The 72,089-nt window shown below is 36.2% G+C and overlaps 1 non-coding gene and 1 pseudogene across 1 annotated transcript; one reads left to right on the forward strand and one right to left on the reverse strand.

Moving 5' to 3' along the window:
• The first annotated feature begins 42,580 nt into the window (after nt 1-42,580).
• LOC114891404 lies at nt 42,581-42,687 on the forward strand. Its single transcript, XR_003792510.1, has one exon. It is a non-coding gene; the product is annotated as a U6 spliceosomal RNA (small nuclear RNA).
• A 14,108-nt stretch (nt 42,688-56,795) lies between these two features.
• On the reverse strand, nt 56,796-56,951 carry LOC114891299 (annotated as a pseudogene).
• Nucleotides 56,952-72,089: the final 15,138 nt, after the last annotated feature.

Genomic DNA, 72,089 nt, shown 5'->3' on the forward strand with positions numbered 1-72,089 from the left:
GGGAGATGTTATTATACTACATATGACTATGTCATATGAGTATGGAGAAAAATCTTCTCCAAAGGGAATCACTATCTCCATCTTCCAAGCCTGGCAACAAACTTGTCCTTGGCTCCAGAAGGAGACACTGTGTCTATCTTTCCAAGACTGTTCATATGCAAACTTGCTTGAAGAGATAGTTTAGCACGAAGACAGTCAGTGCCTCTGCCTCTAGGATGCCCAGAAACATGGGAGAATCACAGAAAATTGTCTCTCAACAGTACTTGAGGTAATTTCCAAATAACTTATTCATTCATTTATATATAAATATTTATTGTATATTTAGTATGGACCAAGTGCTCTTCCAGGCTCTGGAGATTGAATAACCAAGATTAAAAAAGATTCCTGCTCTCAGGGAACTTATATTGCAGTGTGGAGACTCAAACAATAAATACAAAGCAATTATAAATAGTGATAATAATTTTAAAAATACAGAGCAATAAAATGGAGAGTCATTTGAATGCAAGAACAGGGCACTTTAAGGGAAAAGTAGGTCTCTCTGAAGAGGAGGCAACACTGGATTAAGAACTGAATGACAAGAAAGATCTAAGTATCGATAGGGGAAGATCTGGGATAAGGTTACTCCAAACAGTGGTGGAATGAACTTAGCTTTTATGAGAAGAGGAATTCTGCTACTGTTATCATTAGCACTACCAATTACTACAACTACTATAGCAACAGCAAGATGGTGGATCTCTTCTAATCATTTTGCATGTTGACATGAGAAGACTAATGCTCAAAGAAGAGGGAGAGTGGTGATGATTAAGCAAAGTGTGAAGGAGGAGAAAGTGGTGTGAAATAAGGTCAAAATCATGGTAATGGCCAGAAGAGAGAGGAGAGATGACAGGTTTGAGGTTGTAGTGATGTCAAATCTTTCCAGGAAAGGTGGATTCTGAGCAAGATTTAAATAGGCAAAGAGAAGGGGATGAGAGTATGATGGATCTGGAATCTTATAAATGGAAATAATGGGCAAAGGGAAGACCCAGGGCAGTGCAACGAATGATGAGGGAGAAGTTAAATGTGTATTTGTGACTCCATTTATGGTTCAGGTGTATGATTATATGGGTTGGTTGTGGAAGACAGGGCTGGGAAGAGTATTTAATTGGATTTAGGAGGCAAACAATCCTTATGAGATATAGGCCCAGAATTCATGTGACATAGATAAATCTACTGGTGGCAGGATTTTTTAGATGAGATTGATTCGATGTGGAGAGACTGAGGAGACCTGGAGATTTTGTAGGAGTAACTCTGGGAAACAAATATATGTTTCTCTATCAATTCTGAATTATTTTAAAAGGCTAAACCCTGAAGCTTAGGTACAGCCTGGAAGCCTGCTCTTATTTCTTTCACCTTCTTGGAAAGGTAAGCATCCTGTGGAATGGCTTGAGTAGCTTTGCTCTAAAGCTGCTGAAGACAAATTTTGGAATGTTACAAGTCAATGTGTTAAAAATTTTGGTCAGTGTTTGAGCTGGTGATAATTCAAGCAGGAATGTGTATTGCTGCTGAACCGTTGGTCAACAGAGTGTTGGCACAATCTCTTTCCATGGATCTTTCATGAAAAAGAGTCATGTACTCCACTTCCACAGTTATTGTAAGACTTCGTTAAAGAAAAGTCTGAATTCAGAGAAAATTAGAAGCAAAGGTGAACCTTAGTTTAAGCTTTCTCAATCTTCATCATTGCTGTTATCCTAAAGTGAAAGGAAAAGGAAAGACAGTGCTATTTTTTTTTTTTTTTCATTTTGGTAAGAACACTTGAGATCTACCCTCTTAACAAATTTTTGAGTTCAATACATTACTGTTGGCTATAGGTACAGTGTCTACAACAAATCTCTAGACCTTACTCCTCTTGCGTGATTGAAGGTTTGTAATTAATAACTTTCTGTTTCCCCCCCTCAGAGTCCCTGGCAATCAACAATTTCACTCTTTTCTTCTATGAATTTGACTATTTTATTTAGATACTCGTATAGGTGGAATAATGTAGTATTCCCCTGTCTGTGACTGGATTATTTCACTTACCATAATGTCCTTAAGACTCATCCATGTTGTTGCATATTGCAGAATTTCCTTCTTTTTAAAAAGCTGAATAGTATTCCATTCTGTATGTATACCACATTCTCTTTATCCATTCATTCATTAATGGATATTTAGGTTGTTTCCATACCTTGGTTATTATAAATAGTGCTGCAGTGAACATAGGAGTACTTATATCTCTTTGATATCATGATTCAATTCTTTTGGATAAGTACCCATAGGTGGGTTGCTGGATCATATGATAGTTCTGTTTTTAAGATTTTGTGGAACCTCCATGCTGTGTCCCATGGCGACTGCACCATTCTACATTCCTACTAACAATGTGTGAGTGTTTCCATTTCTCCACATCCTTGCCAACACTTGTTGTCTTTTGTTTTTTTGTTAATAGCCATCCTGACAGATGTGGGATATCTTATTGTGGTTTTGACTTACATTTCCCTGATGATTAGTGATATTGAGCATATCAGTATAGATTGGATGAGACTCATCCACTTTGGGGAGGGCGATCTGCTTTACTCAGTCTACCTATTTTCAAAGGTTAATCTCATCCAGAAATAAACTCATAGATACACCCTGAATAAGTTTAACTAAATATTGGGATACCTCATGACCCAATCAAGGTGACACATAAAATTAACCATCACACTTCGTAAGAAATCTTCCCTGATCTTTTCATAGAGAAGTGCTGCCTCACTTCTGTGAACTCTCACACCATATGGAGCTTATCTCCTTTTTAGTTTTGTGCAGTCAGTGCATTAGTGTTAGTTATGTATGTGACCTATCTTATCTGGCTGATGGTAAGTACTTAATATATGGTTATTATTATCCTTATGTTTGAATATTAATATGAAATCCCAGGTTCTCGCTACTCTTCTGCCCAGAATGCTGTGAAAGTTTAGCTACAGTGAAAGCAGCTAGAAAATTGATTGACTTCTTTATTTTTGAACATTAGCCTAAGTGTGTCTGAATATGCATGTGCAGTTTCTACACCTAATCCAGTTCAGAGACTGGATTTTCACTCTGGGGAGTAGAGATACTATACTGTTTCTAGCCTATGGAAAACTTCCTTCTACTTTCAAATCCATGCAAGTATTATTTTTTCTTTAAAATAATCTTTAGGTCTATTTAAATCTGTGTGATAAAACTAGATAAAAGATAGTTAAATAACATAAAGGAAAATAATGCAAGATTATTGTTGAATTTTTGTAATGACAATTGTTTTCTGTTCACTTGCACTATTTTTATTCAGGAGCACAATTAAGAGAACTTTTCAATAGCAAAAATTAAATCTTTCATAAAATAAGTGAAAGACATCAAAACTTTTTTTCTAAATATAGGCCACTGGAGATTTATAGGCACATTGTTATGTTCTTATAAGATAATTGGGGAGCAAAAAGTATTGAGACTTCAATAGCATATTTATAAAACAATCCTTTATAGTGGTTTTATAAAACAGGAGAAAATCATACATATTAGGCTTTATATGTGAATACACCATTGCTGTCAGATATTTATTTTTAGACATTCTCTGAAGAAACTACTTGGAAGTTCTTGAAAATTTGAATCAGATTTGGAGTTCAGGTATCTAGTTAACTATAAATGTATGTTTTGATGACTAATCTTATTGGCCCTAACCAAGATTTGACTCTCAATCTTAGATATTAATTGAAAAACATTTTGAGAACTGAAATTTAGATATTTTAACATCTACATGAATGATGTAGAGCAAATATATTATTTGTAGATCCATTATATTTTTATTCTTATTCAATGTGAACCAAAAAGTTTCCTCTTTTGAGTATGAGGCATACTCTTTTGAGTTTGTCTATATTTTAATGTCAGTGTAACCACCTGCCTTAAAATGAGAACCTAAGGACTGTACTGCACAGCATCATGTTCTTGACAGGGGAAGGTTATAGTTAAATTCACTTTAACCCCAGGGATGCAGGCCCAGTACTATGTGATCTGTAAGCTTCCTACCTATGAAGCCAGAAGGGATACTCAGCTGCTGCACTATAGGTGGCTTAAAAAATTATACCTTCAGATTACGCATCTGCTGGAGATGAGTAAGAAGCTAGATCTTGAAGACATAATTATTTGATACTTTCTTGTGCCACCCATTATGATTCATTCACAACAGGAGATAGCACAATAGACAATATTGAACAGAATTTGCACCTAGGTTTCTTCCTACAGGATGCTTAAAAGTGGTGCATGACTCAGAAGCTTAGTCAAATGGTCTCTTATATTAGTCCATTGAGACAAATACTTGTAGACCTCCTTGAAAACTTTTTAACAAAGAATCACCCACATGAGTTCTTATTCTCTAGTTATTTGGCTAGGACATTTTCAATGTTCAAATTGGAAAAGGTAAAGTAGAATATTTCCTGTATTTTTGTCTCTAGTTTGGGTAGGAGCCTATTATATATCTAATACAATATATACCTAAAGATAATTTTTTTTCTCTTCTTCATCCAGTTCATAACCAAAAATTATAGCTGTAGTCATGATTAGAGGGATCATGGAGCTAACATTTACTGATCATTTACTATGTGACAGGCACTGGCTACTGCTTCATATACATTTTCTCACTGAAGAGTCCCAGCTATGCTATGCCTAAGGTTCTATATTTTACGGAAGAGAAAACTGAGGCTCAGAAAAGTGAAGAACTTGGCTGAGGTTCAAAAGCCAGTAAGTGGTGGAGGTGAAATTTGAACCCAAGTTTATCATGTCAAATCTCCTACTTTAAAATCCTTCTGCTTCTGTAATAGAAATCCTTAAGGAGATGAAAGTTGTGAATATAAAACTTAAAGAAATCATATATGTATAAAATCTGGGTGCTCAAAGTAAGGAACAATGGGAGAATATTTGTCTATAGAGCTTAGCTTCAGATACACTGTAAGAGGAAGACTGGTAATAGGGAGGATGAGAGTAAAATTTTGTTGACACTTTTTGGTGCATTGGTGAAGGAGTACCACCTCTAGAGGTACTGATTGGTACTTTCCATTACTGAAGCAATATGAACTTTTATCTTATAGGGTCATCGGAGAATGATACAGAATTATATTTTGCAAAAATACAGAAATAAAAATGTAATTAAAAACACCATGCTATGTCATTTGTAGTCAAAGAAGTTGTTTAAAAAGATGAAAAACACCATGAATGTCTTTTATTTTGTGTCTAAGCCTCCTTTTTTTTAATCATTACGAGGCTCATTTTATTTTTCTATTAGAAGTTATTCCAACCTGAAGAGTATACATTGTATTTTCTTCCATCATCATCGCAACAAAAATTAAAAGTTGTAGTTTTCATGAGTGGATAACACTATTGCAGTGTCTTGCAAAAAATAATAAGTTGAGAGAAGCACAGGCTGGGAAAAGAAATGCCAAGATATCATGGTGCTGACAATAATACTATAGTGACAGGATGAATGATGTTGAGGGTTCTGGTGGCAGGTGCAGTTATCTTAACTTGCCAGGCTAACAAACTGAATTACTACCTGGGTTGCAAACATATTACTTAAGTCTTAGAAACCCCAGAGTAGTTCTGTATTTATTAGGTATTAGAAAGGGGAGTCACACAACTTGTTATAATGTGGGGAATATCATTTTTTTTTCTCTTTCTCTCTCTCACACGTCACTCCATAAGATAGATGTGCATTCATATATTATGTGAAAAGATCAGAAGAGGGAACTTAATGAAAGACTCTAATTTTACGCGGGCCTCTCCCATTGAGGAGCACAGGCTCCAGACGCGCAGGCTCAGCGGCCATGGGTCACAGGCCCAGCCGCTCCGCGGCATGTGGGATCTTCCCGGACCGGGGCATGAACCGGTGTCCCCCGCATCGGCAGGCAGACTCCCAACTACTGCGCCACCAGGGAAGCCCAAGACTCTAAATTTTGCTTAAGGGTGAAACCATATTTCCCTGGTACCTTTCTGTTTTGGGTCAAAATCATATAAGGGTTAAATGTTTGCCGGGGAATGGGGGCAGGGAGCAGGGAATGGGGAAAGATTATAAAAGGACAAAAGGAAATTTTGGAGGATAATGCATATGCTCATTGTCTTGATAGTGGTGATATTTACATGGGTGTGTAAACATATGTCTAACCTTCTCAAAATTTACATTTCAAGTATCTGCAATTTACTGTATGTCAATTACTCTTCAACAAAGCTGTTAAAAAAAAAACACACATAAGAATTATGGCAGATAAACTGACTGTATTTCTCAATTAAACCTAACCTGCCTTTGTATGTATAAGACGTGGTTCATAGGTCCATAGCTCCTGCCTGTGTTCTCCAAGGATATTGTAGTTTGTTCTTTTTTATAACTTATAATTGCTTTATAATGTTGTGTTAGTTTCTGCTGTATAACAAAGTGAATCAGCTATACGTATACGTATATCCCCATATCTCCTCCCTCTTGTGTCTCCTTCCTACCCTCCCTATCCCACCCCTGTAAGTGGTCACAAGGCACCGAGCTGGTCTCCCTGTGCTATGCAGCTGCTTCCCACTAGCTATCTATTTTATATTTGGTAGTGTATATAAGTCCATGCCACTCTCTCCCTTCGTCCCAGCTTACCCATCCCCATCCCCTTGTCCTCAAGTCCATTTTCTACATCTGCGTCTTTATTCCTGTCCTGCCCCTAGGTTTTCAGAACCACTTTTTTTTTTTTAGATTCCTTGTATATGTGTTAGCATATGGTATTTGTTTTTCTCTTTCTGACTTCACTCTGTATGACAGTCTATAGATCCATCCATCTCACTACAAATAACTCAATTTCATTTCTTTATATGGCTGAGACATATTCCATTGTATATATGTGCCACCTCTTATTTATCCATTCATCTGTTGATGGACAATAAGGTTGCTTCCATGTCCTGGCTATTGTAAATAGAGCTGCAAAGAACATTGTGGTACATGACTTTTTCTGAATTATGGTTTTCTCAGGGTAAATGCCCAGTAGTGGGGTTGCTGGGTCATATGGTAGTTCTAGTTTTAGATTTTTGAGGAACCTCCATACTGTTCTCCATAGAGGCTGTATCAATTTACATCCCCACCAACAGTGCAAGAGGGTTCCCTTTTCTCCACATCCTCTACAGAATTTATTGTTTGTAGATATTTTGATGATGGTCATTCTGACCGGTGTGAGGTGATACCTCATTGTAGTTTTGATTTGCATTTCTCTAATGATTAATGATATTGAGCATCCTTTCATGTGTTTGTTGGCCATCTGTATGTCTTCTTTGGAGAAATGTCTATTTAGGTCTTCTGCCCATTTTGGGGCTGGGTTTTAAGTTTTTTGATATTGAGCTGCATGGGATGCTTGAATATTTTGGAAATAAATCCTTTGTCAGTTGCTTCATTTGCAAATATTTTCTCCCATTCTGAGGGTTGTCTTTTCGTCTAGTTTATGGTTTCCTTTGCTATGCAAAAGCTTTTAAGTTTCATTAGGTCCCATTTGTTTATTTTTGTTTTTATTTCCATTTCTCTAGGAGGTGGGTCAAAAAGGATCTTGCTGTGATTTATGTCATAGAGTGTTCTGTTTATGTTTTCCTCTAAGAGTTTATAGTGTCTGGCCTTACATTTAGGTCTTTAATCCATTTTGAGTTTATTTTTGTGTATGGTGTTAGGGAGTGTTTTAATTTCATTCTTTTACATGTAGCTGTTCAGTTTTCCCAGTACCATTTATTCAAGAGGCTGTCTTTTCTCCATTGTATATTCTTGCTTCCTTTACCAAAAATAAGGTGACCATATGTGCGTGGGTTTTTCTCTGGGCTTTCTATCGTGTTTCACTGATCTATATTTATGTTTGTGTGCCAGTACCATACTGTCTTGATTATTGTAGCTCTGTAGTATAGTCTGAAGTCATGGAGCCTGATTCCTCTAGCTCCATTTTTCTTTCTCAAGATTGCTTAGGCTATTTGGGGTCTTTTGTGTTTCCATACAAATTGTGAAAATTTTTGTTCTAGTTCTGTGAAAAATGACGTTGGTAGTTGGATAGGAATTGCATTGAATCTGTAGATTGCTTTGGGTGATATAGTCATTTTCACAATGTTGATTCTTCCAATCCAAGAACATGGTGTATCTCTCCACCTGTTTGTACCATCTTATTTTCTTTCATCAGTGCCTTATAATTTTCTGCATACAGGCCTTTTGTCTCCTTAGGTAGGTTTATTCCTAGGTATTTTATTCTTTCTTCTTGCAGTGGTAAATGGGAGTTTTTCCTTAATTTCTCTTTTAGATTTTTCATCATTAGTGTATAGGAATGCAAGAGATTTCTGTGCACTAATTTTGTATCCTGCTAATTTACCAAATTCATTGATTAGCTCTAGAGGTTTTCTGGTAGCATCTTTAGGATTCTCTATGTATAGTATCCTGTCTTCTGCAAACAGTGACAGATTTACTGCTTCTTTTCCAATTTGGATTCCTTTATTTCTTTCTCTTCTCTGATTTCTGTGGCTGAAACTTCCAAAACTAGGTTGAATAATAGTGGTGAGAGTGGGAAACCTTGTCTTGTTCCTGATCTTAGAGGAAATGGTTTCAGTTTTTCACCATTGAAAACGATGTTGGCTGTGGATTTATCATATATGGACTTATGTTGACGTAAGTTCCCCCATGCCTACTTTATGGAGGGTTTTTATAGTAAATGGTGTTGAATTTTGTCAAAAGCTTCTTCTGCATCTATTGAGATGATCATATGATTTGTATCCTTCAATTTGTTAATATGGTGTATCATGTTGATTGATTTGCGTATATTGAAGAATCCTTGCATTCCTGGGATAAACCCCAGTTGATCATGGTGCATGATCCTTTTAAAGTGCTGTTGGATTCTGTTGCTAGTATTTTGCTGAGGATTTTTGCGTCTATGTTTGTCAGTGATATTGGCCTGTAGTTTTCCTTCCTTGTGACATCTTTGTCTGGTTTTGGTATGAGGGTGATGGTGGCCTCATAGAATGAGTTTGGGAGTGTTCCTCTCTCTGCAATATTTTCGAAGAGTTTGAGAAGGATAGGTGTTAGCTCTTCTCTATATGTTTGATAGAATTCCCCTGTGAAGCCATATGTTCCTGGACTTCTGTTTGTTGGAAGATTTTTAATCACAGTATCAATTTCAATGCTTGTGATTGGCCGGTTTATATTTTCTATTTCTTCCTGGTTCAGTCTCAGAAGGTTGTGCTTTTCTAAGAATTTGTCCATTTCTTTCAGGTTGTCCATTTTATTGTCATATAGTTGCTTGTAGTAATCTCTCATGATCTTTTGTATTTCTACAGTATCAGTTGTTACTTCTCCTTTTTCATTTCTAATTCTATTGATTTGAGTCTTCTCTCTTTTTTTCTTATTGAGTCTGGCTAATGGTTTATCAATTTTGTTTATGTTCTCAAAGAACCAGCTTTTAGTTTTATTGACCTTTGCTCTTGTTTCCTTCATTTCTTTTTCATTTATTTTGTATCTGATCTTTATGATTTCTTTCCTTCTTCTACATTTGGGGTTTTATTATTCTTGTTTCTCTCATTGCTTTAGGTGTATGGTTAGGTCATTTATTTGAGATGTTTCTTATTTCTTGAGGTAGGATTGTATTGGTATAAACTTCCCTCTTAGAACTGCTTCTGCTGCATCCCATAGGTTTTGGGTCATCCTATTTTCATCGTCATTTGTTTCTAGGTAATTTTTGATTTCCTCTTTGATTTCTTCAGTGATCTCTTGGTAATTAAGTAGTGTATTGTTTAGCCTCCAGTTTGTTTGTATTTTTACAGTTTTCTTCCTGTAATCGATATCTAGTCTCATAGCATTGTTGTCGGAAAAGATACCTGACAGGATTTCAATTTTCTTAAATTTACCAGTGCTTGATTTGTGACCCAAGATATGATCTATTCTGGAGAATATTCCATGAGCAGTTGAGAAGGAATTGTATTCTGTTGTTTTTGGTTGGAATGGCCTATAAATATCAGTTAAGTTCATCTTGTTTAATGTGTCATTTAAAGCTTGTGTTTCCTTATTTATTTTCATTTTGGATGATCTGTCCATTGGTGAAAGTGGGGTGTTAAAGTCCCCTACTATGATTGTGTTGCTGTCAATTTCCCCTTTTATGGCTGTTAGCATTTGCCTTATATATTGAGGTGCTCCTATGTTGGGTGCATAAATATTTACAATTGTTATATCTTCTTCTTGGATTGATCCCTTGATCATTAAGTTGTGCCTTTCTTTGTCACTTGTAATAGTCTTTAGTTTAAAGTCTATTTTGTCTAATATGAGAATTGCTACTCCAGCTTTCTTTTGATTTCCATTTGCATGGAATATCTTTTTCCATCCCCTTACTTTCAGTCTGTTTGTGTCCCTAGGTCTGAAGGGGGTCTCTTGTAGGCAACATATATATGGATCTTGTTTTTGTATCCATTCAGCCAGTCTCTCTCTTTTGGTTGGAGCATTTAATCCATTTACATTTAAGGTAATTATAGATATGTATGTTCCTACTACAATTTTCTGAATTGCTGTTGATTTGTTACTGTAGGATTTTCTTCTCTTGTGTTTTCTGCTAGAGAAGTTTCTTTAGCATTTTTTGTAAAGCTCGTTTGGTGGTGCTGAATTCTCTTAGCTTTTGCTTGTCTGTAAAGTTTTTAATTTCTCCGTTGAATCTGAATGAGATCCTTGGTGGGTATTGTAATCTTGGTTGTAGGTTTTTCTCTTTCATCACTTTAAATATGTCCTGCCACTCCCTTTTGGTTTCCAGAGTTTCTGCTGAAAGATCAGCTGTTAACCTTATGGGGATTTCTTTGTATGTTATTTGTTGCTTTTCCCTTGCTGCTCTTAATATTTTTTCTTTGCATTTAATTTTTGATAGCTTGATTAATATGTGTCTTGGCATGTTTCTCCTTGGATTTATCTTGTATGTGACTCTCTGTGCTTCCTGGACTTAATTGACTATTTCCTTTCCCACATTAGGGAAGTTTTCAACTATAATTGCTTCAACTATTTTCTCAGTCCCTTTCTTTTTCTCTTCTTATTCTGGGACTCCTATAATGTGAGTGTTGGTGTGTTTACTGCTGTCCCAGAGGTCTCTAAGACTGTCCTCAATTCTTTTCTTTCTTTTTTCTTTATTCTGTTCTGCAGCAGTGATTTCCACCATTCTGTCTTCCAAGTCACTTATCTGTTCTTCTGCCTCAGTTATTCTGCTACTGATTTCTTCTAGAGAATTTTTAATTTCATTTATTGTGTTGTTCATCATTGTTTGCTTGCTCTTTAGTTTTTCTAGGTCCTTGTTAAGGTTTCTTGTATTTTCTCCATTCTATTTCCACGATTTTGGATCATCTTTACTATCATTACTCTGAATTCTTTTTCAGGTAGACTGCTTATTTCCTCTTCATTTGTTTGCTCTGGTGTGTTTTTACCTTGCTCCTTCAACTGCTGTGTGTTTCTCTGTCTTCTTATTTTGCTTAACTTACTGTGCTTAGGGTCTCCTTTTCGCAGGCTGCAGGTTCATAGTTCCCATTGTTTTTGGTGTCTGCCCCCAGTGGGTAAGGTTGTTTCAGTGGGTTGTGTAGGCTTCCTGTTGGAGGGGACTGGTGCCTGTGTTTTGGTGGATGAGCCTGGATGTTGTCTTTCTGTTAGGCAGGACTGCATCTTGTGGTGTGTTTTGGGGTGTCTGTGAACTTATTATGATTTTAGTCAGCCTCTCCACTAGTGGATGGAGTTGTGTTCCTGACTTGTTAGTTGTTCTGCATGGGGTGTCCAGAACTGGAGCTTGCTGGTCTTTGAGTGGAGCTGGGTCTTAGTGTTGAGATGCAGATTTCTGGGATAGCTCTCACCAATTGATATTACATGGGGCTGGGAGGTCTCTGGTGGTCTAATGTCCTGAGCTCATCTCTCCTACCTCAGAGGCTCAGGCCTGACATGTGGCCAGAGCACCAAGACCCTGTCAGCCACACGGCCAGGTACGTGGAGAGTTTCTTGCCTTTTGGGAAGTCTGAGGTGTTCTGCCAGTGTTCAGTAGGTGTTCTGTAGGAGTTGTTCCACATGTAGTTGTATTTTTGATGTATTTGTGGGGAGGAAGGTGATGTCCACATCTTACTCCTCCACCATCTTGAAGGTCCTCCTGTAGTTTGTTCTTTATGTGCATGTCTCCCCAGCTGGATGAGTCAGCATTTTGAAGCTTTAAAACTCTAGCACATGGCTAATTGATATACATCAAGAATTACTCTTACATATATAGTCTGATAACACAAACTCCTTATGTTTACACAGTATTTAAAAATTTCTCATGTGCTTTTACATTTATTGATTTATTTGGCACCTTCACAACATTGCTTTGAGGAAGTTCATTATAATCATTTTCCAGGTAAGGCAAGAGAAATTTAGAGGATTCAAGAGACTTCCCAAAGTCTTAATGCTAGGTGTACACATCATTTTACCCACAATTATGTTAATACTGACAGGTTCCTCTCTCTTATATCAACACTGAGCTCTAGTTTAATCAATGGAATTATTCATTAGTATTATGATCTTTTTGTATATTTGTGTCCTCACGTAATTATTTTCCATAATCTTTTATCAGAGCTGAGTGATGACAATCAATTAATGAAAGGAGGATCTTTTGTTATCCCACTTGAATAGTTTCATTGTGATAGGGTGTTATGATGGTGTGCTTTCTGCCTTTGTTAAGCATAAAAATGAATTATTTGGCTCATGAAGTTGGGAATCCAGGAGAGTGCAACCGATTCAAATAATTTCAGCAGATTTGATCTGTCTCCATCCTTCCTTTTCTTTGATCTCCTTCCTTTTATAGCCACAAGATGGGCATCTGCACTTGAAGATTGTAGTATCTCTCTACCTATGATTCCAACAAGAACACGGAAAGGTCTCTCTGCCTCAGTATATCATTACTATCCCAAAGTATCCACACAGACACTTATTGCTTGGTTTTTATCTAATTTTAAGAATGTGCTCCTTCAGTAATGCTATGGGAGTATGAAAAGGCATCACTCTGCTTTCTAATATTTTTCATTTTGAAATAATTTTAGACTTATAGAAGTGTTGCAAAGATAAGACAGACTTCCCAGATATCCTTTACTCAGATTCCTATAATGTTAACATCACACATAATAGCACAATTAAGAAATTAACATTGGTACAATATTACCAGTAAAGTCTAAACTATAGACTTTTACTCAGAGTTTAGAAGTTTTTTTCATTCTGTTCCAGAATCCAATCTAATATCTAACATGGGGTTTAAGCATCATGTTTTCTTAGTCTCTTCCAATCTATGAGTTTCTGCATATTTCCTTGCCTTTCATGACCTTGACACTTTTGAAGACTGTTTCTGGATTTGGGGGAAGAATAGCAGAGAGGTGATGTGTGCTTCTCTTTGTATCATCTCAGACTGTTCATGATATCAACCTGAATTATCACTGGTGATGCCAAACTTGATCACTTGGGTAAGGTGGTGTCTGTCAGGATTATCCCTTGTAAAGTTACTCTTTCCCTCTTTCCATACTCTATTCCAGAGGTCTGGAAGAAAAGCCAGTTAGTAAATATTTTAGGCTTTATGGGACATATGTTGTCTGTCACAATGACTTAACTGTGCTATGCAGCAGAAAAGCAGACATAGACAGCACATAATGTTCCAATGTGTGTTGTAAGAAAACTAGCTGACCACTGTTTTTTTCACTAAAAGGGAGTCATTAAGTCAAGCCACACTTAGGGGGAGGGGAATTAAACTATACTTCTTGGAAGGAGGAATATCAAAGGATCTGTGGACATAAGTTAGAACCATCCAGAAATTAATAAATATTTTTGGGGAGATACTTTAAGGCTATACAGATATCCACTTTTCTTAAAGTTTTTTCTACTAATTTTAGCATTTGGCAGTGGATCTTGTCTGATGCAATTATTTTTTTCAATTGAAGCACAGTTGCTGTACAATATTATATAAGTTACAGGTGTACAATATAGTGATTCACAATTTTAAAAAGTTATACTCCATTTATAGTTATTATAAAATATTGGCTATATTCCCTGTGTTGTACAATATATTATTGTAGCTTATTTCATACCTAGTATTATGTAACTCTTATGCCCATACCTCTATATTATGTTATAATGATTTTCTATTTCCCTTATTCCTTCTACATTTATTAATTGAAATTCTTTTGTAAGGAAGATTTGTCTCTTCTCTATTTACTTATAATTCCAATTGTTTCTTTATATCAATATGGCATCTTGGATATTTATTTTATTCCTTGGGAAACAATCCAATATTTTTTCTTTGTTTTATTGCTCATATTGTTATTTTGTCGTTGGGAGCTCTTCTAGGTTGGCTCCTGTGTCCCTTTGACCTGTGCTTATCCTTTTGTGTTTCGAGCACTTCCTTAGTTTCTGACACCACAAGATTCTTCAGGTGCATCTTGTGTTTTTCCTGCACCAGTGCTAGAGTCAGACGTTTTTCCAAGGAGCACTGGTTCCTTTTCTTGGAGAATGATATTTAATAAACCAATACATGGAGCTAGGTGTGCTCATTGCTACTGGGGTGTCACTGCTTCTGGGTCCTTTGGGCAGATGAAGCTAGGAAGTGTTATATGTTTGCCAACCCATGTATAGACTTATATCTATGTTTACTCCTGTATCTATCTACATATTTATTAAAATAAACATGAATTCATGTTGTTATATACAACTTCAATCTGGCAGCATGATTTTCTTCTAGCATTCCCAGTTTTCTTACTTGTAAGTTCTTTCTCCTACAGTGGTAAACATAGCTCTCAGAAATTGACAATATGAAGTTGTTTCAGAATTTTTAATGTGTACTCCTGTGAGAAATAATTTACCAACAATAGTACGGTGTTTGTGTACAGTTCTTTTTGTTTTCAGACTTATAGTATAAAAATCAAAACACTATTTTTTCCAAAGTAACTTAGGAAATGTTATTCTCTACCCCTTCAGTGAGGTTATGTCATGCATACAGTTATGTGCATCTGTCACAGTATGCATTCTTTCTAGTGTTCCCCTGACATTCTGATTGATAGATATTTTAAAAATTTGTTTACAGTGACATTCACTATTTGTGGCATACAGTTCTGTGTGTTTCATGAAAGCATAGTCATGTATCCACCATTCCAGCACCATACAGAACTGTTCCATCACCTTAAGAAAGTGGTCCCCTTTCCACAATCTCCAGCCCTTGACAACCACCAATCTGTTTTCTGTTCATATTGTTTCAAATTTTCTGAAATGTCACATCGATAGAGTCATACCAGATGTAAACATTTTTCATCTGGTGTTTTTTTACTTAGCAAAACACATTGCAAATTCATCTATATTTTTGTGTGAATCTAGTTCATTCCTCTTTATTTCTGAATAGCATTACATTGTAGGAACATATCACAATTTATCTATTCACCTGTTGAAGGTCATCTAGGTTGTTTCCAGTTTTGGCTGATTATGAATGATGCTTCTATAAACATTTGTGTAAAATTTTAAGATTTCAATTCACTTTGGTGAATATCTAGGAGTGGGATTGCTGGGTTGTGTGAAAAAGTGAAAAACTACTAGCAAGTTTGACATGGGATGGGAAATAGAAGAAATATAATAGAGATAAATAGAGAGAAAAACCATTGCAGGCTTCCAGCCTGAAGCAAGCCTGAATTTGGTGAGGAGAGAAAACACTAAATCAAGATCAGATTTTCAATGACTAATTTAGGCTGGACATAGCTGAATTGAGAATGTTTTTGTGACTGTTTTGGTTGAGTGAGCAGAAAAGTCATGGGACATGCTAAATTTTTACCCTAGTGGTGAATACATTTTAAAGGGACAGAAGGAAACACAAAATGTGCACTTAAAGTCATTATAAATAATGTCTTTTGAATGTCCCAAATCACCCAACAACCAAATTACATCCACTTTGGTGATTAATTTACTGTTCAGTCATTAGATATGATAAAATTAAGTCAATTTCTCATAACTTTGCTATTATGAAAACAACAGCAATGGTTTCAAGTGAGGCAATGATAAAACAAATATAATGCTAGCTCTGAAACAGAGGTTAGGTTATACTTTGTTTTGAAATCAGTGAAATAAGTACTTAATTTTTCGGTCTGAAGATAAGAATTTAAGGGAGAACTATTATATCTTTTTTACCCCTTATAATATGGTACACTAATTTATCTAAAAGGGACTGAAATAGATAGTTATTGAATGAATGAATAAATGAAAACATAAAAGTGGTGCTCAATAAACACTAACATTATTTATATACATATATACCTTGTTTACATGAATATCATCCTGAATTATGCTATTTCCTTCTATATTATTTGTTTTTGAGGCAAAAAATGGATAAAGAGTCTAACAATTTATTCTTTTTAAAAAGGGAAATGTTAATGATCAATAATGTAACAATTTACAGTGTATAAGAATGTGGATTTTAGATAGATCAGAATTTTATTTCTGGATTCACTCATTATGGTGAACCCTGGGGTACATAACTTCTCTGAGCCTTCCTTTGTCTACAGTCATAACACTGATCTCAGAGGTTACTGAGAGAATTAAAGGGGAATTAGATATAAAGAAGACCTGAGACATGGTGACCTCTCCATAAATGTTTGCTCTTAGAGCTCTTATTAAGTTATTAATTCAACCCACAGTGTTCCTATCTGCTTTGGTAGACTGTTCATGTGAGCCAAAAAAATTACTTCTCCATGGAATTCTCATTCTGGCTATATATATCCTGGATTCTTGTTTGCAATCAACCTATTTGTTATTTGAACGCAGTCCTATGCAGTTCACCGATCATACAGAGATATACGAGGAGGCTGAACATATTGATTAAGTAGTAATTACAAGTTTTGACCAGAACGGTCTATTCGATATGGCAGAAAATATCATTTTGAAGTAAATGTTTTATTGAAACATTTCCTTAGACAGATCTGATTCCTTCATGAAGAAAAATTGGCCAAATGTAAGTAGCTAAAAGAGGCACATTTGTGAATAGAGAAACTCTCCGAAAGACATTACTTCTGCTAAATCAAGGGAAATGAGGATTATTTGGGTCACATAACACATTTTTTGATAAATTTGCTTTTAAAGTAAATATACATATGTATACTATTTAAAATTTTAAAATAATGCAAGAACATGGATTGCATATAATTTGTATTCATTTTTAAAACTTTTTGTTTCAAACATATACAAAAGTAGATCAAATAATATAATGATCCCCCCTTTCTGCACCCCACCCTCTACCATGAATTCAATACCTGACCTTAAAAATGATCCACTCATGGTCAGTCTTGTTTCGTCTATTACCTTCCCAACTCTCTCCCTTACTTCTGGATTATTTTGAAGTGAATCCCAGAGAATTTGTCCTGTCTGGGTCCATTTTTTTTAATCTTGGGAAAATATGATTCTATAATTTTTATAGATACAAGGGTAAACTTGTGTCATTCACTCTATCTTTGTCAAACAGAGAGAGTGCTTCAAAAGCTATGCCTACATATTAAAGAAATGAAATATGCTATTTGTATCATTCTTAAGTATATTGCAAGTTACTTTTTTAACCAAAATATCATAGATGAAAAGCTTTGAAAAAAATGTACCAATACTGTTTTACAAATCAGCATATCAAATGAGTCTCTAGTGGCAGTAAAAAATGTATTATGACATATTTAGTTTCACATAAAAAATATGTATAAGTGTATTGAAGCCATATTTTTAAAATCCTAAGTATTAATTTGTATGAGAAATATAAAGAAACAAATCCAAATGTGATTGTCTTTTTGTCCTTAAATGGCATACATTCTTTTTTTTTTTTTAAGGTTTTGCAAAATAAAATTTATTTGCTGATGAAATTAAGAAAATATAGTGAAAAAGCAGAAAATGCTTTTTCAGAATATTTTATCATATTTCAGCTATATTCTATTGATAATAATTACTTCTGTTTTTATTATTTGTATATCACCTTTCAGTTTACAAAGTCTTATCTAATAATTCTCTCCTACCTTAACACTAGTCAAACCACTTGAAACCATTTGAAATAGTTTGATGGGGCTTTGTGATATAGTGTAACACATTTTCTTCCACAGATTTTCAAGAATCATATAATGAAAATAAATGGAATACATTCTTTTTTCTAGAAAGCATACAACTCTTTAGAAGATCAAGCAGTTTGACCTTTCAGTTCTCCATGATTGTATTTTCCTGGTTGTAATCATCTTTGGCAGTAATTAGATTTCCATTTGGAATTTATGAAATGAATATTGGTAATATTAGTTATGCTAGGAGTTTTAAGAATTCAGAACTGCATAGAGCTTAGAGTAAATATTTGACCAGGATAAATATGACATATGAATTTTAGAGCATCATGTACTATCATAGAAAGAAAATGAATGTTGTCCAAATAGCAATCATTCCATATAGTTGGGATTTAATGGAGCAAAGAATTATTTTGAAGGGCATAGAGCTTTACTTTGCTTTGATATGATAAATAGTGAACACATACAATATGAACTAATTCATTTAAAGCACATATTTCAAGAAATATTAAATCATTTCTAAATACCCAGTATTCAATGAGATTTTAAAAAGCAAAAGCTTTATGTTTGCTTTAGCATTTATATTTATCTTCCTTATAACCAATTTCTCATTTGGGGGAAAAAAAAAGATTTCCATTCATATTTCCAATCCCAAGTTTCTTTTGACATGTAAAGGACTTATTTTTTAAAGATCCCAAATAATGCTTTAGTACAGTTACATTATAACTTTAAACCCTTGATAGCTTTTGTGTGTGTAACTTTGATGATAAGGTATTCAGTAAGTGAAGAATACAGTTTTGATTTTGATAGTAAAGAGAAAACCAAAATGTTGGATTTGAAGCTGGAGTAAGAGAATACAAGTATTTGTCAATTTAACCACTGCATTTGTTGAAAACAGAAAAGAGTAAATTTAGAATTCTTTTTAGATTAGATTCTAAAATTAATAGTGGGATCGTTACATTAAACTATTGCCAAATTCCTATTTATTGTTAAAAATAACACTTTTATAAATTAGATCAGCTAGATAAGACCATTTAAGTTAATGAAATGAACAGTTGAAACATCTGCAAATGAAAAATTACCCAATTAAAAATTGTTGATGTTGATCATTGGGATTGAGGGGAGAATTAGAGATTCATTTTATGATTCTGTGTGTTTATTTGGCTAGGTTAAGATAGGAAATGGAAGGTTAAATTTTCTGTACCATTTATGTAAACTTGCCTTAGAGATAATTAAAATAAACAATCCTTCACTGTGTTTGTATTATGTCCAAATAATTGCAGTAATTATTATGGAGTCTAAGGATGAAGAACACAGGGTACTGTCATCAGAAATTATGACATTTCAACTTACTGCTTACTTTTTTTTAAATAACAGATAAGTTTATTAACTGTATGACATGATGCTTATTTACTGTTCATTAAGTGGAAGTGGATCATCATGAAAGTTTTCCCTAATATCTACCTCACACTGTTGTTGGGTAGATGAAATGAGATAATGCATATTAAATGCCAGTACATGGTCAATAAAAGGTAGCTGATATTAATATTATTTTCGTCTTCATTATCATTATTGCCTTTTAGAAGTTACCTTTTCAGGGATTCAACTGAAGCAGCTGAGTTCTCCTAACTGCAAAGGGCTGGAAATACTTGACCAGTTTGGGAGCTCATGTTGTTCTGTTGGAGAATCAGAGGCCACTGGATCTTGACTCTTGGTTCCCACATAGGTCTGCTTTGGAGCAGCAACTCGAATCAACTCCAACCACCCATCATAGGTCTTATCTGATTGCAGGCTCTTGGTCTTCAAGGACTGCTGACTTTCTAGGAACCTGAATTACACTGAAAATAAAATGTCTAAAATCAACCGTCTTTGCTAAGATCCTTTTACAGGCTGATTATTTATCAGATTTTCTCACCTAATAAACTAACAATCTGCTTCCTGGCTTTATGTTTTCTGGACATATTTACTTGGTTACCATGTACTATATTATACATGGGGGATCTCTGTGGTACATTGTCTCTGTCACATGATGCATCTTCATTCAGGCTGATATGAGTGGGTCACAGGAGATTAAATTGGGTCAGTGAAATGTTTATTTAAAAGGACCAGAGCAGGAAAGTGCCAGAGGAGGAGGGAAGGCATGTTGGAAGGAACACCCTAAGTCAAGTAGTGCATGTCTTAAGTTTGAGCTCAGAGCAAGAAAGGTGAGATGAACATAAAAGGTTCAGTAGTTGCCTGGACACTGAGACAGAATAAGATGACAAAGAACCCTGAGCAAAGCAAAGTACAAAATAGTGCTGAATGAATTTAGAGGGCCGCAGGCTCATTTCACAATATTTATTTTCTGTTGAGTAGAAATAAATCATTTTCTAAGTGGTTAGCTATCTCTTAAAAGAACAAACCTCAAAGGTAACAATTATTCTTAGCAATTCACATTGGGCTGCCTTCTCTCTTCCCTATTTGTTCCTGACTTGTTCTCATCTCCCAGACCACGACTCCAAATTCCAGCTTTACAACCCACTTCTGAGCCCTCTTACTTTGGGATACACCAGACCTTCTCTCTATCTCCAGTGCTTCATGAGAGTTGCACTCTTCCTGGCTTTGTTCTCTGGTTTTTGTCACTTCTACTTGCTGTGAGGACTGCCAGCATCAGCTTCAGTCCCACAGAATCGTGCCTCCAGCCAGCCCTTCTCACCATCATATTCGTCCATGGAGAAGCAGATGGAGGTCAGGTGGAGACAAGAGAGTGACAAAAGAACAATGTGGAGGAATGGACTGAGTTTGAATTTTTCCACATGCAATCAGGTTAGTTTTTAAGACCATTAGATTTTTTTTTTAGCATCTTTATTGGAGTATAATTGCTTTACAATGGTGTGTTAGTTTCTGCTGTATAACAAAATGAATCAGCTATACATATACATACAGCTCCATATCCCCTCCCTCTTGCGTTTCCCTCCCACCCTCCCTATCCCACCCCTCTAGGTGGACACAAAGCACCAAGCTGATCTCCCTGTGCTATGCAGCTGCTTCCCACTAGCTATCTATTTTACTTTTGGTAGTGTATATATGACTATACCACTCTCTCACTTCATCCCAGCTTACCCTTCCCCCTCCCCGTAAGACAATTAGATTTTAAAATAGCTTTGGGTAATATGATATATGCTGTTTGTGTGTGTGTGTGCATATTGTCAATACTAATTAAACCAAATTTTTAAGATGTGTGCTTTTTATTATTTGTGCTTTTTACTTCAATTTTTTTAAAAAAAATGTAGGTCTGCAAAAAAGTATATAATATAAACCTATTCATGCATAGTGATTACATACAAATATCAATTTGCAAAGAAGAAAGTAAATTATTGGCATTCCCACTGTTCAAAGGTAACCACTACACTTATTTTGGTAAACATTCCTTCAGATACCATTTCTTGTGTATGTGTGTACATAGAGATCAATGATTCTCAACCAGGTCGTTTTACCTACCCTTCCCAGCCCAGGAGATATTTGTCAATATCTGAAGGAATTTTTGGTTGTCACAACTGGAGGGTGCTACTGAAATCTTGTGGGTTGGGGCCAGGGATGATTATAAACATCATACAATGCATGGGACAGCTTTCCCTGGCTCCCCAGCAAAGACTTATATAGTCCAAAATGTCAATAGTGCCAAGGTGGAGAAGCTCTGATGTAAATAGACAGGTAAATGTATATTATCATTATGCATGGATGAATTCATAGCATAAATGCTTTTGCAGATTTACTTTTTATTCATTCATTTTTTATTGTGGTAAAAAGCATAAACAATGAAAAAGCACCAATCTTAAAGTTTGTTTCATTAACTCTGACAAATGGATACATCCATGTAGCCACCACCAAAAATAACACAGAAAACATTTTCATCACTCCAGAAAAATCTCTTATGTGTTCTTCCAGTCAATTTCCACTACCCACAGAGGTACAATTTCTGACTTCCATCATCATACACTTGGAAGTCCTGTAAATGTGTCATGCAGTATGGACGTGTGTATGTATGTGTGTGTATTCCTTCAGTAAATGCTTTTTGAGAGCATCTCATTAAATATTTATGAAATTTATCCATGTTCTTGTGTCTAGTTCATCTCTTTTCTATCACTGAGTGATATTTTGTTGTATGGATATAACACCACTTGTTTATTCATTTTTTGGTTGGTTAAGGATATTAAGACAGTGTTGTGCTATGCATTAGAGCAAACAGGAAGTGCAATTCAAAAGAAAATATTAGCAAATATTATGAACTAAACTGCCTTGCCTTAACATAAAATACTATTATAACTTTGATTACATTATTAGGAGTGACATTGATCATATTATAATATCTATGTGAAACAAATAAATTATGCAAATATCCTAAACATTATAAAAATAAAACAACTTTCTTGACATAAAAATTTTGCTTCAGTAAAAAATATTTTGAAGGAAGGAAGTGGGTGGTAGTAACAGATAAGAAAATGAGGGATTAGTGAGATAGTCTGTCCATGTGTATATTACAAACATTTATTTTTCAGGGTTTGAACATCATTCCTCCTGATAGACTATTAAAGCCAAGTAAAATTGAGATCCATACAAACTTAAGTGCCATTAAATCAACCAGCAAGTTCTGGGAGAGAATTCTTTCTTTACTACTCATTGGACATGCATCTGCTGAGCCTCTCTTATACAGGAATTGTTTCAGTTGTCTGAATAGGAGAAACAAGTTCAGACTATTTGCATTGAAAAGCATTTCTTTAGAACCAGCCAAGCTTAGAAGTGGCCCAGGCTTTCAAATGTCACTTGTGGAGCAAATACTTAATCTAATATACAGTAAAATGCATTAACATAGATGCAAAGTACTAGGGGCGCTAGAGTGAGGTGGCTTTAAGAGTAGACTCTCTAGTCTGGCCATCTGAGTTTTAATCCAACTTCACTGTCTATTAGCTCTGGGACGTTGGGCATTTGACTTTACCTCTCAGTGGCTTAATTTCCTCAAGAGTGAAGTGGAAATCTGACTTAGGTTTTATGAATCTTAAATGAGAAAGTGCTTTGTGAAATACTTAAACAATGTCAGATACCTAGAAACACTCAAAAATATTAGTTATAATTGAGATACAACAGGCAATTGATAGAAAAACTAATACCCAGTTTTTAAAAGAAGCTGTGTGTATTTCAAGTTGGGAATAAAATTTAGATCCGCATCAGCATGTGCTTACTGAACTACAATTAACTTCCCCAAACCCTTTAACTTCCCCAAAGGTTGTTAAATGCCAGAGGTGAGAGTAACCAAGATAACATGCTTCATGAAAGTGACTTCCCAGAACCCTGTGCTCTTTCCTCACCTCCAGGTCCACTGTCCCCAGCCTGACTAAAAGCCTGAAAAGGAAACTTCCTAATCAATCAGGCTTGGAATATCAGATATACAGATGTAAGTGTATTTTAAGTGATATTTTATAATAGCAACATTATAGAAACCTGATTTTTTTCCTCCTCTTCTTTTTCAGCTTTGGCTTATTTCTGTTATATTTCTTTTGTGGTTTTATAATAATTTATTTTCTTTTATGTCCTCCTTTCTAGACTATGAACTCCTTAGAGACGGGGATCTGAATCTTGGTCATCTCTGAATCCTGGGCTCCTGGCTTAATAAACTGAAGATAATTTCGAATAAAAAAATATATACCTGAGGTTGATGTGAAGTTTGAAGTGTGGGCCAGCTTGAATACAGCCTTGGGAACAGGGATTAGATCTATCTATAATCTATCTATCTATATATCTATCTATCATTAATCATCTCTCATCTCTCTCCAGCCACTCGTCTGCCCATCCATCCATCATCTATCTATTATCTCTCTCTCTCTTTCTTTCTATTTATCCAACCATCTTCTGTTTTTCTGTTTTATTGGTCTTACTTATGCATCAGCTGATGACCATGACTTGCTCTATATGTGAGACACTCTAGTTAAGCATAGGGTCTCTGAAGCAAGATAATAGGGATTTGAGTCCAGGCTGTGCCTCTTACTAACTGTGCAAAGAAGATTGTCTGTTTCTCTGTTTCACCTCATCAATAAAATAAGAAAATAGTAGTACCTATATATATAATATTAGGTTTATTGTGAAGACTAAATGAGTTAATACATTTTTACCTTTAGGAAGAGTGGGAGGCATAAATTAAATGTGCTCAATAAATGTTAATTACTATTTTCTGCTTCTTGAACTCAATCTTTATCTGTCCAGTTGGTTCTAGAGTAACTGAATTCATGTTTCTGGTTATATTTTATCAACTTATTCATTGAAAAATTCTCTGTAATATAATAAAGATTTCCAAAACTTTCACATAAAAAATCTGTTATCTTCAAAACCCTTCATATGGCCTATTAAATTCTGCTACCATATTAAAAAATACACAACACTAATTTAAAACTAAAGCCTGGAAGTTTCTGACTGTAGCTATTGAAAACCTAAGTTGAGCAAATAAAAAATGCACTCAAGAGATTTTTTTAACTGGCCAGAAAGAAACACACAGTCATTTTCTTAACATACTTTAAAAACATTTGGAGAGAGCAGTGCATCAAAGGTATAAACTACGAAGGATCCTGAGAGAGAATGGCCCCTCCCTTTCGGGTCGGGTGAGTCTTAGCATATGGCTCAGCTCCACTCTGCATTTTGCTGCAGAAGAATGTTGGCATGATGACAGCATATGTTCCACATGTGACACTCAATGTGGGTACTTCTGAGTAGTGAAAGAGAAGCACATTTTATTGTAAACTGGGCCCTTAGCTACATAGAACAAAGGATAGAAAGTAAAAATTGGTTTAAGGTCAGAGACATTTTTGCAGGAATGGATAAAGTGTGGGGGTTGTCCAAGGAAGTAAACAGAGAACTCTGTGGAATGATCCAGCCTTTCTTGGGTAAACAAAAATGTGAAATATTTTACACCCATTGGAGCATAATGGATTATGTGATGAATTTACTGTAGGGACCTAGCCAGGGATGGCATGGTATTGGACCACAGTGATGAATGAAAAATTCTGTGAAGGAGACAGAAAAAAATAAAGGAAATGAAACCCTTGCTCACGTGTGGGTACTTGTGGGCTATTGTCAGTTGTGTTTGTTAAGACTCCATGGTCTGCTGATGTGACATTTACATCTTTCTGAGTTCTGTTTTTTCATAGCCCAGAGGAATCCCATTCTTTCTTGACATTTTAAAATGCAAAGCAAATTATTATTCCTTCTATCAGAAACAAAAATTATTTTTACTTAAACAACTTAATTGTTAAAATATAAAATTACATGATGAGACCCAAAAATGCAATGGGAAGAAAAATTACTTCCACCTTGCTAATTAGCAAATAAGCTTCTCCTTGCAAAATAGCAAATGTGTAAAATGGCTGTTGGAAGCTCATATTACCTACAAGTTATAATATTTGTTTCAAGCCACACATGCATTTTTTTTCCTGTTAAGCAAAAAGGCCTTTCCCTCCCGTAAGAAGGCTACATTAAATTTTTTTCCCTCTGGAAATTTACATAAACTACTCAAGAAACGTTTCAAGTCTAAACCAAACAATTGCGTTTTTGTCCCTAGACTCTCTCTCTCTTTGGTTATAGCCCTTGTCATGGAAGTAAAATTTCGGCATTAAAGCCTAGAATATTGTTATAAATGAGATCAGTTGGATCTGCTCCTCCCCACTCACATAGGGGTTGAACAAGAGAGGAAAAAGCCCACAGGTTTACTCTTGTCAAAAGAAGGAAAGAAAAGATTGTGAAACAATTGTGAAAATTCTTGTGAAAGAAGAGATCAGTTGGTGATTGGCAAGGAAGGGAGACAGGGATAGGCAAAGGATGCAGATGGGCCATTGAGTCCTCTACCATCGCCTGTCCTTTCTCTAATCCTTTGGACACCCATTATGCCATCTAGATGATGAACGCTGTACCACGCAGGTCACTACTGTGTTTTTCTTCTTTTCTATTCTCATAACCATGTAAGTTCTCTCTGGACTCCTTGTTGGTTAAAGGAGATCATTCTACTGCTCCCTTGTCCCACACTGGACTTCAGGTCCCTGTGTGAAACTGTCTAAAGTCTGCACCTGTGTCATGCTGCTCTCAGATGCAGGGGAAATCTTTTGCTTTTGCAGGCCCTGCTGAGGCATGAGGAATTCTCCGAGGCTGCCTCACTCCCATCTGCCTTAATACATTCCCCAGGCATTTCTGCTCTGGGATTTTATTGCTTCCCAGGGTTCTATTCAGGAAAGGGGGCCAATAGAGAAAGGTACTTTCTACTCTCAAATATCCATAACCCTTTCTGCCAAGCTCCCACCCATGTTCGGGTTAGAAGACTGGGTGGGCCTTTCTCAGGGACCCACACCATCTACTCATCTTTCACTTTTCTTCTATCTTTCCTCCATTCCAGACCAGGGAACATTTATTGCATCTGTGGAGTCCAGAATCTTTCACATGCTTCCATAGTTTCTCCCTTCCATGTATTATTCATACACTGTAGCCTTTTGGCACCTTCCTGAAGAGTGAATTTATAAATTGAAAGCAAGGAAAATGTTTGTCTCTTCCATTTGCTATGTCATCCTTTCTTGGAGACAAAAACATCCTAGACAGCAAGGAAGGGACAGGGATAAAAGGATTTTTAAAGAAAAAAAATCACTACCACGCAAAGCATATTAGTTAATATTTTTGAAATTTTATAGTACCGCATAACACAGAGGATGTATCTGAACTTGCCTCTCTGACAGTGGATTGGTATGGGAGGAAAAGTAATGTCAGTAAACTGGGACTTAGTGTGAAATGCAAGAATAAATTGCACTTTCTTGCATAAGGCTACACTGACTCCTGAAATACTTAAAGCACTGATTTTCACTTTCTTTAAATTTCAACACTTCTTTTTAGGCACTGGACAAGAACTGCTTAGAGTATTAAAATGAGATGTTACTAATTCTTCAGCTTTTCAGCCAGAAGATGTCAGTTTCAAAGGAAAGAGTAAACTTTTAAATACAGACATATTTGATGAAAATGATTCATTGCTCAAAAGTATTTATCAATCATTAACAATATGCATAGGAAATGTAAAACTTCATTGGACGTTTGAAACTGCCTAGGAATTACCTTGATAGAGTTAGTTTGTTTTGTTGTTTTTTAATCTGTTGTGGACTTAAGATGGAGCCCAAGTGATTTTTAAATAAAGTTTAAGTTTAAAGAATAAACTTAAGTAGTTAATTCTTACAAGCCTGTGATTTCACTTGCCTTTGTTAAAACAGGCTGGCCCTCCAGCTCCTATAAATTTGATCTAAGAGTTTTTTTTTATTGTTTAGCTCAGGATCACATGCATTTTTAGAATCCAGATAGTAAGTACTCAGTTCTGCCTTCTGCAAATAATAATTCACAGTACATATTCAATGGTGCTGATTTCTTTATGATGGTGACTGCTGTACAAATCTCTTGTACACTGAATGTTGAACATCTTTTACCATTATTTTGAAAAATATCCTAAGGTCTTTGGCACTAGTTTTGACAAATGGTCATAATGAAGCTTATTCAGATGGACGACAGGCAGCTGTAGTGCAATTCTACCAATCGATTTTTTGTCATGGAATGATTCAAAAAGGCTAAGGAAAGTGTTAATCTGACTTGACAGTGGGAGATCCGTCTGCGCTGTGGACTGTCGGTGTTGTTAATGGGCTGGAAATACTAGGCAGAGGCTATCTTCGCCAGAGCAAGTCAAATAATTACCGCTGCCAACTCCCTACATTGTAAAACCCTGGCCTATATGATTGTGCTTAAAAGTGTGTTTATATAAAAATAAAAATAAACTTTATATGAGCTTGCTTATCATGTATTTAAAATGGATTAGCCAAGTCATTAGGATTCATCTAGATAAGAGCTGTGTGTGTATGTGTGTGTGTGTGTGTGTCTGTGAGTTCAAAATATACAACACGGTTAGTAGATTTTGAGTGATGTTTTAAATAGTGAAACCAAGTAACAAGAAAATAAAATACACAGAAATATCCTCATGTAAGTAAATCTTATGTGTTACCTTGGTTTTCAAAGGAGGTATGTTTGTAAAACTTCTCTCTGTTTTTTTCTTTTAACTGCTGAAGTGGTTATGCTGTGAAAGAAAGAAGATTGAACTCAATCAGAAAATCTGCTTTGGAGTTCTGCCTCTGTAAATTTACCCAATTCATTTAATACAGTGTTTTTCAACTTTTTCTCATTATTGCTCTTCCAAGGAGACTTATTAAACATTTTATCTTAATTAGCCCATCTTCACTGAAATGTTCATTTCACAGATACACTGTTTGTCTGCTTGTGTATTATAGTACATCAATAATTGTATATTATGTATATAGTATATGAGTTTTTTTTTAGTCTCTCCCCAAGAGCCAATTTTTGTCCCTGTTGTCAGTGATATCATTCCCATTGAGAGTGCACAATTTATACTTTTCAATAATGTGAGAATCATTTATTAAGCACTTGCTCTGTATCAGATATTGTACTATGTGTTAAGGATATGAAAATTAATAATGCTCTTAACCAATAGACTTTTAGAGTCAGTAAAGAAGATTCCACCATGCAAAAGAAATTATGATACTGTGAAAGCTCTAGCAGAAATATGTGCATGAAAATGATGGGAGAATTTAATTCTGCGGTAGTCAGGAGACACATCAAGAGAAAGACAGAGTAAAACTGGGTTTTGAAGCATGAGGAGGAGTTTGTTGGATAAAGGTGGCATGCAGGGCTTTCCAGGTAAACAAAAAAAAATGTGTGAATCATGAAAGCATGCAGTCACAATCTTTGAGATTTATTCTTGCCTGTACATAAACAAAATAACATCTTCATTATAGAAGTATTAAAGGATTAGAAAAATACTCTATGATATAAACCTTTGGAGACCACAGAATACTAGATACATTTACAAAATTATTCATATTGCTAATTCCTTGCTGATTAAACAACCTATTATTCAAAATATTCATTTAATTGGGTGTTTCGTTTATAGCAAGTTTTTGGTAGACTGAAAATGAAATATAAAATCTTTTTGATTTCAGCACTTCTTAAAATATAAATCTTAATAAATTAGGATGGAAATGTATATGTTCTATTGACTAAGCAAACTACGTGGATCACAGCTTATTTATATATTTATGTATAAATTTTTATTACTTTTTATTGCTGCCTAGCTATCACCTCAAAGTATTGCAGCTTGAAGCAGTATTTATTGTCTCACAATTTCTGTGGATTAGGGATCTGGGTGTAGCTTAGCTGGGGACCCCCAGGGTCTCTCAAAGGGTTGCAATCAAGGCGTAGGATGGAGCTCTGCTTTTCTCAGAAGGCTCCACTAGTGGGATGAGAGTGGGGCAGCAGGATTTCCTTCTAAATTCACTCGAGTTGTTGTTGGCAGCATTTAGTTACTAACAGGTTATGGGACAGAGGGTCCCATTTCCTTACTTATTCCTTCCCAGAGACCACCCTTAGTTCCTTGCCATGTAGACCCCTCCTTAGGGCAGCTCACGACATAGCAGATGGTTTCCCTCAGAGTGAGTAAACAAGGGTGAGAAAGAGAGCCCAAGATGGAAGCCCATTCTTTTTGTAACTTAATTTCAGGACTAACATCCGGACACTTTGTCATATCCTATTTTTTGAAGAAGGTCATTAGGGACCCCCCTCCCCCCATTACACAAGGAAAGGAATGAATACCAGGAAGCAGGAGCTAGTGGAGGCCATTTTTTAGGTTACCTACTGTATATGCATTAATTCATTTCTCAATCCAGTTCAGACTATGGAAAATAAGCAATATTTTTATAGCCTTACAGAATCATTTAGTTCTAAAGTATAGTTCACATATGATTATTAAACCCTGATTAAAGATATCTAGCAACAGGGCTTCCCTGGTGGCACAGTGGTTAAGAATCTGCCTGTCAATGCAGGGGACGCGGGTTAGAGCTCTGGTCCGGGAAGATCCCACATGCCGTGGAGCAACTAAGCCCGTGCACCACAACTACTGAGCCTGTGCTCTAGAGCCTGCGAGCCACAACTACTGAAGCCTGTGTGCCTAGAACCTGTGCTCTGCAACAAGAGAAGCCACTGCAATGAAAAGCCCATGCACCACAACGAAGAGTAGCCCCCGCTCACCACAACTAGAGAAAGCCTGTGTGCAGCAACAAAGACCAAACTCAGCCAAAAAAAATAAAAATATCTATCAACAAATACCTCGTTGGTAATGAAGGTATAATTTCCACTTCTGGATAGCTGTGATGGTATATATTTTTCTATAATTTCTCAAGATAGTATTAGAAGACTAAGTCTATTAATGCATTTTAACGTTTATAAGTAGATGTTTGAGACCATAGAATGTGGAGGACGTGAGCTAGAGGTTAGAGGAAGCTGACTAGGGGGAAATTGAGTTACCCCCCCTTGTTTTTGCAAGGGACTCATTCTTTCATTCCAACAATTACTGAGAATGTAAAAAGCTCTGGACGAGGCACTGAGAATACATTAAAAAATCCCACCTTTGTGCTGTTAATTCCGAGTGAAGGGAAGGGTGTGAGAGCAGAAAAGTCAGGACCTGGTGTCATACAGCAAACTGATACAGGACAGGATAAGTTTACTGCAAATAAATAGGCTGTGATATGCATTAAATTGTTAAAATGGAATTCCTAGGATCTCCGTGTCCCTTGAGTCACAAAAGGAAGAGCAATACAGTAGGTCCAGAGCACTCACTTATCATAAGGTGGGGCCTGGGTCAGGGTTTACCAACCACTAGCAGTAAAAGCATTAAAAGGAGTATTTAGTAATACAATTATTTGCAGAGTTGTTGAAATGAGTGTGCCCCTCCCTGTCGCTGCCCTCAGCCCCCAGCATGAATAAGAAGGAGATATTCTCCCTTTATCTGATTCTAAGAGAGAGGTGATGAAGAAACTCACCAGGAGAGTTGAGGACTTTGTATGCGTCTCCTGGGTTTGGGGAACCTAAGTCTGCAGTGGGAGGTGTGTCTAGATCTGTCAAGAGAGTGAGTAGAAAGAGACAGGGTTCACTGCGTTGGTGATGACTTGGTGAAGTGAATGTCTGTGTTTTCTGTGCCCACACTGAAACAGCCTCCAAGAGCATCCTCTGGAGGAATAAACAACGCCCAGAAACCGAGGCAGAAACAGAGAGAAGCCAGTAGAGGGCGCACGACTGCTTTAAGAGAACTGCAGTTGGAGAACTGAGCCGCTCCCCCAGCCTTTGAGAAGGTAGATTCAGACTTGAGTGTTTGCCAAACTCAGAGGACACTCTTATAGAGCCAGACAACACCAGTCCCTTAAAATCGTACCCACTCTCCTCTAATCCTCTTACATCCTGTGCCTGACCCTATATGGGTCAGAATCTAAGCCGGTAAATTAAGGCAGAAGCCAGTAGAAAAGTAAATTGGGGCAAGAGAATATGCTCAAATGTCTGTTCCCCAAAAGAATCTGTCAAGCTAGGAGTGACCTCAAACTGATAGTTATGGGATGAGGGATTGGCTGAAGCACATACCCAGGCAAAGAGAAGTGACATGGAAATGTAAAGAGACGAAGGGAGTTTTCAGTCAAGACTCCAGCTCCAGGATCAGATTGACCTGCATTTGCCCCTCAGGTCCTTTGTTCCCCTCCTGCACATTCCTGGACAAATCACTAAATCTCTTGGATACTAAGTTTCTTCATATATGAAATGGGAATCAAAATAGACTCACCTCATAGGGCTGAGATGAGGATTCAATGTGAGAAGAGCTGTAAAGTGCCAGCCACAGAAGAAGGCTCAATAAATGCTTCTTGTTGCCATGAAGTAACTGAAGTATTTGAAATTGGGGTGCAATAAAGCTTACCCTAAATCAGCAGCCAATATCCAGTGTAGGCTGTGTTTTGCTTCAAATATTAGTGAATCAACATTTTTTAATTTAGTCTTTTTTGCACTACCTTTTGCTTTCTCTAACACATTACAACTTTTGAAAAAAAAAGTAAACCTTTTGCTTTCCTGAAAAATATATAATTTAAATAGAGAAATCTTACCCCCCAAAATTTCATGCTGCACATTTCACAAGTCAAAGGCATGTGGAATAATGAAATCTATAAAATTAAAAATAAATTAGTTCTTACAGAGTCAAATAACACTAGCACACAGAAACCTTATTCATGACAGGATTTGGGTGAATCTACTAAAATATATATACATTTGTCAATAAATCATATAAAAACATAGCAAGTAGGAAAAATATGTTTATCAATGTAATTTCTTGTTTAAAAGATATTATAACAACAGTAAAGTCAATTAAAAATAATAAAAACCCTTGTTTCCAAAATCTTAATAAGACTACTTTTTTATTTTTAACATCTTTATTGGAGTATAATTACTTTACAATGGTGTGTTAGTTTCTGCTGTATAACAAAGTGAATCAGCTATACTTATACATACATCCCCATACCTCCTCCCTTTTGCGTCTCCCTCCTACCCTCCCTATCCCACCCCTCTAGGTGGTCACAAAGCACTGAGCAGACCTCCCTGTGCTATGCGGCTGCTTTCCACTAGCTATCTATTTTACATTTGGTAAGACTACTTTTTTAAATTAAGATACGCTACCTCCCTTGATCATACTTTTACAAACTTCAAATTATATTTTAGTTAATATTAAATAACAAATATATTCATGTAACAAATATATGCATGATTTTTAAAAAAGAAGCCTATTAATTCCACCAAACTAGAATAACTATTATAACAACTTGATATTTTTCTTTTTATCAAATCCAATTTTGTCGCACATGTATACATGTGTGCTTTAAAAATTATTTTTATTTTCCTTAGAGTAGATACGATATAATTTGCTAATTTTTCCACTTGGTTGGCTACAAAATAAGTATAGTAATTTCCTGGAAGTGTAGTGATTTTTATCTTCATTGGCATTTGATTTTGGGGCCCAGAGTTTTGACTATTCCTAATTATGTTAGCAAAATATAACATCATAATTGCTCTCATTTCCATTTACATAACTTTAGTGATACTAAATATACCCCACAAATTTTGTTTTAATCTGTATATCTTACTTTGTATCAATGTGTTTTGCTCATTTACACATGGGGATCTTAGATATTTCTTTTCAATTCTTTTAAATTTTTTATATGATAAAATATTAGCTTACTGGTAACATTTTAAATACAAGTATTGCCTCTATAGTTAACATTTTGGTTGTTATTTCAAGATAACAATTTTATAAAGTATTTATAACAGCAAGATTTTTGAACTAATATATACAATATAATTGATTTGTTTATCTTCCATCTCCCCCAAATGAAGACTGGTTAAATTCGTATCTGCAAAAGAGTACAAAAGATTTTCTGCAATTCTGCTTAATTTAATTGTTAATTTTTATTCTTTTAAAATGTGCTATCTTAAATCACAGATTTATAGGATCATTTGTAAGAATTCTATGGTTGAATCTTTCACAGGACATAGTGGCACTGTAGGTGCCAGGCAAGACAGTTTCTACTTAGGTTTGAAATTCTTATGACATTTCAAGTCCATTTTTAACTTAAAGAGAATGAGAAATGGCAAGGACTTCAAATTTACAGTGTGCCTGAGGCGGAGATGGGACTGAATTCAGCTGGTACTATTATTCATGGTAGACAAAGCTAAAAATTGAAGTGTATTCCTTAAATAGTATATTAAATGTGTCTTGAGAAAAAGTTCGTTTAATGAGGGAAAGTTTTCCAATTTTAGGCTTTTTAAATGACTAAAGCCATTATGAAATGCAAATAATCTGAACTGAAATTATTTTGTCTTTAGGTTTGAGGGAAAACTTTATATGAGTGCTTTATTTTTAAGAAAAAGTCATACTTATAGGTAGTAAAATCTGGTCTGTAAATTTCCATAGTCTCAATTTAAAAGAACACATCAATGTTTTAAAACTTTTTAAGAAGTGAATTTCTTAAATGATCATTTAAGTTAATTAATATAAGCAATCAAGTGGAAAAGAATTACACGCTTTCATTATAAACCCTAAGTCTTAGAACATTTGGATCATCAAGAAAATAACATCTTACAAGTTATGATGATTATGTGTCAACTTGGCTGAGCTAAGTGATGCCCAGATAGCTAGCATAACATTATTTCTGGGTGTGGCTGTGAGGGTGCTTCCAGCAGAGATTAGCATTTGAATCTGTAGACTAAGGATGACACTCCCAATGCGTGTGGGCATCATACAATCCACTGAGGGCCTGAATAGAACACAAGGAAGCAGAGGAAGGGAGAATTTGCTCTTTGCTTGAGCTGAGACATCTATCTTCTGACCTCTAACATCTGTGCTCCTAATTCTCTGGCTTTCAGACTCAGACGAGGATGCATGCCATTGGCCCCCCTGGCTCCTGGGGCTTTCGTTTTGGACTGGAACTGTACCACTGGCTTTCCTGGTTCTCCAGCTTGCAGATGGCAGACCATGGAACTTCTCAGCCTCCATAATCATGAGCCAATTCCTATAATAAATCCCACCTTATGTATATCTATATATAGTTCTGTTTCTCTCTAGAACCTAATATACAGGTTAAAGGTTGATTAACTGTCTAAAGAACTATTTATAGGAGATTGGGAAATGTCAAGCTTATTCACTTGCATTCTCGCTTTCTTCATTATTCACCCTAAAAGCAGGAAAACAATGTACTTTAGAAGTGATTAGTTTACCCCTTCCTTATGGTGATGAGCTCCTTGTTAGTCTCAGAGTCTGGAGTTCTAGAGTCTTGCTCTACACAGTTTGTTTTTGGCACATCTGTTCTTACACAAGATCCTCTGTATAGCTGAACTTTGCAATGCTCAGCCTACGAATGTACAATTCAGCTTTCAGGCCCACTCTTAATCCTTATCTCATTTGTTAAGACCAGTGCACTGTTTATCAGTGAATTCTCGAGGCACTGTGACTGCTAAACCTCCCCATAGGCATCTTACTGATATCACTTTCCAATCTCAAGAAGCCCAGTTTAATTGAACACAGCTGGCTCAAAGGTATGAGACCTTGAATCTCATCAGCAATCCTTCTTTACTGTGTAATCCACATGCAGTGTGATTTAAGCCACTTCCTAAGTTTTGTCTAAGTACATTACCCTCCAGAGATTTCATTTTCCTCTAAGAGGGAAATTGCTCCTTTGCTCTTCAATTACATGTGTAGATAAGATGTAGTATGACAGCTCTTTTGGAGAGGGCTTCCACCATTGATCCAGTATACAATATACCTGAAGCTGTGAAATCTTCTGGTATTACTCATGAAAATAAATATGATGCAGGAGGTGAAGCCTGCAAAGTTACAGCTGGCACTTGCATCTTTAAAAAGGAGGGGATATTTTCATTGCAATATTGAAATATCATTTGTTAGTTTCCACATGTGTTAAACTTTATAGAGTTTATATCAAGTGATATGTAGAAATACAAAAATAATGATTGACTATCTGTCTTAAGGAAACTCAAAATCTATTTCATTAATGGTCATATTTTTCAACATTTATTTTAATTATAAAAATAACTAGAAGTTAAATTAATCATGATGCATTGCATCATTTTACTGTGTGACTCATTTCACTAATAATGACTATCTACCAGACTCATTTTATTGATTCATTCGCATATTTGTTTAACATATATGTGTGTATAAATATATATAGAGAGAGTTATTTTTTTTTGAGTGCCTATTAGGTGTTAGTGAGAAAGACAGACAAAAATTTAATAAATACATTATATATACTCAGAAGATATGGCGGCCCTAGATGTGTGTCACTAGTATCTCCCTTCAAGAGAAAATCTGCTGCAAAAATTGCAGTCGGCCTACAGCTTCCAGAAACAATGCCCTTGGAATCTGCATCCACCCTAGAGCCATGAGTGGACAGCACCAGCCAATGACCGGGCATCTGGGGGAGTAGGGCGTATCCACTTTCGCCCATCACAACTCTCCTCTAACAAGCCATCTTTGCTCTGGAGCTCTCTGTTGGGCTGGCCAAGAACTTCCCAGGGTTGCACTTTAGTCTAAAGCTCTGTTCAACCCTCTCTTTCCCTCCCTCTTCTCCAATACCTGTCAGAACTGCATTGTGGCTTACCTACACCTGCTCCTTTTCTCCTTATCTTCCACAGAAATACCGCCAATTGAATTACTTGTGCTTCTAACTCTGTCTTGGTGCCTGCTTCCAGAAAGACATGACCTGACACAGATGGTGATAAATATAATTTAAAAAATGGCAGCATGATGTGGTAAGGGGTTGGGTTTACCATATGGGAAATGGAGGTTAGCAACTTTAAAGCACGGTAAGAGAGGTGTCCCTGAGAAGATGAATTTTGAGTAAATCCTTAAAGGGAAAAGGAGTGATCTATATGGATAGCAAGACAGAGGGAACTGCCAGCCAAAACTCCCTTCGAGACCCATATGCTGGTTCAGTGTGATGGAGGGAGGCCGCATGCTCTTCACTCATCATTGAAAAAAGCTTGTTGGAAGAAGGATGATTTCATGAGTCCTTACCTGATGTAGAAGTCACAGTTCTCAAGCTGTGAAGTCAGGGACGATGTTCCCACAGGGCAGCACTTTAATGAAGTCATGCTGGTAGGAAAGGAATAAGCCAGCGAAATGGGTTTGCATATATTTTTATAAGATGAACCATTTTCTTAGAAGGAGTCAAAGTTGGTATGAAATTCTCTAGTGGTTTTCAAGCACTTATAAGGATAAAAGCTAAAATATATGATGTAATAGTTATAAAAAAATTAGAGTGAAATGCATTGTTAAAATAATGCACATGTACCTTGTATATTTACTCTGAATTTTTGTTCATCTTTCATCAGTATTATTGTACATATCTTTAGGAATAATGTTTTGAAGTTTTTCTGTTTCATCCCATTATGAAAACAATAAAAATACAAAACGAAACCATTAGATTACTTTGGGTCTCAGGATGAATATACTACTCTGCTGTCAATTATTCTCAAATCTCTGAAAAATCAGTTAAAATGCCCTCTTGAGAAGCAGCTAAAAAATAAAAGTGTCATATGTTCCTCTGGTTTGAAACAGAAAACCAAATAATGTGGAGTAAATACACAGGGAGGAAATGGGAAGTATGACAAGATAAATGAAGTTAAATAATTCCCAAAAGTTAAGGCTGCCCTCTGCCTATATAGTAGTGGAAAAACACTGGACTGGAAGTTATAAGTCACCAAATGAAAAGTGCTAATAGCGTGAAGGAGGTGAATGACACGTATACAAGAGGCGGAGTAGATGGAAAGCATATTTGAATTGAGGTGGGTATGTAGTGAAGAGTTGGTTAATTAATTAATTTTTTAATTAAAAAAATTATTTATTTAATTTTATTTTTGGCTGTGTTGGGTCTTCATTGCTGCGTGCGGGCTTTCTCTAGTTGTGGCGAGTGGGGGCTACTCTTCATTGTGGTGTGCAGGCTTCTCATTGCGGTAGCTTCTCCTGTTGCGGAGAACCTGCTTTAGGCTCTCAGGCTTCAGTAGTTGTGGCACGTGGGCTCAGTAGTTATGGCTCGTGGGCTCAGTAGTTGTGGTTCGTGGGCTCCAGAGCACAGGCTCAGTAGTTGTGGGGCACCGGCTTAGTTGCTCCGCGGCATGTGGGATCTTCCTGGACCAGGGCTCGAACCTGTGTCCCCTGCATTGGCAGGTGGATTCTTAACCACTGTGCCACCAGGGAAGTCCCTGGTTAATTTATTATAAGCCTTGCAAATGCTCAAATGGAATCCAAGATGAAGGTTGAAGAAAGAAGCCTAATAAATCTTAAATCTCCCAGTACTTAAAGAAGAACTGAAGTGCACATATCCTCAGCAAACTTTTCAATTCTGACACTCTCTTCTGGAAGGAGGGGCCTGTCAAAATAGGTTCCAGTGGTCAAATGATGGATCTTCTTCCCCAACACAGAGCAGCACTTTCTGGTTTGATGAGAAAATGTTAAGTTTACCCTTTGGATGTCCAGTCCCAGTCAGTGCATTGCTTTAACAACTGTTTTCCAGGGACTGTAGCAATAAAACATGGCAAGAGCAATGGATTTGCAGCAGATGAAGGTGTTGCCAAACCCCCAAAGCTTTGCCTGCTTCTGTGTTGACAGAGGAAGGCAGAGGAACAGATGCTAGAAACAAACAGTTCTCAGGGCAGGAAAAATAAACACTAAAGGAAAACTGTATTTTCCCAGAACAGATGATTAAGAAATTAGATGATTAAGAAATTAAAATAACTGATCATAAAGGCTAGGTCCAGATGCATTTATTTCTGACCACCCAAAGAAAAGAAACATTATGGACAAAAAAAATGCAGATCTCAGAGATAACTAAATTCCCTATGAAACTCTGGAATATACAGAAGACAAGGAAACTATTTTTTTTATTTAGAAAGGAATATGGGCATAATAGTTACTATAATGCTATCTGACTAAATATCAAAAATAATATTGCATATACTTACTAATTATTGCTATCAGATTAAGGTAATGATGAAAATTTTAATGATTAGTTTTTTTTAACTTATAGAAAAACAGCAATTAATGTTTTGGTTTTTATTAGTGCTTTTAACCAAAAATTTCTCCTGGCATTTCTTGAAGTTAGGTGTGGTCATGTGACTTAGTTGATCATTGAAATGGGTGGAAGTAATGGGTGTCACTTGCAGGTGGGAGATTTAATGTCTAGTGCATGATTCACCATGTCCCTTTTTTCAGTCTTGGCAATTGTGGAAGCAACTGAGTTGCAGTGTGGTGTCCTGAATAAGATGATGTACAGCAGAGCAAGGTATAGCAAAACAGTTATAATTCTAAGTCACTAAATTTGGAATTATTGCAAAGCATAACCTTGACTCTCCTGATGGATGCAAATATTTAGTAAAATCAGCATATTCACAGGATAACAATTCAATTTTTTATTCAATGGCTTTTATAGAAAAGCAGTTGTGTGGAATTTTACCCAAAGAGCTTTGGCCAGTTCAAATAAATAGAATTAGCAGGTCTTGTGCAAAAGACTATGTCATCTAATAAATATTGAATAACCTAATTTTTTTTCCCCAGAAACATTAACATATAGACATGATTCTCATTTCAGAGCTAAAGAATCTGGGAACCTGTGCATCACATGCACTAACTGAGACTCAAAAAGCAGTGATACTAAGAAGGGTGAGGTTGGAGTACCTAAGTAGAGGCTGAATTTAGATTTTTAAATCTATTCTTGGGCCTGTACTATAAGAAATAAGGATTTGAGCCCAGAAAATTGATCCAAAGACGGGCAATAAATCAAAGAGGGCAGGGGAGGGACCAGGTGGTATAATATGTTACATTTTACAGCATTAATGAAAGACAGGCAACCCCAGATCCAAGAAGCCCAGATAGCCTTAAGCAATACAGATATCAAAACAAAATAAAACAAACAACAACAATGAAAACAACTTCACACAGACACATCATAGTCAATCTTCTAAAAACCAAAGATAAAAATAAAACTTAAAGGGAGCCTATGAGGGGGGCGGGAGTGAAGCATTATGTAGAGAGGACCAAAGGTAAGAAATACTCAGAGTTTTCAACAAAGATTTTACAGGACAGAAGACAGTTGAATGGGAATGTTTAAAATGCTGAAACAAACAATAATGTCAACTGGATTTCTATATCTAATGAAAATATCTTTCAAAAATGGAGGCATAATAAATACTTTTTCAAACAAAGACCAAGAGAATTTATTGCCAGAGGCCTGTAATGCAAGATACGTGCAAAGAAATTCCTCAGACAGAAGTATGAAATCTGATGGAAATTTAACATTAAACTCTTTAAAAGATAATCAATTTTAAAGACAAATTGTAATAAAGTACTCTGAGTTTATGACATATGTAGAAGTAAAATGTATGAAAAATAGTTCAAAAGTTGGGAAAGAGGGAATGGAAGTATACATGAATGGTGTAAAAATATTTGATAGTACTAATACTAAGTTAAAAATGTTTATTGTACACCCTTGAGAAATTCACTAAAATTTTTAAAAAGTGACATAGTTTTTAAGCCAATAGTAGAGATAAAAAAGAAAAATAAATAATAATTAATACAGAAGAAGGTGGGAAAGAGGAATAAAGGAATAAATAACAGAGGTAGCAAATAAAAAAACAGAAAGCAATATGATAGGTTGAAATCCAACTATAACAATAATAACATTACATATAAAAGGCAAGTCCATCAGTTTAGATAAAACACAGTAGACTACCTATAAGAAACTACAGTCAGTAACCCTTGTGAACATAGATAAAGATTATCAGGAAATTTAAACAAATTGAATCCTGTAATATATAAAAATGAAATATATATCATGACCAAATGGGGTTTCTCCCAGGAATGGAAAACAGTTTCAACATTCCAAAATCAGTGACTATAATTTACCATATCAACAGAATAAAAAAACACATAATCTTCTCTATTTTATGCACAAAATTATTTTACAAAACTCCACATCCATTCATGATAAAAAACTCTCAGTAAACCTGGAGTAGAAGGAAACTTCCTCATCTTGACAAAGGGTCCACAGAGCCCTGTATGATCTGGACTCTGTTACCTTTCCCACTGCATCACTTTATACTCTCTCACTGGCTCATTCTTTATTGGTTGCACTGGATTTCTTGCTGTTCCCCAAGATGCCAGCCTATTCGCACCTCATGGACTTTGTTTTAGCTGCTTCCTCTGACTGGAACTTTTTTCCCTCAGGCAGCTGCATGGATCATTCTATCGCTTCCTTCATTTTCTTGGCCAGATGTCACATTCTTAGTGAACATTACCACAGCCATTCCTTTCAAAATTCCCAATCACTCTCTCTGATCTGCTTTTGTACTTATTATTATTTCTTTTAATTAAGACATTTTTTTTAGAAAAGCAGTTTAAAGTTCACATCAGAACTAAGGGGGAATGTAGAGACATACCTCACATTACTCCCTGCCCCCTCACACATGCACAGGCTCCCTCATTATCAACATCCCCACCAGAGTGGTACCATTTGTTACAACTGATGAACCTTCATTGACACATCATTATCACCCGAAGTTCATAGTTTACATTACAACATTACATTTCATTTTTGGTGTTGTACATTCTATGGGTTTGGACAAAAGTATAATAACATGTATCTCTAATTACAGCATCACACAGAATATTTTCACTCCTCTAAGAATCCTCTCTGCGCTATATATTCATCACACTCCTCCTCTCCATCAACCCCTGATTTTTTTTTTTTTTACTGTTTCCATAGTTTTCCTTTTTCCAAAATATCATATAGTTGGAATCATACAGTATGTAGCCTTTTCAGATTCACTTCTTTCACTTAGTAATATGCAGTTAAATTTTCTCCATGTCTTTTCCTTTTTTGATAGCTCATTTCTTTTTCACGTTGAATAATATTCCATTGTCTAGATGAACCACAGTTTATTTATCCATTCACTTGCTGAAGGAAATCTTGGTTGCTTCCACATTTTGGCAATTATGAATAAATCTGCTATAAACATCTGTGGGCAGGTTTTTGTGTGGACATGTTTTTAAGTCCTTTCGGTAAATACCAAGGAGCGTGACTGCTGAATCATACGGTAAGAGAATGTTTACATTTGTAAGAAACTGTCAAACTCTCTTCTGAAGTATCTGAACTATTTTGCATTCCCACTAGCAATGAATGAGAATTCTGTTGTTCTACATTTTCTCCAGCATTTGGTGTTGCCAGCATTCTGGATTTGGGCCATTCTGATAGATGTGTAGCGGTATCTCATTGTTGTTTTAATTTGCACTTCCCTCAAGACTTATGATGTGGAATATCTTTTTTGTATGTTTATTTGCCATCTGTATATCTTCTTTTTTAAAATATAAATTTATTTATTTATTTAGTTATGGATGTGTTGGGTCTTTGTTTGCTGCGTGCAGGCTTTCTTTAATTGTGGTGAGTGTGGGCTACTCTTTGTTGTGGTGTGCAGGCTTCTCACTGTGATGGCCTCTCTTGTTGTGAAGCACGGGCTCTAGGCACATGGGCTTCAGTAGTTGTGGCTCGTGGGCCCAGTAGTTGTGGCTTGCAGGCTCTAGAGCGCAGGCTCAGTAGTTGTGGTGCACGGGCTTAGTTGCTCTGTGGCATGTGGGACCTTCCCGGACCAGGGCTTGAACCTGTGTCCTCTGCATTGGCAGGCAGATTCTTAACCACTGCAGCACCAGGGAAGCCCCTGTATATCTTCTTTAGTGAGGTTTCTGTTAAGGTCTTTGGCCCATTTTTTAATCAGCTTGTTTGTTTTCTTACTGTTGAGTTTTAAAAGTTCTTTGCCTATTTTGGATAACAGTCCTTCATCAGATGTGTCCTTTGCAAATAGTTTTTCCCAGTCTGTGGTTTTTCTTCTTATTATCTTGACATTGTCTTTCACCGAGCAGAAATTTTTAAATTTAATGAAGTACAACTTATCAATTATTTCTTTTCATGGGGTGTGCCTTTGGCGTTGTATCTAAAAAGTTATTGCCATGCTCACTTCAGCAGCACATGTACTAAAATTGGAACGATACAGAGAAGATTAGCATGACCCCTGTGTAAGGATGATGTGCAAATTCATGAAGTGTTCCATGTTTAAAAAATAAAAAGTTATCACCACACCAAAGTTCATCTACGTTTTCTCCTATGTTATCTTTTAGGGGTTTTAAAGTTTTGTGCTGTTTTACATTTAGGTTTGTTATCCATTTTGAGTTAATTTTTATGCAGGGTGTAAGGTTTGTGTCTACGTTCATTTCTTTTTCTTTTCTTTTTTTTTTTTTTTTGCATGTGGATGTCCATTTGTTCCAGCAACATTTGTTGAAAAGATTATCTTTGCTCCATTGTCTTTCTGTTGTTTCTTTGTCAAAAATCAGTTGACTATATTTATGTGGATCTACTTCTGGGCTCTCTGTTCTGTTCCTGTTTTTTAAAAATAGTACTTCCTTCTAACAACTATGCAATTAACTTATTTTTATGTTATTTTTTTGTTTATTTTACTATGTAAGATACATAAGAGCAAGCATTTTTTTTTAAACTACTGTATCCCCAGTAAAGAACACATTTCACAATATATATAGACACTCTGTAAAAATTTGTTGAATGAATAAATGAGTGAATCACTGAATCAGAAAGTTTCAAAATAAGGTATAATAATACTGACTGCTTGAACTTAGTAGCTTCTGTCCTCTGGTAAATAGAGATGTGAAAGAGGGACTTCCCTTGCTCTTGAAGAAAATACAAAGTTTTAGATCCTATATATTTTTAATTTACAGATTCTATGTCCAGAGCTGGTAAGATTCTAATTCTTGTTTTTAAGAATAAATGTAAAAGGAGTCTGACAGACAGAGAGAGATGAGTGCTATATTGAGACAATAGGAACTATACTCCATTTCTTATTTTTTCTCTGATGTCTTTGAAGTTTATTAAGGAAAGGGGACATTCTTTTTCTCAAAAGAATTGTGATTTTTCTCCTCTTTTCTTGGAAATCCCTGTGGATGGTACTGAGCTTACAGAATCAGGCATCAAAGAAATATCTATTCTGCACTGTAGTGAACTAAAGTAGACTACACTTTAAGAACTGTTGTTTCCTTATGCATTTCTCCCTTTGGAGACGTTGACACACACATTTCTGAAATAACTTGGAGCACTGGGTATGTTTCACCTACAGGCTTTTGCTTATCACACAAAGCTTCTTGGCTTAAATTGTGCTTTGGTGGACGTCCCCCTGTGCCTGCAACTAAGAGGTGTGGCTTTCACAGGGATGGCAACTCCTGCGCGAAGAGCAGCCTGTGTGATAATTCAGACATAACTAGGTCAATTTCCTTTACTTATCATTTTGCCATAGATTGTATTCATGTTTCCTTTTTTCCTTGGAGACAGTGTTTCAAAATGTAGAAGTAATGAATACATTGAGCAGTCTCTCTTGAAAGGAAAGTATTACAATGAGATAAATGTTATTAAAATATATTCCTTGAAGGGAAGTCATTCAGGGCAAGGTAATTTTGCTGAACATATACTTGGTGTTATAATAATATTATACAATACTACTTATGTTATTTTATTGGGATAATAATAACAGTTTCTATTTTTCTTCCAAGCCACTCAGGAGAAATTGTTTGTGTTGTGGGGGAGGGCAGAGGTGTTGTTTCAAAAAGGCTTATTTCATTACCTGATGTTAGTTTAAGGAGAATTTATTACTTTTATATTTAGAGAGAGATGGCCATTGGATAAATTTTTCAAATTACTATCTAAGGTCATGCAGATATGGACAGACTATGATTGTTATTTTTAGTAAGGGCAGCTGAATAGATGAACCCATAATGATAAATCCAATATAATCAAAATGTTTTTGTTCATCCTTGACTGAGATACACTTTTTCACAAAATATCATTTCTGAAAAGAAATTAGACTAAGATGAAGTGCATTGCTTTTATATTTTGGAAGGATTAAAATTTAAATAAGTAGGAATTGGAGGCCCATAGTGTTTATTTTTTCTCCACTAGAGAGGAGGGGTGATTTGTGAAATGACAGCACTAGAAACAAGGAAAGCTAATTGTTGGAATTCGGCACAATTCCAGGAGAGAGAATTGAAAGCTTCATTTTATCTCTGATTGATCAATAGATTATGTTCACTCAAACAACATTTATTAAACACCTTCTATGGGCTGAGCACAGTGCTAGGAGCTTGGGATGCAAATATGAACACACTGAAACTCTTGGTCTCATGGAGTATATGTTTCAAAAATAAATTACTACATATGCTTTCAGATGGTAAGTTTCTTATGCAACTTGGTTTGCACTGTAAAATGATATTTTATCAAAAATTTTCTGATTATAGATATGGTATGTGAAACTACCCATAACTATTGTCTAAACAACTGTAAACATTGTTTTATCTTTCTAATTATATAACTATATTAAAATATCGCTTTTCACTTAGTATCTATTTGTACATTTAAACATACTGATCCTAACAGTTATAAGATTACACAGAAATAAATAATCTATTCTTCAGCATTTAGTTTGCTTTGAATTTCCTGCTGTTAGGAAGAAGATCTTTGTAAAATGTCTTTGGGTGAATCAGAAATCATTTTTAGGATAAATTCCTATAAGCGATGTTACTCAAAACAACAATAAGGAAATTTTAAAAACTTTTGGTAATATTTTCAAATTGTACACTTTGCAAGAACAATCTATTTTAAAGCTGTTCAGTTAGGGTCTTAGATTAGTGACAATTTCCATTCTCACTTTCATTCTAATATTGGTTATTGTGTTGCATATTCCTCAGTACTCTGTGCAAAATGCAACATTTTCTCAAACATTATTCACTTATCTTGCTCCTTCAGTTAAGAGGATTATGGTGATGGATAAATAAAATTGCAGAGTGCACATAATTTCTTGGAATGACAAAGCCTCTGCATATATTCAAATTTGACTTCTGCATTCTCTGGTTATTGCATTTTCAGAGTTAGTTTTCTTTCTTTTTCTCTTTTTTTTTTTTTTTTTTTCCAGTACGCGGGCCTCTCACTGTTGTGGCCTCTCCCGTTGCGGAGCACAGGCTCCGGACGCACAGGCTCAGCAGCCATGGATCACGGGCTCAGCGGCTCCGCGGCATGTGGGATCTTCCCGGACCGGGGCACACACCCGTGTCCCTTGCATCGGCAGGCAGACTCTCAACCACTGCGTCACCAGGGAAGCCCCAGGGTTAGTTTTTATCGGGGAAGATTTCACCTGTGTTCGTGAAAAGCAACAATGCATTGTTCAGCATAACTCACTGAGGTCACTCTAAATACCACACACTACCCTAGTTTTGTTGCTCTAAATACCATTTTTGGCATTGGGAATCACCAGAGAAAGGGAAGAAAGTAACCCTGAGCTACTTCAGCTCAATTCAACAAGCGTTTATTTATCGTCTATGACATATCTGACTCTATCTAAGTACGGGTACTGTAACCATGTGAGTTGAGGCCCAGTTACTTTGGGTATTGCATTTAGCTCTGGAATTTCCTCACAGCTAACAGAAAATTCCCAATACTTGGGATTATGTTCCATATGGTGCCCTGTGCTATTCTTTCTATATAATAATTATGATTTATGTTTTTCTCACAAGAGCTATCCTGTAGTATTCAATTCTGAGAAGTAAAGAAAAGAAAGTGTTTCACATTTTCTAGACATACATCAACTGGAAATTGACCGATTCCCTGAATATGCCTTTAATATTGGTTAAACAGAGTCAATACGTGGGAGGTTTTTGCTAGTCACTTTGAATCACCATAAAAGACTGTGGATGTAGCTCTGGGAGAATATGATGGATGCTCAGTGCAGGGTAAAGTTAAGAAAGAAACTCAAAACTCGATTTAAGAGATAGAAAGGAAATGTAATTTCAAGAACATAAATCAAAGTTTGTTTCCTGGAATGTGTGTTTTAAGTGAATCTGATGTTTTGCTGCTTAGTCAATAGAAATTGAAAGTATAAAGAAGTGAATTCTGAGATATATTTGTAGTCTTATCAGATATTGCTGTGCCGACGTCTCATTTAGTGTGGTGATACCCACTCATGGTGAAATATTATATATATATATATATATATTTATATTTATATTTATATTTATATTTTTTCTTCCTCCCACCCTCCCTCCTTCCCTCTCTTCTTCCTCTTTCTTTCTTTCTTCCTTCCTTCCTTCCTTCCTTCCTTTCTTTCTTTCTCTTTCTTTCTTTCTCTTCCTGTCTTCCTTTCTCTCTCTCTCTCCCTTTCTTCCTTTCCCTCCCTCCCTACCTCCCACTCTCTCTCTCTCTCTCTCTCTCTTTCTCTTTCTTTCTTTCTTTCTTTTCTTCCCTTTTGTGTTACATGGTAGTAAGGAAGCCCCATCACATCAGAATTCTGCTCAGAAAACCCCTGGCAAGGGACAAACTGCCAAACACAGAGTGAGTGTGTATGCCAGATTGAAATCTCCATGTGATTTTGTCATGCAGCATAATGAACTGGCAGCTAAAAATAAGCACAAGCAGATTGCCTTTCCTTCCTTCCATTTACAGTTATTCCTTTGGAGAATATTCTTCGCCTTTGGATGGAGCTGAATTCCAAATATTTGGCTCATTTTCCAAATACAATTTTGAAAAAATTCTATTTGCCCTATCAGACAGATGACCCTCCAATTTATCAGCTCTGGCCTTAGATTACATTCTCCCACTTTTTAAAGATGCACATAATAGCATGGCCTTAAAAGCACTGACTTAAAATTATCCTTTTAATAGGAGGAAACTCGTTTTTTTTCCCCCAAAATGGTTTTCAGCCCTGTCTTCTGTCTGAAAGTGTATCTGAATTCAAGAAGACCATTGTCAGATAACTAGATGCGTGTGTGTGTTAATAATGCTCAGAAATTGCCAGAACTCCTAAGATTAATTCTATCTTCTAACTAGAGGAGGAAAAAGAAAACAAAAACAACTGTTAAAGAACCTATCGTTGTAAGTAATTTTTTTTTTTTTGTAGAAAACATATATTTTTGTCTATTAAACCCGCAACTGAATATCACTGCCTGGAGCAGAAAGACATGAAGCAGTTGATTAAAAAATTTTGCATATCTATACTATAACAGTAGTATAAGTTAAAGCTGTATTTTAAGAAAGTTGTGGTTTAGTGGAAAAAAGGTTCAGGGTCCTGAAAGAACAATAGCAAAAGGAGCCAATTATCTTTAAATTATCTGGTTCAGTAGGAAGAATCCTTTCATATTTTTTCACCAAAAGCATTTTTAGCCAAGCCTAATATCACTATTTCATACTAGTCTGTGTTTTTCCTGGACACTGAGTGCCTTTGGGTCAAATCCTGGCATTGCTATAGTGTTCATGATTTGGGGTAAGTTACACAAAGTTCCTGAGAGTTGTTTTATTTGTCTGTTAAGACATGAGACACAGTGTGAGGTTTCACTGAGTACATGTGAAAAAAAGTCTCAATTTTGTTAGATTTAGGATACATTGGTTCACTTATTCTGTCATTTGAACTAGAGAGCTACCAGCTGGACCCTTGTCCCTTAGCATATATTTTACCTTCATTAAGAATTAATGAGGTTCCTCAGCTCGGCAAAGGACACCTACAAAAACCCTACAGGCAACATTACACTTAATGGTGAAAGACTAAATGTTTTTTCCTAAGATCCAGAGCAAAACAAGGATGTCCACTCTCACCACTTCTATTCAACATTGTACTGGGGGTTCTAGGTAGGACAATTAGGCAATAAAATGGGAAAAATAAAGGCAGACAGATTGGAAAGGAAGAATTAAAACTATCCTCATTTGCAGATGGCATGATCTTATTATAGAAAATCCTAAGGAATTCACTAAAAAAACTAGTAGAACTAATAAAGTTCAGCAAGTTTGCAGGATTCAAGATCAATATATTTAAAAATTGTATCTCTATATATTTGCAAAGGAGATTCCAAAAATGAAATTAAGAAAACAATTTTATTTATAATAGTATCAAAAAGAATAGTACACACATAGAAATTAAACAAAAGAAATACAAAACTTATGCTCTAAATACTGTATAGCATAGCTAACAGAAAACAATAAATGGAAAAACATTCTATTTTTCATGGATTGGAAGTCTTAATATTGTTAAGATGGCAGTATTTGGCAATATTCCCAAATTGATCTACAGATTCAATGCAATCTTTTTCAAAATTACAGCTAGCTACTTTGCAGAAAATTACAAACTGCTCCTAAAATTCATGTGGAAATTCAAGGGATCTAGAATAGCCAAAATGATCTTCAAAAAAAAAAAAAATAACAAATGTAGAGACTCACACTTTCAGACTTTAAAGCTTACAACAAAGCTATAGTAATCAAGACTGGCATATACAGAACATTAAAACAGAATTGAGAGTCCAGAATAAACCCTCACATTTATGCCCAACTAATTTTTTACAACAATGCCAAGATCCTTCAGTGGGGGAAAGAATAGTCTTTTTAACAAACGGTCCTGGATATCCATACACAAAATAATCAAGTTGAACCCCTACTTGATATCATATATGTAAGTTAAATAAAAATGGATCAAAGAACTAGGTGTAAGAACTAAAACTATAAAACTCTTAGGAGAAAACATAAGCATAAATCTTTGTGATTTTGAATTAGTCAATGGTTTCTTAAATAGGACATCAAAAGTGCAAACAGGGCTTCCCTGGTGGCGCAGTGATTGAGAGTCCGCCTGCCGATGCAGGGGACACGGGTGCATGCCCCGGTCCGGGAAGTTCCCACATGCCGCGGAGTGGCTGGGCCCGTGAGCCATGGCCACTGAGCCTGCGCGTCCGGAGCCTGTGCTCCGCAACGGAGAGGCCACAAGAGTGAGAGGCCCGCGTACCACACACACACACACACAAAAGTACAAACAATAGAAGAAAAAACAAATAATTAGATTTTATAAAAATTAATTTTGTACTTCAAAGGATAATGTGAAGAAATTAAAAAGGCCACAGAATGAGAGAAAATATTTGCAAATCATATGTTTGATAGAGGACTTGTATTTAGAATATGTAAAGAACTCTTACAAAGCAACAATAAAAGGGCAAATTACTCAATTAAAAATGGACAAACACTGTGGATAAATATTCTGTCAAAGAATAGATACAAATGTCCAGTAAACACATGAAAAGATGCTCAATGTCTTTAGCCATCAGAGAAATGCAAAAAAAGCACAATAAGATACTACTTCACACCAAGTAGGATGGCTATAACAAAATTGACAGATTATAATTGTTGGTGAGAATGTGGAGAAATCACAGCCCTCATACACTGCTGGTAGGAATGTAAAATAGCACAGCGTCTTTGGAAAACAGTTTAGAAGACCTACAGAATGTTAAGTACGGAGTTACCATATGAACCAGCAATTCCACTCCTAGGTATGTATCAAGAGAAATAAAACATATGCACATACAAAACTATGTATTAACTATGTTAATATACTAAAAACCATTGAACTGTACACCTTAAATGGATGAATCGTATGGCATGCAAATTATATATCAATAAAGCTATTAAAAATGGAATTAATGAATGTAAGTGGCTTTTAGCTTGTGTGGTATGAACACATCAGACCATACTTCCTATAAAAAGCAATCATATTTAGACAGGACATATCTAGTTGGAATAAATGGCTAAATTCATGTGGGCACCAAAAGCAGTGTAGTATGGAACATTTTCTGTTTGGCTAAAGTAGCAATTTGATGTAAAACAAATAAAAATGGAAAAGTCAAGTTAACCTGTAATTGATTTACTAGGAATGGTATGTATTGGTATGCACATAAGAGAAAATAAATATTACACACATACATATACATATACACTATATATATACTATATACACTATATACGCCTGTGTATGCATGTATATACAGTTGTGTTTTTATATATGTTTTATTATTATTATTTTTTTTTTACGGTACGTGGGCCTCTCACTGTTGTGGCCTCTCCCGTTGTGGAGAACAGGCTCCAGACGCACAGGCTCAGCGGCCATGGCTCGCAGGCCTAGCCGCTCCACGGCATGTGGGATCTTCCCGGACCGGGGCATGCACCCGTGTCCCCTGCATCGGCAGGAGGACTCTCAACACTGCGCCACCAGGGAAGCCCTATTATTATTATTTTTAAATTTATTTATTAAATTTATTTATGTTTGGCTGCATTGGGTCTTCGTTGCTGTGCGCAGGCTTTCTCTAGTTGCGATGAGCAGGAGCTACTCTTCGTTGCGGTGCACGGGCTTCTCATTGCGGTGGCTTCTCTTGTTGAAGAGCACGGGCTCTAGGCGCACGGACTTCAATAGTTGTGGCACACGGGCTCAGTAGTTGTGGCACGCGAGCTCTAGAGCACAGGCTCAGTAGTTGTGGCGCACAACAATGTCCCCTGCATTGGCAGGCAGATTCTTAACCACTATGCCACCAGGGAAGCCCTTATTATTATTTTTTAATCTGGAGAATTTTAAAATTTGGGGATGGATATTTTCAGTTACTTTTTAAAAAAAATATATACTATAGTGATCATAGAAAGAAAATGGAATTCTATATGTATGCTGTATGTAAGTGTCTGTGTTTATATACATATCTATATATATCTGTATAAAGTGTACTTCACATGTTGAATGAGTTAATGATTGATTTCTTACATTTTCAGCTCTGCACAGAGCATCTATAATAAATAAAGCAATGGAGTGAATGCAGGGATTTCCACGCATATCCAGTAATGAGTGCTTCTAAAATGATACAATTTCATCTTATATTTTAATGTTACTTCTCTTCAGGGTGTTATGTTTGTGCTATTGGAAAAATGTTATATTATTGTTTTCATACTCTGAAGAATATTGTGCCTGAGAGGAGACAACTTTTCATATGCAGAGGCATAGGCAAGTGGGAAGTTCCTTCTTCCTGCTTGTACATTCCAGGAACGTAACCAGGGAACAAAACAGGTTACTAAAAAGAGAAAGAGTATAGGACTGATTGACTGCTAATTTAAAAATTGGCAAGTGTCCTATGTAGCTAGCTGGCTTGAAAATTATCCCAAACTAGAGTCATTGCTGGTTAATTGTAGACATGCATAAGCATCCAACTCAGTCTGTCTCCAAATGACACAAGTGCTTCTTGTATGATGGAAATGCAGGTGAATGTTTCCTACATGCCTAGAGAACCAACCTAGGTTTAGTTTTAGATGCTCAAATGAAAGCTATGCCATACTGGTTTCTTTCTTTCTGATTCTCCTCACCATGTCTGAACACAGATACTGGTGTGAATGTACATTAGTGTATAGTTTATAAACAAGAAGAAAGCAACAAATGTTCCCTATTGATCCCTAGACCATGTACTGCATTAAACATACAGTGTAAAAGTGGTAATGAAAGTGGGTAAATCTTTGTGCGTTTATTAAAAGTTACAATCTGATATTTAAGTATTTTGAAAACCACTTCAAAGTGAAATGAGTATTTTGGTTGATATTTGGGTTATCTTTGATTATTAATATAAAAGAATTAGATAAAAATAATCTAAAATGTTGGCAATTTTTATATAGTTAGAACTAAGTATTTTACTCCTCCTCTGGCTTTGCCATCAACAGAATTATTTAATGATTATAAACAAGTGATATCTTTTTTGTTACCTTAACAACCCCTAAAATTAGCTTCAGGGATTTCCCTATCCATCATTCTATGTAGGCTAGCTGGGGATCCACTCTCATCTTCAAAGTCTGCAAAAGTGACTTAGGCCAAAGCCATTTTGCTTAGAGATGAGCAGATGACCAAAACTAAGCTTTAAGTATGAATCGTATGACCTGTATAGGAACACTCAGAAAGAAATTTCCTTCTTATCTGTTGGTTGGAAATTAATTGGCTGCTACCATGTAACCACAAGGGAAGCATCCTTCTGAGGTTGAGGAGTAATGCTGAGGTTGCCCAAGAAAATGTAAGAAACCAGACCCCAAATATATTATTAGTATTCAGCCAGTAACACAAATCAATAAACTACTTTTTGCTTAAGACAGCTTCAGTCAGGGTTTCTATCATTTGCACTGAAATGAACCCAATTTCACAAATTGTGGGAAATCCTCTTTACACTGAATAATTGCTTTTTACCAAAAATTGTAGTGTTTTAGAAAAAGTTAGATCTGGATGTGATGGAAATTGGCTAAGCCTTAAAAATATCCCACTGGAATTACAACTTAAGAATTCTCATTTTATCTTTGTCATTCTTTTCTTAGAAATATTGTTCTTTTCCTCCAATACAGAAGGTGGTTGACATAATTTTATTAAGGCTTTACAAATTATGAGAAAGTAGATGGAGGTAAGACACGATGCCTTCAGAAACAAGGATCCTGCTGCATTTTGTGTTTCCATGTTTGATGCAAAAGTATCAACATTTCCTTTGTGCAAAAGTAGGACATTGAATAGTCACAATCTTTAGGCATCCACAAAGCTACCAGGAAGAGAATAAGAGGCACAAATGAAATTTTAGCCTTATATCTTGACTTATGGATGATGTTAGTCTTGATCAGGTCCTTATTTCAGGGATCTTCTGTATGTTGACTTATTCACTTCTGAAAAAGATAGTTGTAGTCAAAGAATAAAAGTGCCCAGTAATCTCTGTTAAGCTTTGCCCACCCAGTATCCAGATCATGGTAGGCAGGAATTTGTATGCAACCACAGGCTTCTGACTCAATGGTGAGGGGAGTTTGGTATCAGACACTTCCTTGAATAGACTGTAATAAAGATCATCCCTGATTTAAGGCTTGGTGCTCCTCCTGTATTCTCTGAAACTGAAGCCCACTCTCAGCACTCCTTTCTGCATTTTTCCTATCCTGTTAACATTTATCACTATTTATCACATGTCCTGGTTCTAACGTGCAGGGACTGTTACTCAGGTTAACTTTGACTGAACTTTTGAATATTTCCTCCTTTTCTCCAGTCTTCTCTTTCTTCAATTAGATTGTGGTATAGTTTGATCAGGCAGTCAGACATTCAAAGGGGTCATCATACCTAATTCCAATTTCAGTAAAAAAAATATGTATGTATATATATATGTATTTATATATTTTTTTCTGGCTCTTCTCAGAGCATGAGAATTCTGCCTTGCTTGTTCTCACCTTTCTTCTAGAAAATAAAATCCATCTCAAAGTGTTCCTATCTGCTTGCCTTTTGCTTCAAATACAGACTCCTTTAGCTTCCCTGTTACCAAGCTTCACTCACACATGAGGAAACTTGGCTTTTAGTTGGGGCTGCTGACAACTCTGTCCCTGAATTTTTCTTTTAGCATTTTCAGCTGTAACCCTTGGATCCAGTCCTTCCTGACAAATCCTCACTGTCTATGGGACTTCCCACTGGTGGCTGCCTTTCCTTAAGGGTGTGCCCTTGTCAGAGTTCAGCTCTTACTTCCTGACCCTGTGTTGATAATGCATTCTGATACATCACAGCAACTCTTTTCCCTTGGTTTTCAGTTCTCTTTGCCTAGTTGCCCAAAGGAATAGCAAAGGGTTTTTCAAGCTATGAGATACATTATGACTGGATTTTCATTGTGTTAAATATTGTAAGATATGGGCTTTTAAAAATGTTTCTTAGGAATCACCATTTCAGTGTTGGGAAAGTTTAGAATCAGAGAATATCTCAAATTTTAAAAAAAGGTGGATTTTGTTTGTATTCTTCTTTTGGTCTTGCTTTAAAAAATATGTGAACTCATTATATAATAGTTAGTAATTCTAAGTAGTTCTCTTTTGTTCTTAATTTAGTTCATTGTTTTTATTTGGTGTGAACTTCTAAATTTTATTTTTATTAATGGTGAGGAAAATCAAGCCAATAGTAAACATAGGGAAATACAGAGTCCATATGACTCAACCAATATAAACAATACCAACAATTTAACACAATGTGAAAGACGATTTTTATTTTTCAAGCTTTGTGTGTCAGCTTGACTTCAGGGAAAATAACACTTTCCTTGGTCCGCTTTGAAAACAGGGAGCTTTCTCTCCTCGACTTCCCTGAACTTTGTTAAACATTTGTTGCTGTTTTCTACTTGTCCTCTCTTTCTCTAATTAAATGGTGATATAGTTTGACAAGACAGTCAAAAATTCAAAGTGACATATGGAGGCTTTCCACTCTGTTTTCTATCTGGGAGAATTATGAAACAAGAATGAGGGAAAGGGGGAGGAATGGTGAAAAATAGAGTTATTGCAGTGATGAAGGGCAGAAGGAAATGTGATGTGAGACAGGAATGAAGCCAAACAGGTAAAAGAATTGGGGATATGCATTGGGTCTTTCTTTCTTTTCTTTTTTTTTTTTTTTTTTTTTGTGGTACGCGGGCCTCTCACTGTTGTGGCCTCTCCCGTTGCGGAGCACAGACTCCGGACGCGCAGGCCCAGCGGCCATGGCTCACAGGCCCAGCCACTCCACGGCATGTGGAATCCTCCCGGACCGGGGCACGAACCCGTGTCCCCTGCATCGGCAGGTGGACTCTCAACCACTGCGCCAACAGGGAAGCCCCAAAATGCAAATATTTTATACTGAATTTTTATATGAACTATGAATCCACATCTTCCCAAATCAGTGAAGAGTTATAGGAAGAAAAAAAATGTTTGACTTTATTCATTCCCGAAACGTCTCTATATTTCATATCCTATCGAATGGATTTTATGATGTTCTTTTTGAATATTTGCAGTCATTATCTGGAAAATGTAAATATTTTGAAATGTGTCATCAAAGGTATATATTATTTTCTATATTTTAAGCTAGCCAATATGAAGAAACATTTTGAACATTGCAGGTAGGATTCTTTAAAAAGAGATTAATTCCTTCCAAATAGCATCACCTATATGTAAACACAAAGTATAATTAAAACTGTAAGAGGGGCGGGGCAGATGCAACCTATAGCAGCCCTGCTCAGACATTGGTCCGCACAGCAGTGGCCCCTCCCTCTTCCCTCTACTCTGTATAAAAAGAACCTGAATTCAGACTGGGACAAGATGATCTTTTTCAGATGCTAGTGTGCCATCTTCTCAGTCTGCTAGCTTTCCGATTAAAGTCATTATTCCTTGCCCCCAAAACTTATCTCCCGCTTTATCAGCCTGTCTTGCTGCGAGCAGAGCGAGCTTGGGCTGGGTAACAAAACTACTTTTTAAGGCTTTGTACACTTGTATGATTTTAGGTGACTGTGTTTCTTTTATGTCTTTGCCGATTGTCTCCCATCTCTACTTGCCCCATTCTGGAGTGCCTTCCATCACTCTCCTAGAGTTTGGTTCTGTGAGTTAAGCACACAAGTTAGTCTTGTCTGTGTAGTTGGCTAAATTATTCAAAAAAAATTTTTTTTTTTGCTCCATCTGATGCCTTTAGTCATAGACACCTAACATCACACCCAAAGGTCAAACAACCTGAAACTCACCATAGATAGCCACTCTCTTCATATGCAATCCTCCTCCTTACCCCCAGAATGAGAAATTCTAGTACAAAAATGGGCTTCTGAATTACAGAACTAGTTTTATTTAAATTGCTTGGAAAGAAAATATCACTTCCCACCGAAAACTCATTTGTTCTTAAGACCCCGGCTAACATGTGTTGCTTCTTTGAGCAGATTAGAACTCTCCTCTCCCCACACAAACAGACATACCTCCCTTTGAGTAGATACAGCTCTGTGGCTGCGCAAAATTTTAAGCAGAGCACACACTAGATTTCTGCTGCCATGTGCTCCTCAGCTGGGCACCATTCTGCAATGACCCAGCATTGGGTCCTATATAAATTGTAATCTCCAGATTAAAAGATTTAGAGACAATTTCTGAAAAGAAATAGGTGATGGATAAATTGGAAACTGGAATAAACCTGCATGTACAAAATATTAAGTATTTAACTTTTACATTATACTGATAGGTTTAATTTTGACTATATTAATAATACACGTTTATTTTAGTAGAGTTCAAACATAAAGAAAAAAGAAAAGAAAAATACCAATTTTCCTAGAGTTAGCTGTTATGAATATGAAATTTTCATATTGTTTTTATTTTTTTCCAACAAAGCTCTCACTTATTTATTACTGAGCCAAAGCACTAGTGTAAAAACACTGACACAAAGAGAAAAATCATTTTCCCAATAAAACACATCCAGCTGTTCAGATAGTAGTGAGGTTTTCAGAGTGGTATGGTAAGGCTTAAGTGACTCTGACAGAGAATAAATATATGTGCCACCTCACATAGGGCCCCTTACAGACCCAGCTTGGTTCTTCTCCATTGTCTTCTCTTGGAGTTGTACCTGATGTTATTACCAGTTTTCATTTGAATCCATTGGGGAATGGAACAATTCTTCTTTCATTTCTTGGCCGGGAATCTCTTGACCCTGAGAGCCTTATGACAAGACATGACAAGGAGCAAATGCAACTGCTCATAGGATGGCAGAGAAGAGCAGAGAGAGCTGTTTTTATTTAAAAAGAAAGAATAAACATTACTCAAGTCACTTAACACTTATGTATATTGTAACAATAACTTCTAATTTTATAATATTTCAAAATGGATATACTAAAATTTACTAATCCTTAGTTGTTGGAAAAGTGAATAGTTTTAAGTAAAATATCTTTCTACAACTTGAATTTATGATGTTATTCATCTGAATAATGAATTATTTGCCTTTTAATGACAAAAAAAATTCCATCCAACCTAAAGTAGAGGCTACTGCTAGGGAAGAGTCTTTTTCTGTTAACATGCATTATTAATACTATTGTAATTATAACCATATTGCTACTGGAGAAAATTATTTTATTATGAGTTTCAGTGTCTGATATTAAGGATTAGACTTTATTCCCCATACTGCAGTTTTAATAGCATAATATATCAAGGATTTATTTACTGTTTTAGGTAGAGCCACAGATTTGTTTATTCATAGACTCTTAAATAACCAGATTGCACAGCTGAAAATAATTTGCAAATTTGATTCATTTTCTGACTTAATCAGGCTTCAACTTTAAGAACATAAATACTGAAACAAAAACATTATTTCTATTGTGATTCTAACTTGCAAAAGTGTAAGAAAGTAATGTTATTGCCTATGGTACTATGCAGGTTGCTATTTCTTTGCTTGAAAAGACTCCTTAACTAGAAAAATTGTTTATATCACTGTTTTAATGTTTGCACTTATTACACATGAAAACACAGAGCCACTTAATTGAAGAAAAAATTGTCTAATTTCTTTCCTGTGGACTGACAAACACTGGGGATGCAAGAGATATTTTTCAATCTATTTAGACATAGTTGCTTTTAAGCCAGTGGCTCCCTCTTTTACCACCCACTAAGTGCTTCTCTCAGCATCCAAGGTCAGTGGCTATTTTCAATGAAAATTCTATTAACTGTAACTCATTGGTATCATTACTAATCAGATAGTATCTCTCTAATAGCTAACCAGGATTTCTCATAGTAAACTGGAGTAATTTTCAAGGACATTTAAAGTGACTGGTTTTCTTACCTAAACCACAATTTACATGTGGTACTGTGGACCCAATGAACACATGTGACTGTCTGGCTATGGATGGCTACTGCTAATAATGCAGATGCCCAGGAAGCCAAGACAATTGAATTTGACCATGGGATGTCCAGCCTCCTTTAATGAACCAAACATTTGCCACTGACTTGCAGGCTTCCACCCCAGCACCCATTGAGACACATTCATTCTGCTTCAAAATGGCATCAGTCATAGGAAGGTCAGAAGCACCTCTTCCATGCTTTATGGGGCAGCATTTTGTTTCTGTTCCTGGGAAGTAGATACATGTGTGAGCACACGCACAATCGCTTTCTGAGAAAAGTCTTTCCTTTCAGATATTTCCACTGCCCACATCCATGGAGGTTGGGGAAGAGTCCTGCCCACACACCTCGCAACCTGGGTGCTAAGTTGTGTATAACTCACCCTGTTACACAGCCAGCTGAGGCAACAGTTCATTTAAAAGAAACAAACTCAAGATGATGCTTTGTCCTTGTCTCAATTCATAGCCCCACAAAGTTTGATAAGTAGGCTACACGACTGGACATTCCTTTTATGCCTCTGCTTCATGTTTCCCAAAATTATGTCCTAATATTTTACCAAAAAAACATTTATTGAAAAGCCATATGTCTGCATTTCAATTAAACTTGCTGTTGACCATATCATTTATTACTTTGGTCCTAGGGACTAATACCGCTCAGAAAAACAAAAGGGGAGGGGTTTAAAAAGTTGTTTTTCACAGTGAATTGGTATATTTTCTACTGTTAGATAATGACATTTTCCTCTTTCTGTTGATTGCTAAGATACTCAGGTAAACTTTATGTTCATTTGTTGGTCTTTTCTTCAGCTACACCGTATGGCTCACAGTGGAAGCTCAATAAATTTTTGTGATTTTTTTTATTGCATGCTGACTCAACTAGCTCTTGCAATGAATAAGTTTCCTCCCACACTTTTCTTCCTCTTTTTTCTACAAATCTGTTGATTAAATTAAATGTGATAGGAGTACATGGAGACTTCTGGGTGGGATGGAAATGTCCTGTACCCTGATAATAACTATTACATGGGTGTATACAATTGTTAAAATTCACCAAGCTGTATCTCTTTAAGCATAGGTGTTGTTTACAGTATCCAAATTATACCTCAATAAAGATGACTTTGAATAAGAATGTACAGAGTCAATATTCATGTGTTGAGTGCAGTTCCTTTTGGCATGCTAAAATATCAATCCTATCTTTACATGAAAGAAACATATTATTTCAAAATGTAATAAAAAGTATCCTTGAGAAAGTTTGCAATATTTATATTAAATATAGTCACTGTGTTTAGAAGTGAGAACAAGAAATTGAGTCATATGAAACAGAAGCAAGTCTCAGGTAGAAAATTAACTCAGAGTAGAACCTTGGGAAATGCTTCCTCTTTTGTAAAATTGGACTCAGTAGCTTCTCATTAAGATTGCGGTAAGATTTTGTGTTTCTACAAGAATTCTGCAGTCAATATGTAGTAAATATATATTTATATATGTATTTTTCTATTGTATTAACAAAAGGCTAAATTGACAGTTTACATAATCTTTTACAAGTCCACGTATATTAAAATGCAATATCCATGATTCCATAGAACACAGGAAATGGAATATTTTAGCAGTCATACCACACATACCAGTTCTCCAGGTGTGTTATCAAAAACCTGTAAGAAGCATTATTTGGGGCCCTCTGCTAGGTCCCGGACCCAGGATTCTGGATGTGAGGTCACAGAATTTGGTATTGTATCCTTGAAATTTGCTAAGAATTTGCTAAAAACATAGAGCTTAAGAGTCTTCACCCCCCACCATGTGATAGGTATATTAATTAACTAGATTGTGGTAAATATTACACAGTATATACATATATTAAATCCTCACATTCTACACTTTAAATACGTACATTTTTTGGTCATTTATACTTCAATAAAGCTGAGAAAAAAGAATTCAGGGTCAGAGCTATAACAGTTCTGGGTCATGTCTCCCAGCGGACCCTCAGACCAAGATAAAAAGAGCAAGGTGATACAATAACCACATATGGGTCACCTATCAGCAGAAGGAGGCTGAAGAGAGTGATAAATGGGCAAACAGAATGCATCTCACAATCAAATTAGACACTTTTAATGATTAGGAACAAAAGCTATAGATAAATCAAGCCAGTTACAAATGATAACCTAAAATGATAATAGACATATCGACAAAAGAATAAATCATTTAAACAAGAAAATGAGCCAACTGAAGGCAATCTATTCACTTTGAGTCTGAATGAGAGAGGCAGAGAGAAAAGTTCAGTGTCATAAAATACAAGTAGCATCTAAACGTTAAAGCAGAGGCCACAACATCAGATGTTATAGAGACCTGGGAGGATGAGGAATAAGAAAGAACACACATAGGTATGAACACACACATCCCCCCCTGACATATGCCCTTCTTCCACCAATAGTCTCATACTTTGTGTATTTGAAAGAAATCATCCAAAATATTATTAAAAGAGAAGTCAGATGTAAAGGTATTCGTGGGTGAAGAAGCAGAGGCAGGGATTGTAGACTACACATTTGAGAAATGGGATGGTATAATATTAGCTACAGAAGGTATCAGACTTGAGGGAATATTTTTAGGGTGTGCAGAGGTAGGCAGTTTTGTGATCTGATCGAAGGAAACAGACAGAGGAAGATTGAGGATGAGAAATGTGTGTAAAGGTGTCTTTTGGGAGAGTAAGAAAATAAATGGATATTTAAGAAAGAATGGAGGATAAAGGTTAATTTATTCATTATTATGTGGCAGCCCCATAGGACACTGTCAACAGGGCACTAATAGGGGTTGGGTATTGGCTCAGGAAAGTGTGGATCGTGTTTGTTAAGGAGTAGAATGGAGTCACATATAGAATTGAATTTTGGAAGAAAGGATAGAGGGTGGGATATATGTTTATATGTGCATATTTGCCTTAGTATGTTTGGAAACTATGAATAATAGAGGCAGGAGGCTGGGGGATAGATGAGGACACACTAAATACATGGCTTGGTGAGTAGGCTGAGTTATGTAACTCAGATTAGGATTATCGGTCTTTAACAAGTCTCAAGTTCTAGTGGGACAGTTGGTGTGACATTGTAAGGCTGAGTCGAGCTGCTCAGTGGTAGAGCAGGCAGGGTCACAGAATGGCTGCTGGAAAATCTGCATTAATATTAACAGCCAACACTTCCTGAGCATTACTAAGTGGAGGGCACTCTTCTAAGCGAACTGCATAGTTTAACTTATTTATTATTTATATGAGATAGGAGCTATTAATATCTCCATTTGTTTTTACAGAGGCACAGAGAATTTAAGTAACTAGGCCAAGATTTCACGGCTTGTAAATGGAGAAACCAGGCATAGGATCCAAGCTTCTGACTCTAGAGATCACGCTTTCAACCACAACATTATTCCGCCTCCCATATTAGTGAACTCAATGAGTTGCTAAGTGAGAGTCCTACTTTCTCTTAGGCTGCTCTTCAAGGGAAGTTTCAGGCCTACAAAGGAGGTCTGGATAAACTTGCCCTTCTCATCATCCAGAGCAGGCCCTATGCATTCTGCTGGGTAGAGACTCACGTTCCTTTATACCTCCAAGTGCCCATGTTCTCATTTTCTGCCTCATGTTAGCCTGGGCCGGGTACTGGGTATTGGCTCAAGAAAGTGTGAACTGTGTTTGTTAATGAGTAGGATTGAGTCACATAGAGATCTGAATTTGGGAAGAATGGGTCAGTCTCATTCATTTTTTTCCCAATAAACCTACAATTACCTCCCAGACTATCATAAGATTACAAAGGCCATTGAAGATGATGGAGATTGTTTCTGTTACCTACTGCTGTGTAAAATACCACATCAAAATTTAATGCCATGAAAAGATGAGCATTATTTCTTATGCTTACAAAATCTTGGAAATTATTGGCTTTCCTTAAGTGATAGAGAGTAATAGTTACTAGTATTTATTGTCATCAACAGGAGCAACAGTAGCACAAATACAAACAATCCACAACCAGGTATTGGAGAACTTATACCTCTTCTATTCCTGGTGCTCCAATACCCTCGAGTCAGGGATGTGAAATGTGGGGATGGTCACAGACTGTTCTAGGTGACTCCAGGAATGTTTCAATGAACTTAGCATAGTATGTAAAAAGAGCATTGAATCAAACATAAGAAGACTTGGGGACAGTCTTGTTTCCACCATTTGGTAGCTATGTTAACTTGGGCAAATCATAGTCACTTAGATTCTGAGTCAGTTTCTTAGTATGGCCAGTGGGGCAGATACTCACCTCACTGGCTTGTTACAGTGTGGCAGTGACAATCAAATTAATAATGTGTGCAGGGCGCTTTGAAAAGGGTAAAACAGTAAGCCAGCAATACCTAATATGTATTAGAATCTTTCATACTGTGTTCCTATCTGAAATACTTTACATGTTATTAAATCATCTATGAAGTTGGTGGTACTATTGCTATCTTGCTGTTGGGGACCCTGAGGCACAGAGAAGGTCAATAATTTGTCCAAAGCCAGGCAGCTCATAAGTGGCCGAGTGAGGAACCAATGAGAAGGTGATCAAAGCTAACAGGAGCCAAGGAGAGAGGGGCTTGCTCCTGATAGGAAGGGAACTAGAGAAGCCTGTAATAGGTGCTATCATGATGGCACAGAATGAATGGATCCAGTGGAGGCAGGGGTGGGTGTCTGCATGGGGCTGACAGGGAGTAGCTGAGTACAGCCTTGCTTGATTATTGGTTCCTGTTCTCTTGGAGGCATTAGGTGTGGCAGAGGAAGGCTATTGTGCCTCAGGCTTTATCTCAAGAGGCCACTAATCAGTCCTTCAGTGAACACCACCCCAACTTCTTCCCTCAGGAACTTGAGGCTCTAAGCAAGGGCTTTTTAGTCACTTGGTTTTATACAGAGAAATAAGCTTTGTCCTTAGTGATTTTGTTTGCTACACTAGATTTATATCTTACTGTTTCTTTCATCCTATTTTTCATTGTGTGAAACAGAAAGAAGATAAAATGTAAGCTTGATAACCTTGGGGATAGCTCAGGCCCTAGATACTCATCTTCCAAGGCCTGAGTCAGAATCCTTAGCTGAACATTCAGGCAATTTCCTCTCCTCCCTACAGAGAGTGATGATCCCTAGGACTTTGGAGAATGCAAACCATTCCATGCATAAAATTAATGCTGTAATAAAATTTGACAGTGAAAATCCAGGAAAAAATTCACCCCCAAATTTTATGCACCCAGCCTGACAAGTGGATTGACTTGGCAAAAATACTGCTTTCTTACCATTTGTACATTTATTAGCTCTCTAAATGATACCTATAACGTAGACTGTGGCCTTGACTTTCCTAACTTTGCCAAGTGCTTATAATTTGAGTTGAAAGTAAAGTCACTGATGAAGGATAAGATACTAATCATTTGCTATTTATTTAGCAAAACATTGCTTCATTTCCTCCTTTAGGGAACCACTGTGCTACAGCAAAGGAGAGGAGGAGGTGATCTTAAACTTCAAGGGATTCCTAAAAGGGAGACTGTCAGATGAAGAAGAGTTCCAAAACCAAAGGAAGGACTAGCTCACAGGAACCTATCCCTTCAGTGGAAATCCAGAGAAGCTGTAGAGCTGCCCTCCTGAGACCATGTTGTCAAGAGGATCCCAAGAGGGAGTGTGTGTACATAAGCCAAGGTGGAGAAAGATCTGGGCCACTTTCCCATGTGCCCAGCTAAAGGAGTAAGCCATGAAAGACTACTAGTATGCACATACCAGAATCTAACCATGACAGAAGGTTCTAGGTGAACAGAGATGTGTCACAAAAGTGAAAATCAGTGAGAGTAGAGTGCACACGGATGAATGAGTCAAGATATATGTATGGTGGATACTTAGGGCAAAAATCAAGACAAAAGCTATTATACAGACCTTGTGTGTTCCCCTCTCTTTGTGGCTGGGTATACGTGGCCTCTTTTGTAATCTATTCTAGAAAGGCTCCCTTAAAGCCAAGGACTACCAGAGTTATCTCTTGATGGATGTTGTCTACAAACAAGTCATTGGCCTGAACCAAACTAGATGAGTCTGGGAACAGTAGTGGAGGAAGAATGGTCTGGAAATTTCCAAGGGAAGGAAGGAACATATCAACTTTTATATCTGGTCTGGTGATCTGGGGTATATAAGAGTGATCTCTATTGGAGAGTATGTGCAGAGAAGTGCCCACTAAAATAAATAGAAGAAGGACAAGGCTCAGCAGAATGTCTTCTTGTAAGTTTTTAGAATGCCCTCTGCACTTTCTCATTTCTAGCAGAGCTGTTGTTCCTGGGTGACCTTTTAATAGTGAGAGAAAGTAGCTGTTGATGCCATGTGAGCACTCTTGAATTCAAAGACACCCCTGGAATACAAATGGGTATCTTTGGGGTTTCCACTATCAGCTCCAAGGTCTCCCAATCACCAGAATACCAGGAGCAGCATGAAACCTACCAGATATAAGACTGAAGAAAGCATAGTTTTTGGCTGGTCAAAGAATCATTCCAACGCTTACTGTTCATTGCCCTCCATTTGGAGGACAGAGGTGCTTTTTATAAAACAACATTCAAGGAAAGGATAATAATACCTTCTGGGTGAGGAGCTGTGATTCCCCACAAAATGCAGTGGTCGTAGAGTGGGCATAGATTTTGAAATGTAACTCTACTCTTATCTTCCTCATAAAGACTGTGGGGTGAGAAGATTTACCCACGTACAGCCAAAGTTCCAGTTTTCTTTTCTTTTCTTTTCTTTTCTTTTTTGATTAATTCTGAAGCTAGCTTTGCAAGATTATTTTGAGAAACGAATTGGAATCTGTCACAGGTTAGTGTAATTAATCTGCAAAAATTAAGTTATCCAAACATTTTTTAAAAGTGGAATTGAATTGTTTCACGATGAATGTATTTGTTTTTCATCTTAATTACCTTTTAACATTTTATACAAACTTTATATCTAGTTTCTAAGTATCCCTCAGTTTGGGGACACTTATTCAGCTAATTTTAGGAATGCAAATTGTCCGTATTAGAAGTGATGGGCAATGGAGTTTAGAGCTTATTTATGTAGATATTTTTAAATGTCTGTGGTCTTATTGACTAACTGAAAACAAAGATTTTGTTTTATATATATATATATATATATATGAGTTATCTGAAGACAGTTTGTAAGAGGTGATAAATTCAAAATGATTTTTTTGTTCCAGCTGTACAGCTTGTAGTCAAGCTTTGGAGATTGCTTGAGGAGAGAAACACTCAAAAATTTGAGACTTCAGATAAAAGCACACATTTTGTTGCCTGAAGCAACAGGGAGAAATCAAGTTGGCTGGTACAATTTTGTCTCATCTTATCTCTTCCTTGATATATAATTGCTCTTTAGTGGTTTATAGTCACTGAAAGTCTCATCTTTCTACATGTAACACATTTCTGTAGAAATTTTAAAATAACAAAATGAACACTGTCAACTGCACTATCTCCCTTCTAAGCTTGGTTATTTGTAAACATTTAGGACAAATTTCTTTTCAGAAAGTTGATTGATTGGCTGACCCCATTTTGAATAACGTAGGACAATCTACTTCATAGAGAAAAAAGATAACTTTATCTTCTATTTGGAAGCAACTCAACTTTAAAAACACAGGCATCTTTAGCGTTCAAATAATCAAAGTTAAATTCCTTTCAGAACCCTGACTTGATAGACCTTTCATTGTGTGTTTTGATTAACTGGCTGATTGATTGATGGGTCTTTTCAACATTGGGCTTTTCTTTTCACAGTTGATTGTGAAAGTGTCTGCAGTAAAAGGACCATGCTGTGTATTTTGTGAATGAATTCAGCTGTCGGTCTTTTATGTGTAGTTTAGACCATAGATCAGTAGGCATTTGGACTTCAAGGCTGTGCTTCAGCTTCTTTATTCTTTTAATGATGTATTTCATAAACCTAATACATAAAATATACACTATATCAAATTACAATACAAAGGCTATGTTTCTGAAAAAACATTAATATTTAAAAGGTATGGCATTATTTAACTATATCATCAATATTTTATTAATGAAGAGTTAACATTCAGTGGTTTAACTATTTCTGCCACTGTATAATAATACTTCTCCAGTTCTGGCTTGTCCAAAAATCTTCCTGCAGTGATGGAGGGAGACATTTTCTATTTGTGACCCCTATATGTTTGAAAAGTTAAAAAAAAATTCCCAATTAAACTTCCCCCAGATTCTAAAACCAGGGTGCTGAATTCAAATTCTGATTCCACATTTTGTCACTGTAGGACCTTTAGTGAGTTTACATAACTGCCCTGTGCTACATTCCTTCTTCTCTATAACTAGGATCATATTACCTCTTATACTATTATGAAGATTGCATGAGTTATTAGGTACCTGGCATATAATAAGTTATAATTATTACTTTTTATTATTCTTGATAACCCTAATGTAGAGAATTGTCACTCACATCCATAAATTGCTAGGTGAGAAAGGATGTTGGCAACATATTAGAATTCCAGAAGGCCTGTTCTTTCTGAGTCTTACTATAAGCACCACTGTAATTAAATCATAAAAATCAAGATATTTCATTAATTTTCACTAAACAAACAGTTACTGATTATCTACCAAGTGTCACACTTTGTATTCTCCTTTAAGGATACAAAGATAAATAAAACAAAATCTTTTCTTCGAATCTTAATAAAATCGGAAGGTTCTCAGGCCTTTGAACATTTGTGACCTGCTTTGCACCTAAAGGTATATTCAGAGGCTGGGGTAACTGAATCAGGGTAAGGTGCTGTCCAGATAATCGTCAATGTGATATGTGAAGATCTGTGTGGTCACATCTTTCAAAGGCCCCATAGAGCATCATTAAAGATATAAATTTCATAATTGAGTTTTACTGATATTCAGAGAGGAGATAGAAGTTGCAATGCCCTTTGCCTTCAACACCCTGCAAACCTGGGGCCCAGGGTGATCTACTGGAGGGCCATGCAATTGCCCCAGACCTACTCGAGACACAGACCTGATTGTGGTGACATGAATCCACAAACTGGCTTAAAGATGAACCTATTTAACTCCATCAGGGAAAGGGAAGTTGTCTTGATAGAATTATAGAGAATTAAAATCACAGAGAGACATTTCTAGCCTAAAGATTAATTATAATACACACTGCTTTTGAAATTAATCCTCTCATTGTATAAATGTCACATACGTGAGGTGTTTGAGTATTCATGGTGATCAGAAGATAGCTGGAGAAGGGCTTTAATGAAAGTCCTTTTAGTTATCCTAAAAAAGACAGAGACTTAAATACTTAGAAAGATACTCAGACAAATGTTAAATTTATGCTATATCATTTTCCATTGTTTTTGTTGGTTGAAATAAATTGAGTAAGCAAAAGGGGACACTGTGCTTTAGTGGAGAGAGGGTGGTTTTAAACCAGGCAGACATGGATGGAGCATAGGGTGATGTTGTAAAGGGATGTTGAACCCTAGCCTATGACTCTATATATGTAACCTTGGGTGAGATACTAAATATTTTATTCCTCTAGGACCTCATATGCATAAACCAAAAGCTGGTTTGTGGAGTAGTACTAATGTGTATAAAACACTTGGCAAGGTGTCTGTGTGTCTGGCATTTCAACAGAGTCTCAATAAAGAGCAGTTATTTGTTTATTTTAGCCACTGTGACGAGCGCATCTAACACTGGACCTGCTCCAACCCCCCTTTTTGGAAAGTATTGTGTTACCTTCCATTCTGGGTTAGGTGACTCTACTTGCTTGCACATTTTCCCTACTGGACTGTAAATTCTTCCAGGGCAGCAACTGAAACTTTGTCAATACCTAGTAAAGAGTTTGCCTCTTAGAATTTAGTCAGTCAGTTTGGAATGCTGAGTTCCACTCCTTGTACCAGAAGGTTCTAGACAATAATAAATTAAGTTCTGCAGAGAACAGAGATCTCCAGTGAATATAATTCTTTACCTGTGATGGACAGAAACAATAGATGGAATATATCTTGATTTAAGTAACAGTTTTCTATTTTGCTTAATAATAGTATACCTTTGATTTTTTCTGGAAAATCACTTGAATGACAATTATTTAACAAGAGGTTATTTTTAACTAATCTAATGTTTATCTGAGACAGTGTTATACTTGATAGGTACTGAGTGAAACACACTGAGGAGAGGAGTTTCTTTCAGGCATTATTCTTAGTACAGTGGACCATTAAATATTACATAGTTCATTCTCTTGCCTATAGTAAAGCAACCATGAAAGCTAGCTGTCTTTCTTCCTTCAAATATTGATAAATGATAGAAACTATTTAATGCAGTGAAAATGTCAATTAACATGGCAAGCCACTCAAAAGTTACAATTAGTAATTTAAATGATCTTGAAAACGGAATAAATTTTCAGAACTAAATGGGGCAAAGCCCCACAAATCAATGTGTTTTTCTCCATAAAAGTCAATCAAATTTACAATGAAGAAAAAACGATCATATTTTTAAACTCAGCTACAAAATACAGAGTTGCTAAATTCTTCAAATTCCATAAAATCATGGGTTATTTATTTTACTGTCCCTTAGTTCATTACACAATAGCAGAACATTTACCAGGACCCCTTAGGAGCTACACTGAGGTTATTGACTATTAGAGGCTGTAAATAGCAGAGGGGCACATTCACAGATTTCATGTCTTTGTTCAGTTACATCTTTATTTTTTAGATTCTTGGCAAAGTACCCATAAAAATGTGCTGAATATGGGCATGTCTGTAGACTATTGCATTTGCACAGCAAATTGAATCATGTTTTTCTTTTCCGTTTTCAAAACAGTGTCATTTAATCAAAAGGAGATCTGAGGGTGGGAGGGAGGGAGACGCAAGAGGAAAGAGATATGGGGATATATGTATATGTATAGTTGATTCACTTTCTTATAAAGCAGAAACTAACACACCATTGTAAAGCAATTAAACTCCAATAAAGATGTTAAAAAAATAAATAAAATTAAAAAAAAGAGGAGATCTGATTATTGAATGAAACCTAGACATACATTATGTATTTATTTATTTTTTTGGTCTCTGTAAAGGTAGTTAAAAGGCAAATTTCTGAATCTCTTGAAATCATGGCACAGTATTTTCTGGCCCTATTGAATAGTTTTGTGCTCACTAAAATATAACACTTTTAAAAAGTTGATTTAGGGTCTCCTTTGTTAGGAAAAAGCAAAACAAGTTCATCACGATGAAAAAACAATAATTAATAACAATATAATGTTTTAAAGTTTATATGGCTATTTTCCAAGAAATATTTGACATTTCCTTATTCATGAAATACTTTCATGGTTTCTTTCCTACCTCACTGGCTACTTAGTGTTGTTCTTGACTTCTAGAACTCTAAGTGGAACATCTTTTGGGTCCAATGCATTCCTATCTTCTCTGTTCCACTTACATAGCACATTACCAAGTGATCTCACCTAGCCCCAGGGCTTGAATTTTAACAGAGTGATGCAAAAACACATGTTTGCAACCCCTATCTCTTTGCTGAGTTTCAGACCCTTATGTTCTTTAGACTAAGGAGCATTAACTCTTGGAGGTTTAATAGGCATGCCAAGTTTATTATGTCCAAAACAGTTTCTGATCCCTCCTTCAAACCAGCAACTCTGCGGTCTTCCCTATCTTGGTAAAAGATCCACAGGGGTTGTCTTATTGGTAAGGCCGGAAACTTGGGACTTCTCCCTATTTTCTCTCTCTTTCTGACATCTGATTTCCAGTCCATCAAGAAATTGTGTTTATCCTAAATGGACACTTCTCCCCAACAGCTCTGTTCCTGCCCTAGTTTAGGACACCATCATACCTTGCCTGAATAGTGCAATACCTCAGATTATTTTCTCTGCTTTCATTCTTAATCTTCCCCCATCGCTCCATCCCACAACAAAACATCCAGGGAGAGTTTTTCAAAATTTTAGTCAGAACCCCTATTCAAAACCTTCCAAAACCTCCTCTCTCAGTAACAGTCAAATCTAAAGTCCTTAATCATGACCTGCCAGGCCGCACAGGAGCTGACCCACATCTACCTCACTCACTCATCTCATATCCCTCTCTTTCCTCCATATGCGATCAGTCTCATTCACACTGGCTTTTCCTCACCAGAAATTTTTCTGCCAGGTACGGATAGTAAATATTTTGGGCTTTTTAGGCCATTTGGTCTTTGTTGCAGTTCCTCCATCCTGCCAGTGTAACATACAAGCTACGATGTACAGAATGCAAACAAATGAATGAGCATGGCTAGATTTCAATAAAACTTTACTTTTAGGAAGTGAAACTGAATTTCATTTTTTTTTGTGCGTGTGTGTCATAAAATATTATGTTTTTGTATTTTTTGCAACCACTTAAAATATAAAAACTATTCTTAACTCATGGACTGTAGAAAACCAGCATGGGCTATATTTGGCATATGGAAACTAGTTTGCCAACCCTTGTTCTGATGCTCCTTAGACACAATAAGCTTGGCCTCATCTCAGGGCCTTTGCATTTGCGCTCCCATCTTCTGGACATCTAGATGCTTCTCCCTGATCTTTGCATAGATTTCTCCTTCAGATCATTTATGTCTCTACTCCTACATCATTTCCTTGGAGAGGACTTTCCTGACAACCATTCCCTGCCCTCTCTATGCACTCATCTTGCTTTATATACTTTACAGCACTTATTTCCACTTTGAATTAAATGATTTAATGGTTTTCTTGTTCAATGGTCTGTCTTTTCTACAAGAATGTTGGCTTTATATGGGCAGGGTCCTTGTCTTTTCCTCTACTTTTTTCCCAGCTCCCACTGAAATTATATTTAGTTGCTCAGTGTTTGCTGAATGGATGACCTTATAATTGGAGCCATTGCTTTTGCTTAAAAGCACAGATGTTATTGTAAAATGGACTAAGGTTCAAGTTTTAATTCTGTGATTTGTTGGCTTAACGAATCTGTCTGGTTTATCTAAGGTTTGTAAGCTTCAGTTTTTTTATTTTTCATTAAGAACATATGATTAATAATAATAACACAGAGCTTGACTGAAAGGATAAAGGAGAAGATATGTATAAAGAGCTTAGATCAGTGCCTGCTCTAAACCAGTAATAGACTTTACATGAGTGTGAATTCTTATTCCCTTCATTGGACAATAAACTTTGAGGGCAGAGATTATATATTTCTTGTCTACTAGTATACTCTTGGTTTCTGGCACATGGAAAGGTCAATAAATATTGTTGACTTATGAGTGAATGAAGGAATGAACTCTACAGAAAGTCAGACACTCCAAGTGTGATAGCCTTTTAACATGCAGTGGTGGTATTAATCAAAGTAAATATGTTACCTTTTGTCAGATAATCATAGAAATTTGATTGCTTTATATCGCTGTATTCTAAACACTGGGTTCTTGATGGCCAACTATTAGTTGACCTCTGAACACTATGAGAAACCTGAGATCTGGGAACTTCAGTAGCTGGTGAGGCAGCTCTTTCTAAGTTCATCTTAGCAAACAAGAACATTTGATTCTAAGGAGTTAGGAGACTCATCGGAATTATTTATTCATCTACAAAAAATGAGACAATATAGCATATCTAATACTATGATCTTCTCGGGGTCTTGCAAGAGACTTCGTTTTAGTTTGTGAGGGAACTGCAGAACTCTCTCTACTAAAATTAAGGATTGGCAAAGCTGCAGTGTATGGAATTGACCCTCCAAGGAGTGCTCATCTTGGTCAGGTCTATAAGTTTAATGGCTCCTGGAACTGCATTCCAAGGGTGTTACATCTAAGAGTCCTCTTTGGGAATTCTGACTCTCTCCATTTGCAGACTTAGACCAACTTTCATTTTCTTAGATTACTTTGAACTTGCTCTTGATTGCCAGTAGTTTTTCTGGTCCACAATCCATGTGATTGTTATGTGATGCAAAATGATCAATAACCCTTCTGAAGTTTTCATTTCAGTCTAAAATAATTTCCTATATCTATAATTTTGCCAAGAAAAAAGTTAAAAAGATGTTGT

This window comes from Monodon monoceros, unplaced genomic scaffold, assembly GCF_005190385.1.
Source record: "Monodon monoceros isolate NGI ecotype Baffin Bay Population unplaced genomic scaffold, NGI_Narwhal_1 Super_Scaffold_11, whole genome shotgun sequence".
Classification (NCBI taxonomy): domain Eukaryota; kingdom Metazoa; phylum Chordata; class Mammalia; order Artiodactyla; family Monodontidae; genus Monodon; species Monodon monoceros.